At 48.1% G+C, this 72,089-nt stretch overlaps 3 protein-coding genes, 1 long non-coding RNA gene and 1 pseudogene across 4 annotated transcripts in view; 3 read left to right on the top strand and 2 right to left on the bottom strand.

The window, feature by feature from the left end:
• LOC147966264 (Subtilase family protein) overlaps nucleotides 1-736 on the top strand; it is a 2,755-nt gene extending 2,019 nt beyond the window's left edge. Inside the window, exon 1 of the mRNA XM_087528776.1 lies at nucleotides 1-736. This exon is cut by the window's left edge and continues 2,019 nt beyond it. Coding sequence (XP_087384902.1) covers nucleotides 1-628 — 628 coding nt within the window. The 3' untranslated portion in view covers nucleotides 629-736.
• A 40,086-nt stretch (nucleotides 737-40,822) lies between these two features.
• Nucleotides 40,823-42,004, bottom strand: LOC147966263 (GDSL esterase/lipase At5g03610-like). The gene is made up of 2 exons (XM_087527178.1): nucleotides 41,908-42,004; nucleotides 40,823-41,756 (listed from the first exon to the last, which is right to left on the bottom strand). The coding sequence occupies exon 2, from the start codon at nucleotides 41,734-41,736 to the stop codon at nucleotides 40,978-40,980; it is 759 nt and encodes a 252-aa protein (XP_087383304.1). The 5' UTR covers nucleotides 41,737-41,756; nucleotides 41,908-42,004; the 3' UTR covers nucleotides 40,823-40,977.
• Nucleotides 42,005-42,321: 317 nt separating this feature from the next.
• On the top strand, nucleotides 42,322-45,547 carry LOC147966262 (protein FAR1-RELATED SEQUENCE 5-like; annotated as a pseudogene).
• Nucleotides 45,548-46,252: 705 nt separating this feature from the next.
• LOC147966261 (uncharacterized) lies at nucleotides 46,253-47,106 on the bottom strand. Its single transcript, XM_087527177.1, is given in 2 exon segments — nucleotides 46,253-46,611; nucleotides 46,614-47,106. Coding segments are annotated over 2 exon segments (852 nt in total).
• Nucleotides 47,107-59,133: 12,027 nt separating this feature from the next.
• LOC147966260 (uncharacterized) lies at nucleotides 59,134-59,747 on the top strand. Its single transcript, XR_015607714.1, has 3 exons — nucleotides 59,134-59,281; nucleotides 59,390-59,447; nucleotides 59,535-59,747. It is a non-coding gene; the product is annotated as an uncharacterized LOC147966260 (long non-coding RNA).
• Nucleotides 59,748-72,089: the final 12,342 nt, after the last annotated feature.

Genomic DNA, 72,089 nt, shown 5'->3' with positions numbered 1-72,089 from the left:
GAGCCCCGCGGCGGTCAAGTCGGCGCTCATGACCACGGCGTACAACCTGGACAACTCCGGCGAGATCATCAAGGACCTGGCCACCGGCGACCAGTCGACGCCGTTCGTCCGCGGCGCTGGGCACGTGGACCCCAACAGCGCGCTCGACCCCGGGCTGGTGTACGACGCCGACACCTCCGACTACATCGGCTTCCTGTGCGCGCTGGGGTACACGCCGTCCCAGATCGCGGTGTTCACCAGGGACGGCTCCGTCGCGGACTGCTCGGAGAAGCCCGCCCGCTCCGGCGACCTCAACTACCCGGCGTTCGCGGCTGTCCTCTCGTCGTACAAGGACTCGGTGACCTACCACCGGGTGGTGCGCAACGTCGGCGGCGACGCCGGCGCGGTGTACGAGGCCAAGGTGGAGAGCCCCGCGGGCGTGGACGCCACGGTGACGCCGGCCAAGCTGGTGTTCGACGAGGAGCACCGGAGCCTGGCGTACGAGATCACCCTGGCCGCGTCCGGCAACCCGGTGATCGTGGACGGCAAGTACTCGTTCGGGTCGGTCACGTGGAGCGACGGCAAGCACAATGTCACGAGCCCCATCGCCGTGACGTGGCCGGAGAGCGCCGGAGCGGCGTCCATGTAGAGATGTAGCGACGCTGGTGTCACACGACTGTTTGAGTTTACTCTGCGCGCGCCTGTGAATGTCTACTCCATTATTATTAACTCTGGAATAATTTATCTTGGGTCATAATACTGTCTCGTGCTCGATGTTGTTTATTCCGCTCTGCACCACGGTGTACATGCCACAAGAGAAAAGAAAATACCGGTGTGGATTATGAACTTGTTCATAAATACCGGTGTGAAAAAACCAATCATAATTCTCCAGGTCAGCTTGTCTAAGTGACTTAATTATTAAGTATAAAAGGAAAAAAAAAGGTGTGTTTAGGGCACATCTAGATGTGCTCTAATTATTGCACATCTAAATGAGTGAGTTAAGTGTAAAGAGAAAAAGAAAAAAGACAAAGAAAAGGTTTACATGAATATTAGTGTAAAATCAATGAAATATGACTTAGATGTGCAATACTTATGGCACATCTAGATGTGCTTTAGCAAAACTGAAAAAAAAAGAGAGAAGAAAATACCCGCACGAATCTCCACGTAAGATCAATGATATAGGATTTAGATGTGCAATACTTATGACACATCTAGATATAATTTAGCAAAACAGTTAAAGTAATTTGTTTTCGAGAATATACATGGCGCATACAGTTTTTTTTAATTATTCTACAAAAGCTATTTTTCATTTTGTAGCTTTGGTTGTGTATTATCTTGTTCCGTGGTTTTTACCCACCAAAATAAAAGGACGTTGATATTGCGGGGTCGTTCGGTGAGAGCCCTTTTCGAACAGGACGAATCGTTCCCCAGAGCATGGGGAAACGATTGAACGGTTTCGTTCGGAGCGGAGGCCTCCCAGAGCGAACCTTCCAGACGCTTGTGCTAGCATGCCAAACAGGCCAATTTAGGTATCAAAAACGCTAAAAAACAGAAAATCAACTAAAAAACCGAGAGAAAAAACTCTACAGTAAAAAACACATAGAAATATAGAAAATTCATATAAAAACTGATGGGAAATATATAAAAATTGCCATGGGTTAAATGATAAAATTGACTTTTATACTTGTTAAAACAACCACACACACAAAAAACACACAAAGAAAAAGAAAAAAAATGTCATGATAGAGGACAACTAGAAAAAAAATCATGGTCCGCACTAAGAAGAAGGATTTTTTTGCCATGCTCCAACAAGAAAATAAATATTGCCATGCTTAAAAATAATTAATTTCCATGTACTGGAAAATAAATTTGCCATACAGTGGGAAGTTAAAATTCCATGGGTGTAACATAGAAAAGAATTTCCTATGCCCCATAAACTACATTTGCCAAGCTCCGTGAACTAAGTTTCCATGTTCCATTAGATAGTAATTTTTTTTGCCATTGTTGCAGAAAGAAAGATAATTTGCGATGCTTCATAAACTACAAGTGCCATGCTCCATGAACTTAATATGCATAGTCTCGTAGAAAGTACTTGTTTCCATGTTGCAAGAGAAAAAAAGGGTATATGAATTATAGATCATTTGTCATGGCAATTTTAGAGATCTCTAAATCAAAAAGATTTCTATTACATGGCAAATATGTACATCATAGTGTATTTACATGGCAAGAAATGATATGTAAAGAATTAAAAGCAATTTGCCATGGAAACTATTTACTAAGGGGAGTGAGCCTAGGCAAATGATTGGGGGAGTGGATGTACAAAGAAGAATAGATTTTTCGTGCCCCATAAACTACATTTGCCATGCTCCGCAAACTTAAGTTGCCATGTTCCATTGCAAAGTATTTTTGGTACCATTGTTGCAAAAAAGAGGATTTTTTTTGCCATGATAGATAAACTACAAATGCCATGGTCTCATAAAAAGAGATTTTTGCCATGATGCAAGAGAAAAAAAACTTAGCCCTAATCTTACAATGACAAGACTTTGGCATGCCATTTTGAAAGAATAAAAAGAGTTTGCCAATCTATGTTACACAAGACTTGTTGTCGATTTATATATGTAACTAGATCATTCAAGGCGCGCGTTGCTCGCCCATCTATTTTACTATGGATTGACATGAATTTTCACAAATATTTGATGAAAAGATGAAACTTAAAGACAAATCAACATGCTAGCAAATGGGAGAAAATATGCTAATATTGAAGTTGTGTGTTGTTGTTGTGAGTACCTGCAGGTTTCGAAACAAGGATGATCTATCTCAGAGACTTTCTGGTCAATCTCATTAGAAATATATTTGGAAAGCAAAGCACAAGAAACAATGAGATTGGGCCTGGAATCAATCTTAATCACATGGAACATTATTTATTGCAGAACTACGCGAAAAAATACAATGAGTTTTGGCATGCATGGAAGCTATCTTTAGCAGATCAAACCTCGTAGGTTATTGTTCCTATCAAATGAATCATAGCCCTTCAAATGTCAGATAGTATTCCGATGTGATTTGTATGCTAAGACAGTTTATCACATACTACCAAATAAACATGTCTCATTCGCAATGTTGTTATCAAAATTAACCATCCACTCAAACTAATAATGAACAATAACATCACTTAAAAAGAAGACATTTTTCAATCTCATCATTGGTCGTCCTAATCATTAATTTCAGAATAAAGCATTCAAGCTGGATCGTAAAAGGAATCTCATGAAATAACACTTACTTTTTTAGTCCTAGCATATGTAAGGGCATATTTACCCCTTAGTTGTTTTGGTGATTGTTGACAATGCTTTTACGGACTAATCGTGTGCATTGAGTATCTCAGACATTTCATCACTAGGCACAAGACGATTTGGTGCCCCTCGAAGACTATTGAAGACGGTGTTTCTCTACGTTTCTTTTTGGTGGATTTGAGTCGTAGGAAAGCCGTACTATTAAGAGGGGGTCCGCTTTGGAAAGGTTTGGGTGGAATCATCACGTACACGTCTACTCCTTTTGCAGCACCTTTCCTTTGGTACTTTGGAGCATCCTCCGTCTTTTCTTGTCTATGCAAAATGTCGTGATTGCTGAACTGGGGCATGCGATAGTACTGCTCCTAGGAGCGGTAGTACCGCAGGCCCTTGCGGTAGTATCGGCCTCTGGCACGATAGTACCACAAGTGCTCGCGGTAGTACCGCTTCCTTGGAGCGGTAGTACTATGGCCTCAGGCCAAGCGCTGCTGCTATTGCGGTAGTAGGGGCGGATGTAATTTTTTACATCCGCGCCCTACGCGATAGTACCGCGCCAGGTGGGCGGTAGTACCGTGCGCTCTGGCCAGGCTTAGCAGCTTGCGCGGCAATAGGAGCGGATGTAATTTTTTTCATCCGCACCCCACGCGGTAGTACCGCTCCTGGCTTGTAGTACTACGTGTCGGATTTTTGCATAGATCCCAACTCAGCGGAAGTTGCCACGGATGTATTTTTATATGTTCGTGCCTTCCCAAAATCTGGACTATCCCTGCCTTGCGGTAGTACCGCAAGGGGGAGCGGTAGTACCGCGCCAGTGGTTCTACCGCTCTCTGCTTCATTGCATCTGGGCTGTTCTGGTTTCTGCTGCACGTGCGGTAGTACCGCGGGGCCCTGCGGTAGTATCGTGTGCCCGCACGGTAGTACCGCGTCCCGGCGCGGTAGTACCGTGCTACGCAGGCTGAGTTGGTGGATAACGGTTGGATTTGTTCCTCCACTATATAAGGGGTGTCTTCTTCTCCGGGTTGACTCCCTGTTCTATCCCCAAGATCCATTGTTGCTCCAAGCTCCATTTTTGCCCGATCTCTCTCCCTAGCCAATCAATCTTGTTGATTCTTTAGGGATTGGTTGAGAAGGCCTAGATCTATACTTCCACCAAGAGAAATTTGATCCCCCCCACTCATCCCTTACGAATCTTGTTACTCTTGGGTGTTTGAGCACCCTAAACGGTTGAGGTCACCACGAAGCCATATTCCATTGTGGTGAAGCTTTGTGGTGTCGTTGGAAGCCTCCAATTAAGTTGTGGAGATTGCCGCAACCTTGTTTGTAAAGGTCCGGTCGCCGCCTCCAAGGGCACTGTCAGTGTCAAAACCGGCGGATCTCGGGTAGGGGGTCCCGGACTGTGCGTCTAGGCCGGATGGTAACAGGAGGCAAGGGACACGAAGTTTTACCCAGGTTCGGGCCCTCTCGATGGAGGTAAAACCCTACGTCCTGCTTGATTAATATTGATGATATGGGTAGTACAAGAGTAGATCTACCACGAGATCGGAGAGGCTAAACCCTAGAAGCTAGCCTATGGTATGATTGTTGTTGTCTATGTTGTCCTACGGACTAAAACCCTCCGGTTTATATAGACACCGGAGAGGGTTAGGGTTACACAAAGTCGGTTACAATGGTAGGAGATCTGAATATCCGTATCGCCAAGCTTGCCTTCCACACCAAGGAAAGTCCCTTCTGGACATGGGACGAAGTCTTCAATCTTGTATCTTCATAGTCCAGGAGTCCGGCTGAAGGTATAGTCCGGCTATCCGAACACCCCCTAATCCAGGACTCCCTCAGTAGCCCCTGAACCAGGCTTCAATGACGACAAGTCCGGCGCGTAGATTGTCTTCGGCATTGCAAGGCGGGTTCCTCCTCCAAGTACTTCATAGAAGATTTTGAACACAAAGATAGTGTCCGGCTCTGCAAAATAAGTTTCCACATATTGCCATAGAGAGAATAATATTTACACAAATCTAATCTACTAACGTATTCCGTAGTGCGACACACCACGGCCAAGCCTTTATCCGAGTCGTTTCATTATCTCATCTCAGCGCGTCATGCGAGGCGGTTTCCTTGGCACGTCTTGTTAAAGCAGAGATCGTGTCCCCTCATTTCGGGATTCTCATCAATACGGGCATGGGTAACCCAACCGCGCCATTGATTACGATGCTTGGAGATAAGCGAGTTTTACCAGGCTGGTGGGGACACATAGTTGCGTCCACCCATATAAGGGGATAAGGATCCACCTTTTCACCTACGCCTTCTTCCTCCTTTGCCTATCCATTCTCGCGCACTCGAGCTCCAGCGCCCAAGTCCACACTCCCACCTCAACCTTCTCCAGCCATGTCCGGAGCGGGAGGCAAGTGGATGGTCTCCTCCGTCACGGAGGGACACATCAAAAAGCTGAGGAAGGCCGGATACCTGTATAACGACATTGCGTACCGGCTTCCCGAAAAGGGGCAGCTAATCCCCACCCCTAGGCCCCATGAGAGGGTGGTGTTCCTCCTCCATTTCCTCCGCGGACTGGGCTTCCCTCTTCACCCATTTTTCCGGGGGCTCATGTTCTACTATGGCCTGGATTTCCATGATCTGGCCCCGAACTTTGTCCTCAACATCTCGGCGTTTATCGTCGTGTGTGAGGCTTTCCTCCGCATCCGCCCCCATTTCGACCTATGGCTCAAGACTTTCAATGTCAAGCCGAAGGTGGTGCGCGGCAACCAGGCGGAGTGCGGAGGCGCCATGGTGGGCAAGATGGCCAATGTCCTATGGCTCGAGGGCTCCTTTGTGGAGACCCTGAAGGGGTGGCAATCGGGGTGGTTTTATATCATCGAGCCGCATGACTCGGAATGGGTCGCACCCCCCGAGTTTCGATCCGGACCCCCTATGCGGTTCACCTCCTGGAAGGAGACGGGCCTGTCATGGGGTAAGAAAGGAGAACTGACCGGACTCCAAACATGCATCCAAACCCTGGTGGACAAGAAGCTCAAGCTTGTCAACGTAGTCCAGGTTATGCTCATCCGCCTGATCCTCCCGTGTCAACAACGGGCTTTCAACCTGCGGGAGTTCGACCCGGCGCGGCACCAAACTCTGAGCAGGCTCTTCGACACGACGTACGAAGATGCCTGGAAGGTGCTTTTCAAGGGCGCCGAGGCCCCCGCATCCGCTACCGAGGATCGCGGATTCAGTACGCAACGTCACGCTCATGCGGTAGGCTGTTTTTTCCTTTTACAGGGTATCAGTTTTTCATAGTTTGACTCCATGCGGGATCTAAGCTCCCTTACCTTTGACAGGACTGGCAGGAGACGTCCGAACAGATCAACTGTCCGGCTCCTTTGCCCGAAGGCCCAGCAGACGCTCGTTTGGCGAAGCTGCTGGTTCCGGCACCCTATGTGGTGCCGGAGAAGAAGGCCACGAAGAAGGCCACGGGGACTCGAAAGAGTGCCCGGCGCCAGGAGGTGTCGGATCCATCATCCGATGGTTCCGAGGCGCATTCCTCCCGTGAAGACGAGGAGGAAGAAGAAGAGACCTCTCCCCCTCTAGCGGGAGGAGAGAAGAAAAGGAAGGCCGCCCCAACTGGGGAGGCCGAAGGGCCCAAGAAGGGGAAAACCCTTCCTCCGGACTATTCCACCGACGCCGACGACGACAGAGAGGAGTGGCTGCCCAGGGCTAAGCCCCTGGCAAAATCGTAAGTATCCGGATACCAGAGTAATTCATAGTATTCATTTATTGCACAACTTTCCCTTATGTCGAATATGTTTATGCAGCCCACCCAAAGACCGGCTCGACGCGTCGTCGAGCGGCTCACTGGACTTGTCGGATGTGAACTCGCTTCCGACGGCTTCCTCCCCCTGCCCTACGGACGACACCGAAGTGTTGTCCCGACAGGTTCCAAGCCGGGAGGAGGTGGTCCTGGAGGCGCCGCAAGGCGACCTCCCGGACTCCAGGAGTAAAGGGGATGAAACCCCCCAGGGCTCCAAGTCCGGCTCTAGGCCGGACACCGCTCCGGAACCTTCGAAGGTTCCAGAGTCCGGTGGGGGACCTCCTTCCAAGAGGAGCAAGCCCACCGTGCCGGTGACCCCCGTCCAACCGGAGGCGCCAGACAATATGTTGGAGGCGCTCCAAGGCGCCTCCATCGACGAGGAGCACTGCACCATTATGAGTGCGGTGGTCCAGAAGGTTCAGTCCGCCAAGAGCGGACTGACTGAAGCTTGTACTAGCCTTTTAACAGGCTTTGAGGTAAGTAAAGATTGTGTAAATAATATTACCGCATAGACAGTAGCCCCTGATGCTCTGTTTGGCGTTCGGGAAGAGAAGCCGAATAGAGGATCAAATAAAATTCGCAGGAGTCTAACAAAAAGGAGTCAATATGCATATGCAGGCTTCTCTGCTTGCGTCCGCCGCACTGACTGCGGAAGTGGACACGCTAAAGCAGAACCTCGAGCGGTCCGAGCAAGAGCTCGGGCGTGCCAAGAAGCAGCTCGAGGACAATGAAGGTAAGATATACCTTGTTTAAATATATATAAAAAGGTGCAATTGCAAAAAATGACAGGACTATCGTGGCTATTGTAGGGGGCACGTCTGAGGTGGCGACCCTTAAGAAAGCGCTGCTCGAGGCCGAGAAGAAGGCGGCCACGGAGCGCACCGAGCGGGAGAAGTATGAGGCCCAGGTTAGCAAGGTGCGGCAAGATCTCCAAGTTCTCATGAAAAAACATGAGAGTTTGGAGCTTGACTCAAAGACGCGAGCGTCCGAGCTCGCGGCGGCTATTGAAAATGCCAAGTCTGCCAAGGCCGAATCCCAGAAGACCCTCCAGGAGTTGGATGAGGTGAAGAAGATAGCGGCGGGTAAGGCATTCTTTATGCAAAGCAAACACATAAACATGAGTTACTTGTTACTTACCCGAATCCGGAGCTCTCCAGGAGCGTTCGCAGATCTTCCCCGGAGTGTGTCCGATGCCGCCGCCTTCTATCGAGCCGAGGAGGGCAGCTCGACAGAGAAGGTGTTCTGGTCTCAGTATGCTGAGGCCGGACACCCCGTGCCCCTGAGCGACCAGATGAAGCAACTGGTCGAGCTCCACAAGGCGGCCGAACAGGCCATGAAGGGCCTCATAGTTCGGCTGTGGCCTGGAGGGGCTCTGCCTGGGAGCTATTTCGGGCTGGTGCGGCGGCTGGTGGAGGCCTGTCCAAGGTTCGAAGTCATCAAGCGCTCCGTCTGCATTGAAGGTGCCCGTAGGGCCCTTGCCCGTGCTAAGGTGCACCGGGGCAAGCTGGATGCCGAGAAGCTTGTGAAGGACGGGCCACCACCGAGGAAAGAGCATTGCAAGCCCGAGAATTATTATAAGGATGTTCTGAAGGGTGCCTGCCTTGTGGCGGATGAATGTTCTAGGGATGTAATTTTTGAGTGAAACTTGCTCCTTTTGTCTTGTGCGCTAAAAACTTGTTCATATGCGCTAAGCAATGCTGTTTGGAATTTAAAATATTACCTTCTGTGCGGCTGTTTATCAATTCTGTGAGATGGCAAGTCGTCAGCTTCTGCCCCCGTGCCGCTAGTGCTGGGGTGTTCGGGGATAAACCTGAGCGCTCTTTTTCCCATGTTTGGGTCCTTCGAGGGAGGCGCTCAGCCCAACGAACAAGGCAATCGGACTATAATGTGTGAACACTCTCACTTAGCCATAGAATTCTATAATTTTAAATTTCGGCGAAGCCCCTGGTATTCGGAAGACCGAGTTCGGGGCGCTATCCACGCCTTGGCCGGACAGAGCCGGCTCCTCGCCCTAAGCGGCATAAGTCTTTAGGGACTCGAAAAACCTCTCGAACAGCGACCAGCTCTCGCTTCATCATGACAGTCAGTTTTCGCTTTCTCCACTCAGGTGCTCGACCCAGCTCAACTGAGGCACAATTGCAGTGGTTCTCCTAGTGCTACCTTAGCCGATACAGTGGAACGTAAGGCACCAAAACATAGGAGCCGGGCAAACCCAACTATTGACCCAAGACATGATTCGGAGCCGATGCATATAATGCTATAAGTTCGGGGTGCCGCACTTGTTAAAGTGTTCGGACTTCTCACACCATATTGAGGGGTACTAAAGCCCCTGGCGTATTTTGGCCGTACCAACGTGTACGGGTGCAACATGTCGTTAAGGAACATATATATATAAAGAAAAAAAAGAGTAATGCAAAAATAGACAAAAGCTATGCATTGTTTATTAAAAAAGGGGCTGCGATCAAAGCAGAACGATACAAATAATGCGATAAGCAAAAGGTTGGACTATTTAACATGTCCGCTCCAGGGGCAGGCTGCGGAATGATATGCGAAACAGGTATACTGCTCGTGATAGAGACCACCTGGGAGTTCCGTAATGTGGCGTGGCTTGTCTGCTTCCCTGGTTCTTGCATCGTTTGTGCGGCAATTGAACTGCCGAACAGGCCTTCCGAAGGATGGAGTCCTGAAAGTAAGAGAAAATTAAAAAAAAATCGGCAGCCCCTGGTATGGTTTAAGCCATGTTTCGGGCGTGCCGTGATGGTGCCCCTCCCCCTGTACCCATGGTATCTCTAGAGCGTAGTTATGTACGCGAAGTACTGGCGTCGCCTTTTTGCGAGGGTTGGGGTTATGGCCGCATTGCTATGCCTGCTCGGATCGTGCCAGGCGGTCTTGTTGTAGGTTACTCCGGGCGCGCTTGACGGTGTCCGGTCGTTTAGTGGCCGGACTGGAAAACTGCCTGGAGAGGCTGCTTTGTACTTCCGTTGCAAGGGCCGCCGTGTGCTCCTCCATTTGGAGGGAGCGTTCGGTGTTTCCATTAACCGTGATTACTCCTCGAGGGCCTGGCATCTTGAGCTTAAGTTAAGCGTAGTGCGGTACCGCATTGAACTTGGCGAATGCGGTTCGCCCGAGCAGTGTGTGATAACCACTGCGAAACGGGACAATGTCAAAGATTAACTCCTCGCTTCGGAAATTATCCGGAGATCCGAAGACCACTTCAAGTGTGACTGAGCCTGTACAGTTGGCCTCTACACCTGGTATTACGCCTTTAAAGGTCGTTTTGGTGGGTTTAATCCTCGAGGGATCTATGCCCATTTTCCGCACTGTATCCTGGTAAAGCAGGTTCAGGCTGCTGCCGCCGTCCATAAGGACTCTAGTGAGATGAAATCCGTCAATAATTGGGTCTAGAACCAATGCGGGGAATCCGCCATGACGGATGCTAGTGGGATGGTCCCTTCGATCAAAGGTGATCGGGCAGGAGGACCATGGGTTGAACTTTGGGGCGACTGGCTCTACCGCGTATACGTCCCTTAACGCGCGCTTCCGTTCCCTTTTGGGGACGTGGGTTGCGTATATCATGTTCACCGTCCGCACTTGTGGGGGAAAACCCTTCTGTCCACTGTTGTTCGGCGGCCGGGGTTCCTCGTCGTCATCGCTATGCAACCCCTTGTCTTCATTTTCAGCATTTAACTTGCCTGCCTGCTTAAACACCCAACAATCCCTGTTGGTGTGATTGGCCAGCTTTTCAGGGGTGCCATGTACTTGGCACAAGCGGTCGAGTATTCGGTCCAAACTGGACGGGCCCCTAGGATTCCTTTTGAATGGCCTTTTCCGCTGACCGGATTTAGAGCCTCTGAATCCAGCATTAACTGCCGTATCCTCAGCATTGTCGCCGTTAATGCAGCACTTCTGCTTGTTGCGACGCGACCTGCCACCACTGTCCCTGGTATCTGAATTACCAGGGTTCTTGGTCATATTGTTGCTACGAGCAAGCCAGCTGTCTTCTCCCGCGCAAAAGCGGGTCATGAGTGTCGTGAGTGCTGCCATAGACTTCGGCTTTTCCTGTCCAAGGTGCCGGGCCAGCCACTCGTCACGGATATTGTGCTTGAAGGCTGCTAGGGCCTCAGTGTCCGGACAGTCGACTATTTGATTTTTCTTTGTTTGGAACCGTGTCCAGAATTGCCTGGTCGATTCTTCTGGCTGCTGAATTACGTGACTTAGGTTATCGGCGTCTAGGGGTCGCACATAAGTGCCCTGGATATTGTCGAGGAATGCGGCTTCCAGGTCCTCCCAACAACTGATTGATCATGTTGGCAAGCTATTAAGCCAATGGCGAGCTGGTCCTTTAAGCTTGAGTGGGAGGTATTTGATGGCGTGGAAATCATCGCCGCGGGCCATGTGGATGTGAAGGAGATAATCCTCGATCCATACCGCAGGATCTGTTGTGCCATCATATGACTCGATGTTTACGGGTTTGAAACCCTCGGGGATTTGATGATCCATTATTTCGTCTGTGAAGCATAGTGGGTGTGCGGCGCCTCTGTACTGGGCTATATCACGACGTAGCTCCAATGAGCTTTGTCTACTGTGTTCGGCCCTGCCGAATTTGTGGCCGGCGTGACGGTTACCGTCTCGAGCCGTAGGGCGCCCACGCGATCCGTAGATCGATCTTGTTTGCCTTGCCTTGTCCTCCAACATATCTTGTAAGTCCAACGCATATTCTCGTGCCTTGGTACGGGGTGCGGCTTGAGTGGAGGGCCGGGAGGCCTCTCTGTCGCGGCCACGAGGTGGCCGGTCGGCCGCATCAGCTGCTTCCTCCTCTAATCGGGGTAGCAACCTGCGCTTTGGGTAGCTCTTGGAGGGGCGTTCGAGTTTATGCTCTTCGGCCGCAAGGACTTCAGTCCATCTGTCGACTAGCAAATCTTGATCAGCTCTAAGCTGTTGCTGTTTTTTCTTGAGGCTTCTTGCAGTGGCCATAAGCCTGCGTTGAAAACGCTCTTGCTCGACGGGATCCTCTGGCACGACGAATTCGTCGTCGTTGAGGCTTGCCTCGTCTTCGGAGGGAGGCATATAATTATCGTCCTCGACCTTTCTATCTACTGCTCTCTCATGAGGGCTGGTTTCTCCATCTTCCTGTGCTAAATCTTGCTGGAGGGGGTTTTCTTCGGCACTTTCCGGAGCATTATTATCTCCCATGCTGGAATCACCGTATTTGTTTTGGGGGGATTTTGAGCGGTGTCGCCGACGCCGGCGCTTAGGCTGTTTCTTGGAGGGGTCATCCTCCGCTGTTCCATCGCCATCTCCTTCTTTTGGGGTGTCCACCATGTATATGTCATATGACGAGGTGGCTTTCCAGGGCCTGATAGGCGCTGGTTCTTCATCGTCTCCTTCATCGGCGTCCATACCGTCGATGTCTTCGGAGTCGAAGTCGAGCATGTCGGTTAAGTCGTCGACAGTGGCTACAAAGTGGGTGGTGGGTGGGCTTTGAATTTCTTCATTGTCCGAATCCCATCCTTGCTGACCGTAGTCCGGCCAGGGCTCTCCTGATAAAGAGAGAGAGAGACTTCAGTGTCTTCAGAATATCACCGAAAGGCGAGTGCTGAAAGATGTCCGCGGCAGTAAACTCCATAATCGGCGCCCAATCGGATTCGATCGGCAGGGGCGCGGAGGGTTCGGAGTCCGGAGAGGAGTCCGGCTCCTTGGAGTCACAAGTCTCGCAGAGTGCGGGGCTGGTGTTCGGCTCGATCGCCGTTGGGATCGCAGCCCCCGAGGCGGCGTCCAACCACCCATCCTCGATCGGCGCAGTTGGCTCCGAATTAAGGGTCGAAGCTGATGCGGGTGCGGCCTCCAGGGCACTGTTCGGCGGCAGAGCTAGATCATGCTCGTCGGGACAGTGCGGCGCGCTCGGCAGTAGCTCGAATCCGTCGAAGATCAAGTCCCCGCGGATGTCAGCCGTGTAGTTTAAACTTCCAAATCTGACCTGATGGCCAGGGGCATAGCTTTCGATCTGCTCCAGACGGCCAAGTGAATTGGCCCGCAGTGCGAAGCCGCCGAAGACGAAGATCTATCCGGGGAGGAAGGTCTCTCCCTGGACTGCATCGCTATCGATGATCGTAGGAGCCATCGAGCCTGTCGGCGACGACACAGAGGAACTCTCAATGAAAGCACCAATGTCGGTGTCAAAACCGGCGGATCTCGGGTAGGGGGTCCCGAACTGTGCGTCTAGGCCGGATGGTAACAGGAGGCAAGGGACACGAAGTTTTACCCAGGTTCGGGTCCTCTCGATGGAGGTAAAACCCTATGTCCTGCTTGATTAATATTGATGATATGGGTAGTACAAGAGTAGATCTACCATGAGATCGGAGAGGCTAAACCCTAGAAGCTAGCCTATGGTATGGTTGTTGTTGTCTATGTTGTCCTACGGACTAAAACCCTTCGGTTTATATAGACATCGGAGAGGGTTAGAGTTACACAAAGTCGGTTACAATGGTAGGAGATCTGAATATCCGTATCGCCAAGCTTGCCTTCCACGCCAAGGAAAGTCCCTTCCGGACACGGGACGAAGTCTTCAATCTTGTATCTTCATAGTCCAGGAGTCTGGCTGAAGGTATAGTCCGGCTATCCGAACACCCCCTAATCCAGGACTCCCTCAGGCACCAATAGTGGAATCACGACATCTCGCATTGTGTGAGGGCGTGAGGAGAATACGGTGGCCCTAGTGGCTTCTCGGGGAGCATATTGTGCCTCCACACCGCTCCAACGGAGACGTACTTCCCCTCAAAAGGAAGGAACTTCGGTAACACATCCTCGTCTTTACCGGCTCCACTCTTGGTTATCTCGTGCCTTTACTTGTGCAAGTTTTGTGTGTTATATCCCTTGCTTGCGTGTGTACTTGTTCTTGTTACATCATATAGGTTGCTCACCTAGTTGCATATCTAGACAACCTACTTTGATGCAAAGTTTAAATTGATAAAGAAAAGCTAAAAATTGTTAGTTGCCTATTCACCCCCTCTAGTCAACTATATCGATCCTTTCAGCATACAAAAAGAACCCATGCCTCACAAGATGCTTTACAACTTATACATTATGCATGAAAAAACATATATCTGACTTTAGCGAGTTCTTTACAAATAATGTGATTTAGAAGGTTTAATTGTCGATGCACAAGATGCCTTGAAGATTTACAACCCTATAAAAAATCTTTATGGGGCTCGTCTTTAATCTATTGGTTCAAAAATCATCTAATAGCACAATATATGAAACAAATTACCGCCTGAATATTTTCCAAAACACAAACTATTTTAACATGAAATGGCACTATACGAAAAGTTATATAATGAGGTTAAATCCAACCTTCAATGAAGAACCAAAGCTGACATTTTACCAAATATTTTTACACCATCAACTACTGACTTCTTCGACCACCTAGCTAGTAGCAGTGTGTTAGGATATATCACCTCCTGGATTAGTACCCACAAAACATAATTGATCTAACATATCACTTCAGACATGAGGGGCAATGAAGGGAACACTATGAATTGACATAGTCAATCTTGTTGATGCAACATAGCATAAAGCATTCAATGGTAGCAACAAATATATAGGTTGAAACTTGGCATCATGGGGGGAGGGAATCATACACTCACTAAGGGCTCTAAGGAGCAGAACAACTCCCGACCTGCAGATACCAACCTCTCTGAAGCTTTGTCTGCCTCTTCTACTACTGCTCTGCATAGGGCCAAGAAGAGAAAAGAGAATGTGCCACTTGTTGAGACTGAGGTAAGGAGGAGCTGTAGACTTAAACAACTTAATAAAGGGTATAAGAACTCGGTTTGTAAAGATAAAGATTGTTTGGCCTGCCACTCTGTTCCCCCGCTGATCCCACCCAAAGTTGTTAAAAGTTTAAATACTTCTTTCTGCAAGGTCTCAGATAAGGACACAACTGAAGAACTGCTCACCAATAAGCAAAAGAAAGCCAAGAGTGGAGGATCCTGCATGGAGGGAGCCAGGACTGGGAGGGAGATAAAGAAGAAGGGGGTCTAACTACTCCCCTTTGGTCTGAGCCCATTTGTCAGTTATGTGTTTGTGTTTTGTGATGAGAGTTATGAGATCTGTAAGAAGTGGCCTCCTGATGTATTCAAACTTAAGTTTAAGTAGGTACTCTATGTTTCTTATCAGTCAGTTGTACTTGGTTAAGTGGATTTGGTACCCATGCTTCATGTTGGTTGGAAAGGTTATTGTTCTGTTGCATAGTGATTCTGCTGCCTACCAGTGCTTTTTTACATGAATAGAGATTGGAACATCTTAACTTGGAATGTTAGAGGTATCAATGATCCTAAGAAATGGACTGCTTTAGCTAATAAAATAGAGGAATCTCAATGCTCCATTATCTGCATTCAAGAAACTAAGAGAGAATCTTTTGACAGTTCCTACCTAAGAAACTTCCATCCCAAGAGGATTGGTAAATTTGCTTTTCTTCCCTCCATTGGGGCTTCTGGGGGGCTTCTTGTGGCCTGGAATGAACAGGTCTTTTTGGGTCAAATCCATCACAGCAATGAATTCTCTCTCTCAATTCTCTTTACTTCTAAACATAATGGAGAACAGTGGCTGTTAACCAATGTGTATGGACCTTGTTAACCTGATGAAAGGATTATATTCTTGAACTGGCTGCAAAATTTTGTCCCTCCAACTGATACTCCATGGCTCCTCATGGGAGATTTTAATTTTATCAGATACCCACACAACCGTAGCAGAGAAGGAGGTTGCATAAATGATATGTTCTCATTCAATGCAGCTATCAACAGACAGGCTCTTATTGAGATTCCACTTAAGGGTAGAAAATTTACTTGGAGTAATATGCAGGAAGCACCACTTTTAGAGAAACTAGATTGGTGTTTCACCTCAGAGGATTGGACCAACAAATACCCAGCTACATTTGCCATCCCACTGGCCAAAACAACCTCTAACCATGTGCCCGTTAAAATTCAGATTGGTTCCTCTATACCTAGATCCAACTTATTCAGATTTGAGGACTACTGGCTCGAACACCACCAATTCAAAGATCTTGTCAGCTCCATCTGGGCTCAAGAGGTAGATGCTCATGATAGTGCAAAGATCATTGCAGCAAAGTTCAAGAGATTGAGGAAAGGTATCAAAAACTGGGCCAAAGGACTGTCCAATCTGAAGAAGACTATTGAATATACCAATTTTATGATACTTTGTTATGATATCTTTGAGGAATTCAGGTGTTTATCCTTGGCAGAACACAATGCTAGGAACATTCTCAAACTGCACCTGGAAATTATTATGGACTTTCAGAGGCAATATTGGAAGCAAAGAGCCACTATCAGAAATATAAAAGTAGGTGAAGCAAACACCAAATACTTCCAGGCCAAAGCTACCATTAAGTTCAGAAACAACTCCATTTCCATGATTAAAGATGAACTTGGGCATGAACATCATGATCACAAAGCTAAAGCTGCTGTTTTATTCAGAGCTTTCAAAGAAAGAATGGGCACTGCTATTCCCACCTCTAACCCTCTGAATCTTCATCAATTGCTGCAACCATTGTCTGATCTCGCTGAGCTAGAAGTACCATTCACCAAGGAAGAGATTGATAATGTTATTAAAAACATGCCTGCAGACAAATCACCAGGGCCAGATGGTTTCAATGAAACCTTTCTCAAAAGCTGTTGGGACATTATTGCTTCTGATTTCTACAAACTCATTGAGGATTTTCATGCTGGGAAAGTGAACATTCAGAGTATTAATTACTCCTATATTACCCTCATTCCTAAGAATGATTGTCAGTGTCAAAACCGGCGGATCTCGGGTAGGGGGTCCCGAACTGTGCGTCTAGGCCGGATGGTAACAGGAGGCAAGGGACACGAAGTTTTACCCAGGTTCGGGCCCTCTCGATGGAGGTAAAACCCTACCTCCTGCTTGATTAATATTGATGATATGGGTAGTACAAGAGTAGATCTACCACGAGATCAGAGAGGCTAAACCCTAGAAGCTAGCCTATGGTATGATTGTCGTTGTCTATGTTGTCCTACGGACTAAAACCCTCCAGTTTATATAGACACCGGAGAGGGTTAGGGTTACACAAAGTCGGTTACAATGGTAGGAGATCTGCATATCCGTATCGCCAAGCTTGCCTTCCACGCCAAGGAAAGTCCCTTCCGGACACGGGACGAAGTCTTCAATCTTGTATCTTCATAGTCCAGGAGTCTGGCTGAAGGTATAGTCCGGCTATCCGAACACCCCCTAATCCAGGACTCCCTCAGTAGCCCCCGAACCAGGCTTCAATGACGATGAGTCCGGCGCGCAGATTGTCTTCAACATTGCAAGGCGGGTTCTCCCCCAAATTCCGTGTACCTGTTGAATAAAGTTCGGTTTCTTGTAGATGTTGCGCTCCTTGGCTTCTACGCCCAATAATGGCCTCTCCCCATGTGTCAAACGAATACGAAAAGTCTGAGTGTTTTTACATTCACACCCCTAGCCGCGTAAATGAGCTGCCCTATTTAAGGGGACGAGGATTTAGATCCAAACCACATCTTCCCCCCTTCGCGAGTGTTCATCAGAGCGCATCCGACAAAGGTCCATTCCACCATGGCCAGCCATCGCAACTCCTCCTTTCACCCTTCCAGCCCTTAGCCTGGGTATTGGGAGAGATGCTCCATCCCGCATAGCGAGCTAGTGACGCTCCAGACCAAGGGATTCCTCCCCCCGGCCAACATGGTCCCGGTTCGAGCCGGTCTTGCCATCTATAACGGCGGAAAGCAAGCGGAGAGTGCCCCCAATCCCTCCAAAGGAGAGCGGGTATGCCTTATCCCTTATTTAATAAGGGGGCTCGGGTTTCCAATCCATCCATTTCTCCGGGGGCTGCTGGAGTTCTACGGCCTCCAGCTACACAATCTCACGCCAGCCTCCGTATTGCACATCGCGGGCTACGTAGCCCTCTGCGAGCTGTTTTTGGGCGTCGAGGCTCATTTCGGGCTATGGAAAAGGTTATTCTGCCTTGTGCCCCGCTCTAAGGAGGGGTCAATGTATCAAGTGGGCGGAGCCGAAGTGTGGCGCATCGCCGGGACCGGATATCTATCCGGAACCCCAAAGAAGGCGTCCGAAGACTGGCCCACGGAATGGTTTTATATAGAAGACGTCCCGCTGCCGGATCCTGTCCGGATCGGCCTCCCTGAATTCGACAGTGCTCCTTTAAAGAAGCGCCTAAGCTGGCGTCCACGGAAACCACAGAGGGAAAGTGACAGGAACATCTTTTACCTGATGGGCCGAATAAGATTGTTAGCCCATTCCGGACTAACCATGATTGGGGTTATGGCCGAATGCATCATGCGGGGGGTGCAGCCGCTTCAGTATAGAAGCCACCCCATGTGGGACTTCAACGGGGAGGACGACGCCACCCGCTATGGCCGTAAGGGGCCGGATTCGGCTGTCGCTCTACTTAAGATCTTGTCCACTTTGTATAAGGGAGAAGAGGAGGAATTTCTCCGCGTCAACCCACAGGGTAAGTGGTCGCATTTACTTGCCCATCCGTTTTGTATTCCAATTGTTAAATATTCAGTCTGACGACTTCAACGCAGGAACTGCGCCGGGCTGTTAAGGAAATAAGCAGCCCTCCTCCACAACCCGAGGACCCAGGACGGTCCCTCGACCCGGCCTCTCAACAGGATCCGGACATATATGTGGAGCTAATTGATGGAGTGTTCCATCAATTGAGCAAGGACAACCCCTTGGTGGCCATTACGGCCGATTACCCAGGGCTAATCCCGGCCTCCCAGGTAACTGAGATCGAAGTCCTAGTACCCCGAATAGGTGTCCGCCCTCTCGTGTTTTCAGTTTCCTGATTACAACCGAGCTTTGCAGGGGAGGTTTATGAGGCGGAAGGCCGAACCTGCGGCGACAAGCCAACGAGGGGCCGCAGGGCCCTGTGGGCAGAAAAGAAGTGCAGTCCGGACCGAGGCGTCAGCGCAAAGGTATGGCGCGCCCCCCTATCCCAGGTGTTATACCTTCGAGGCACATTGACACTCGTGCTCTCTTTAGGACAAAGAGATCTCGCCGAACTATATCCGGAGAGGCTGCCAATCGCGCCTCCACCAGCCAGGCTCCAAAGCCTGGTCCGGAGGCGGAGGCGAACGCAAGGCGCGTGCCAGACGCTCCTCCGATGGAGGATGTGGACGGGTTGTCTGCCACCAACTCTGAGGTGGAGAGTGCCATGAACCACAGGCATCACCGGACAATTCTACGCGGCGCTTGTTTCTCCCAAGGGGCGTTAGATGCCTTCAATTTGGGAGATGCGTACCTCCATGCCGCTCAAAATGGTCTAGCCAGAGCCACGGAGCAATATGTAAAAGACATACGGGTAAGAAAATTTGGTAATTATATGTATACCAGTAGCCCCCGAGAGTTGAAACAGTTAGAATAAATTCTTTAAGGATCATTTGTTATGCAGGTTCTTATAGAAAAGAATTCCCTACTGTCCAAGGAGCTGGAAGAGTGCAAAGCCCAACTTGAGGCCGCACTAGCCGCAGCAGGGGAGCCCAAGGAGACCCCCTCTGGTAATATACACTTCGAAAGATAAGTATTTTGCGAAGCATGACATGGGTGCGAATCTGACAAATGAAATTGCAGATGGCGCCGGATTGAATCCGGAAAGGCAACACCTCCTAAGCCAGCTAAAGGCTGGTGAGAAGGTGCTGACAAAGGTGAGGTGGGAGAAGAACGATCTCCAAGATGCCAACACCAAGCTGGGCGTCGAGCTGAAAGATGTTCGTGCCCACCTGTCAGACTCCGTGAAGGAGAATCAGCGGCTTTGGCACGGCATATTTAGTAAGTGCTTGAACGAACCTTTGAAAGAGAGTTCGGCGAGGAAGTCGACTAACAGAGTAATGTCTGTAGGTGTGCTAACAGGTCGTCCTGCAGAGGAGATGCCCGGTTCTACGGGTGACCTTCTTCCCGAGCTCTCGCAACTTCTCGATCGAGTTTGGCAGGCGATGCAAGGCGTCACCCAGGCCCTGTGGCCATCCATCTCCATGCCCGAAGGTCTTGGAGAGCTTGCGGAGAAGCTAAAGGGAGCATGGCGGTGCTTCCGATTGGGGAAGATATCGGCCTGCCGTCAAGGCGCTAGGGAGGCCTGGGCCATGGTGAAGACGTGGTACACACAGGCTGACCCCAACCATATGGCTGAGGTCGGTCCTGTAGGGCCCGATAGGAAGGAGATCCCTGTAAGCTTAGTATACGGCCAAGTAGAGTTGGCCGCGAAGTATTGCCAGCAGGACTGTAAATTAGACAGCCTGTTAGATGGTATTGAAGAGGAATACAATCAGTCAAAATGACTATGTAATTTAATTGACATTTATAATGCCTTCTAGCTGGATTGTAGATCATTTGTCATGGCCGACCTTTTCGCTTCAGCCTCGGGACCTGACGGTCCGGAGTGTGTACGAATTCTCATGCGGTTATATAGGAACCGGAGAATGCATGGAGACCAGGCGTAGGTGTCATTATTGCGTGAACAGACAAGTGCCCAACTAGTTATGTTATATTACATGGTTAGTAAGAAACATCTTCCAGGGAGAATAGTTCCGTTAGGGGTTCCTTTCCCTGGGAGGCATGCCCTAAAGTGCATGTCTATGCTGCGAAAAGAAACGCAGGAAAAACATCTAGGGGCGTATAGAAAAATAAAAAAGGATCATCTTTAGTTCACCGACCGAATATTCCCTTAAGAATGCTAGCTTTCGGCTTCACCCAGTCTGAGGTACACGTCCGGCTGACCCGGCAGTAACAATCGCATAGGTGCTCCCTTTACCACCTAGCCGAACAATCGGAAACATAGGGGTAAGCACAGGAGCCAGGCAACCCAGCTTGGCCAAAACTTAAGTCATATCGATGCATATAATGGTGAATAAAAGGTACATGCGGAAGTGTGACGCATGTGCTGGGCATGAAGCTCGTATAAATAAGCTTCTGTTTAAAGAAGCCCCCAGGTTTAATGAGCGCGGATAGCGCGTCACTTTATGAGCCTTTAAAGGCTATAAGAGAGAGAGAGAAGAAGAAGAAGAAGAGAAATGTAAGACAGAAAGTATATAAAAAATGGACAAAGTAAGGAGACGAACACAGGATCCGGCGCTAGGCATAGAATCTTCGGAGACGGGCTGCGTTCCATGGGTTCGGCTCGAGTCGGTTATCCGATGCATTTCGCAGGCGGTACGCTCCACCAGTCAATACTTGGTCAATTATGAAGGGACCTTCCCACTTGGGCTTGTGTTTGTCCTTTTTCTTGTCCGGCAGGCGTAGAACTAATTCGCCAACGTTGTAATTTTTGGCCCGTACTTCTCTGCTTTGGTATCTTCGAGCCTGCTGTTGATAGAATGCGGAACGGGCTTTTGCCATGTCACGCTCCTCCTCCAATGCGTCCAAACTGTCCTGCCGATCGAGCTCGGCTTCTCTTTCTTCGTACATGCGCACTCGAGGTGAGTCATGAATTATGTCGCAAGGCAAAACTGCCTCTGCGCCGTACACCATAAAGAATGGTGTGTATCCGGTGGTGCGATTCGGCATGGCCCGCAGCCCCCAGAGTATGGAGTCGAGCTCCTCTACCCAGTGCGTGTTAGATTCCTTGAGGGACCGCACTAATCTGGGTTTAATGCCGCTCATGATAAGACCATTTGCACGTTCGACCTGGCCGTTAGTTTGTGGGTGATAGATGGAAGCATAATCGAGCTTGATGCCCATGTTTTTGCACCAGAGTTTTACCTCGTCGGCCGTAAAGTTCGTGCCGTTATTGATGATGATGCTGTGGGGGACGCCGTAATGGTGTACAACCCCGGATATAAAGTCTATCACAGGTCCGGATTCGGCCGTCTTAACAGGCTTGGCTTCTATCCATTTGGTGAACTTATCCACCATGACCAGTAAGTATTTTCGCTTGTGGGTTCCGCCTTTAAGGGGTCCAACCATATCAAGCCCCTAGACCGCGAAGGGCCAAGTGATGGGGATAGTTTGGAGGGCGGTGGGTGGCATATGGCTTTGGTTTGCAAAGAGCTGGCAACCGGTGCATCGTTGGACTAAGTCCTGGGCGTCTGCCCAGGCCGTCGGCCAGTAAAAGCCTGTGCGGAAGGCCTTGCTCACAAGGGACCGAGTTGTGGCGTGATGACCGCCGAGTCCGGCATGAATTTCAGCCAGGAGGTTCCGCCCTTCCTCTTCGGAGATGCACCTTTGAAGGACTCCGGTAGTGCTTTTCTTATAAAGCTCTCCCTCATGGACTTTGTAGGCTTTGGATCACCGCACTATGCAGCGTGCCTCATTTTGGTCCTCGGAGAGTTCCTGCCTAATAAGGTAGGCGAGGAATGGTTCTGTCCACGGGGCGATGACGGCCATTATTACGTGGGCTGAAGGTGTTATTTCATTGGCAGAGCCGCCTATTGTGTCAGAATGTTCGGTGTCGGGCAGTGCGGTTGGATCCGGGCTGTTGTTGTGCGGCTCCCCTTCCCATACTACAGATGGCTTGAACAGCCTTTCCAAGAAGATGTTGGGGGGGGGGACTACATCGCGTTTTGCGCCGATGCGTGCCAGGACATCTGCCGCCTGATTATTTTCCCGGGCTATGTGGTGAAATTCAAGCCCTTCAAACCGAGCTGACATTTTTAGGACGGCGTTGCGGTAGGCTGCCATCTTTGGATCCTTGGCGTCGAAGTCTCCATTTATTTGGGATATTGCGAGGTTCGAGTCCCCACGCACCTCTAGGCGTTGAATGCCCATGGATACTTCCATCCGGAGACCATGTAGAAGGGCCTCATATGCGGCTGCATTGTTGGAGTCTGTGTACATAATCTGGAGTACGTATTGAACTGTGTCTCCTGTGGGGGACGTCAAAACGACGCCAGCCCCCTGTCCGGCCAACATCTTGGAGCCGTCGAAATGCATGATCGAATTTGAATATGTGCCGTACTCTTTAGGGAGTTCGGCCTCCGTCCATTCTGTGACGAAGTCGGCCAAGACTTGCGATTTGATGGCTCGCCATGGCTTATAAGTTATGTCGAACGGGAGGAGCTCAATGGCCCATTTTGCAATCCGGCCCATTGCGTCACGGTTATTTATAATATCATTAAGTGGTACTTCCGAGGCTACTGTGATTGAACACTCTTGAAAGTAGTGTCGTAGCTTCCGGGATGCCATGAATACCGCGTACGCAATCTTTTGATAATGCGGGTACCGTGATTTGCAGGGAGTGAGGACAGTGGACACATAATAGACCGGCTTTTGAAGGGGGATTTTGTGTCCGTCCATTTCTCATTCGACGATGAGCACTGCGCTTACAACCTGATGTGTTGCTGCAATGTACAACAACATTGGTTCGCCAGTGTTTGGCGCGGCCAGGACTGGGTTTGTTGCCAATATGGCTTTTATTTCGTCGAGTCCGGCCATGGCTGCATCCATCCATTCGAAGTGTTCGGTGCGCCGAAGGAGGCGGTAAAGGGGTAGGGCCTTTTCTCCCAAGCGGGAGATAAAGAGGCTTAGGGCCGCCACGCATCCGGTTAACTTTTGTATTTGTTTGAGGTCCTTTGGGATATCCAGTTGTGACAGAGCTCAGATCTTGGCTGGATTTGCTTCAATTCCTCTACCGGATACAATGAAGCCCAAGAGCTTTCCGGCTGGAACGCCGAAAACGCATTTTTTCGGGTTGAGCTTGATGTCGTATGTTCGGAGGTTATCGAATGTGAGCCTCAAGTCGTCTACTAGAGATTCGACATGTCTTGTTTTGACGACCACATCATCTACATATGCCTCCACTATTTTGCCGATCTGGTTTGCCAGACATGTCTGAATCATGCGCTGATATGTTGCGCCGGCGTTTTTGAGCCCGGAGGGCATTGTGTTGAAGCAGAATGGGCCGTATGGTGTGATGAATGCCGTTGCGGCTTGGTCTGATTCTGCCATCTTGATTTGATGGTAGCCAGAATATGAGTCGAGGAAACACAACGAATCGTGTCCTGCGGTAGCGTCGATAATTTGATCGATGCGGGGGAGGGGGAAGGGATCCTTTGGGCAAGCCTTGTTAAGGTCTTTAAAATCAACGCACAGGCGCCAGGATTTGTCCTTCTTTGGTACCATCACCAGGTTTGCTAGCCAGTCCGGATGTTTTATATCTCTGATGAATCCGGCCTCCAATAGCTTTGCTAGCTCCTCTCCCATGGCATGTCTCTTAGGTTCGGAAAAACGCCGAAGAGCCTGTTTGACAGGTTTGAATCCTGTTTGGATATTTAAGCTATGCTCGGCCAGCCTGCATGGGATTCCTGGCATGTCTGAAGGGTGCCAGGCGAAAATGTCCCAGTTCTCTCATAGGAACTTTCGCAGTGCGGCGTCTACATCAGGGTCTAACTGTGCCCCGATGGAAGCTGTTTTATTGGGGTCCGTTGGATCGACTTGGAATTTGACTATTTCGTCCGCCGGTTTAAAGGATGTGGACTTGGATCTTTTGTCGAGTACCACATCGTCCCTATTCACCGTAGAGCGCAGCGCAGTCAGTTCCTCAGCCGCTAGGGCTTCGAATAGTGCCTCGAGGGCCAGTGCTGCTGTCTTGTTTTCGGAGCGGGGTGCTATGTCCGGATCACTAGCGAGAGTGATGATCCCGTTGGGCCCGGGCATCTTGAGCTTCATGTACCCGTAATGGGGTATTGCTTGGAAGATTGTAAACGCTTCCCGCCCTAGCAGAGCGTGATAACCGCTGCTGAACGGAGCCACATGGAACGTGACCTCTTCGGACCTGTAATTATCCAGCGTGCCGAACACCACATCTAGTGTGATTTTTCCTATACAGTGCGCTTCCCGACTGGGGATTATTCCTCTAAAGGTTGTGCTGCTTTGCTCAATGCGGTTCCAGTCTATTTCCATTTTTTTGAAGGGTTTCCTCATAAATAAGGTTCAATCCGCTTCCGCCGTCTATGAGTACCTTGGTAAGACGAAAGCCGTCCACTATTGGACTGAGGACCAATGCGGCTGGTGCTCGGGCTGTTCGGAATTTAGGTTCATCACTTGCGTTAAAGGTAATAACCGTGTCACTCCATGGGTTTATTGTTGCTACTTGGTAGACTTCGGCAAGGCTGCGGAGTGTCCTTTTTCACATATTATTTGATGCGAAAGTCTCGAAGACTGTTAATACCGTATTGGTATATCTGGGGTGGCTTTTTGTGGCCTCCGGAATTAGGAGATTTTCGCCAATTTTGGCCACCTGCCGGAGTATCCAACATGCTCTAAGGCTGTGAGTTGGTGTGGCGCCCTCTGTACTGTGAATTTTACAGGGTCCATTAAGCCATCCTTCCAATACGGTTCCATGCCTTGCAGAGGGTTTTTGCTTTTTGGTGTTTGGCCCGGGTGTCTGGCGATGATGCACCCGTTTACTTCGGACTGGGTTTCTATTCAGGGCCGGATCGTCCCAAAATTTTATTTCGGTTTTCCTGGCGCTTTCCATCGCATAGTACTTTCGTACGATGGACGCCAAGTCAGCGACACGTGCAATGTCACGGCGACTTATGGCGTTGAGGATTCCCTTGTCCGTGTAATTATTACAAAAGATTGAGATTGCGTCTTCCTCGCGGCAGTCCTTTATCCTGTTCATAACCAGGAGGAATCTGGCCCAGTAATGATGTACTGTTTCTTCGGGCTCTTGCCTAATTTGGGATAGATTGCCAATGTTCGGGTGGGTGGGTGGAATTAAATCCGAAGCCTCACCCCATCTGAGGCTCAGAGGCCGAGGAATTTCCGAACTCGAAAATTTAGATTCCTGGATGTTGTCCAATGAATCCAGTCCGTCGCCTGACTCTAAGTTCAGGTCTTGAGTGATATCCTCCCCTCCGCAGGTATCCGGCTTGGAGGGATCGGGAATCCGGACGTAGCTAGTCCTTAAGATAGATGAAGGGTCGTCGCACTGTCCCTCTACCATGGCAACGTGATGGGTGACTTGGGGAGAGTTAATCTCTCTCAGATCGGGTTTAGGCCCAATCTGGTCGTAATCCATAGCGACTCCCAGGGCGGCGATGCAATCCAAGAACTCGTTTATGGAGGAGAGCTCCATTGGATCCAACTGCTCGGCGAGTTCCGAGCTGACATGAAGATTCTTTTCGATGGCTCGAGAGGTCATCGTCGGCGCAGAAGCCGAACAGGCGGTCATAAGAAAACCACCTAGCCGGAGGGTTTGGCCGACAGCCAAAGCTCCCTTAGCGACGGTGCCATCTTTAAAGACGGGGCGAGGCATCCTTCCTGATGGCGACGACACAGAGGAACTCTCAATGAAAGCACCAATGTCGGTGTCAAAACATGCCTGCAGACAAATCACCGGGGCCATATGGTTTCAATGAAACCTTTCTCAAAAGCTATTGGGACATTATTGCTTTTGATTTCTAACGCCCCAAGACCGGAGCTTCAGATGCCTTCCATGTTTCCGGGTGTTGTCGGGTGTTTCGTTTTGGTTCGTTGCATCATGTGCATTGCATCATGTCATCATGTCATAAGTCTTTTTGCATCTCAACTAAATAAATGGCATGGATCTTTGATCCATTTAAACTGAGGGAATTCACATGGTGATTCTCTTTACAACATATTCTCTCGATATTTAGAGAGCTATATTAAATATTCCAATAATTTGGATTCGCCCATAAACACACTTGCAAAATAATTCCGTGTCTTTTCTGCTTCAAGTTTGGTCTCCAAACTTTGCCCTAAATTCTTTCTTCACTTTCCGGAGCTTTACCAAAAATCTCAACATTTTTGGGCACTCCTAAAACCTCGTTCTAGTTCAAACCCATTTGAATTAAATTCAAATGAGTTTGAATTCTTATCATTCGATCTTGCCATTTCTTATTTTCTCGGACCAAAAATATTGTTGTGAGTCCAAGAAAATTTACCGCTTGTCCAAATTCTTCTTCCACCTTCTCCTCTGTCCTTTTTCCTTTCTTTTAGTTCTCTGTTTAAAAAAAATCAAAGGAGTGGGGGGGAGAGAGAGAGAGAGTAGCCGAGCTGGCCACTTGGGCCTCAGTCCAGGACGGCCTGCTTCCCAGTCCCGCTCTAACCCTAGTACCGTAGCCCGATCCCCATCTCCCATCTCTCCCTCCTCTCGCTAACCTCGCGCCGCCAGGAGAGGATGCACGCGCCCGATGCCCGCATCCCGATCCCCATCTCCCTCTCGATCCCCAGGGCCGCCCCCACTTCCCTCGTTCCTCTCCTCGAACTCCCTCGAACCCCTCCTATGGCGCTGCCCTTGCCCCGAGCTCGCCACTGCCGTGCTACTTTGCCATGCTCCAGCGCCGCGCCGTTGCATCCTTGCTGCACGCCGCGCCCCTGCCTCCTCGACCTTCCCGGAGCACCAGTTGACGCCGGCGCTCGCCTTCGTCCGCCCCGCGGTCCTGTCCTCCAACCGCGCCAAGCCCCGCAGGTTCTGGCCCTACCTCGAGCGCCCCCGCGCACCTACATCGAGCCGCCAGGGCCGTGGGTCGCCGGATGCCGCCTCCTTTGCTTCGAGCTGCCTCCTGTGCCTCGATCTCCTTCAAGACTGGCCGGGTCCATCTTCCTGCACCCGTTCCCCGTCTCCGGCGCCACGCTAGACCTCCCTCACGCCTCGCTAGCTACTGCTGTGCCGCCGTGTTCCTGCTTCAAGCAGGCAGAGGGTCGATCCACCACCAGCGCTTGCCTCTGCCATGGACCTCCCCACCGAGGCCCATCTGCGTCATCCGCCCCGGCCTCCTGCACTCGTGTCGGACCACGACGCACCGCTATCATCATGCACCTCCAATTGTCGTTGCTTTTGATGCCAAGTCCAATGACCACTGAACAAGGAACAACGCCAAGTACCACGATAGACCGCCAAGTACCCCTTCAAATCCTTCAAGACCGTCAAGTGAACAACTACCATCGCTCCAAGATCCGAACGGCTACGACGACATGAACATCTACGAACGTTTACGACTACATGATGAACCGCCAAGGCCGGCTACAACCCTTGTACCACTACTATCGCCAAGTACCACGACGACCGAAGCATAGTACCTCTACATTTGCCATGTACATCGACCGTCACCGAAGACCCGTGTAGCACTAACGCCAAGTTCCCCTACCGTCCCCTCGGAAACATCGAATGCGTCAAGTCCTTCTCTGATACGTGTACCACTACTTCCTCTACCGTCGCGAGAACGCCTACTTCCGCTACGAACTTGAACTGTCCCGCTTGCACGCTTCGAAGGTATAACCTCGAGACGACGTCCGTGAATGGATGCTTGCGATGTTTGAGATGCTCGTGTCTGCACCTTGTCCTTTGTCACTCATTTCCTTGTCGCCAACTCGTGGGACACCCGGAATCCGGGAGCGCCCCACCATCTTTTGCATGCATCCGCACACTTCTCCTTTGCATCGGTATCTCAATCAAGTTACCAGAACCGGAACGTTGCCGTGGCACCGTTTTCGTTACCGTTGCTGTTGCACCCCTTTCCTTTCCACCACGGTGACAAATGCTTCATAATTATCTTGTCAACTTTTAATAAAAATTGCATAAACTTGTTCATGTCATCCGCATCATGATAACAACAATTAAAATGTTTAAATGGTTGTTGCAATAAATTACTAAGGCATATGGGGATTTACCGGATTCGTTATTTGTTATATCCGGCCCCATTTAAATTGTTTAGATGGTGTGGTTTTGTTATACTTCACCTCTTGCCATGTTTAACAACATTTAATATTGTTGAGTACCTAACCGGGAGAGAACTAAATAATTGATGTGGTGTTCCATCAATATGCAACTCGTTGCATATTGAGCTCCACTTAATTTGTAGGATTGTTTGTGCACTTTGCCATGCCATGCTTCTTTAAACCGGACATGCATCATACTGGTTGTGCATCGTGTCATGCTTATGTGGTGGTTGTTTACTATGTTGTTTGCTTCTTTCCGGTGTTTCTTCTTCGGGTTGGTTCCGATAACGTTGTGTTTGTGAGGATTCGTTCGACTACGTCCGTTTGTCTTCTTCATGGACTCTTCTTCTTCCTTGCGGGATCTCAGGCAAGATGATCATACCCTCGAAATCACTTCTATCTTTGCTTGCTAGTTGCTCGCTCTTTTGCTATGCCTATGCTGCGATACCTACCACTTGCTTATCATGCCTCATATACTGTTGAACCAAGCCTCTAACCCACCTTGTCCTAGCAAACCGTTGATTGGTTATGTTTCCGCTTCGCTCAGCCCCTCTTATAGCGTTCTTAGTTGCAGGTGAAGATTGAAGTTTGTTCCTTGTTGGAACATGGAGATGTTGTTCCTTGTTGGAACATGTTACTTGTTGGGATATCACAATATCTCTTATTTAATTAATGCATCTATATACTTGGTAAAGGGTGGAAGGCTCGGCCTTATGCTTGGTGTTTTGTTCCACTCTTGCCGCCCTAGTTTCCGTCATATCGGTGTTATGTTCCCGGATTTTGCGTTCCTTACGTGGTTGGGCTATAATGGGAACCCCTTGACAGTTCGCCTTGAATAAAACCCCTCCAGCAATGCCCAACCTTGGTTTTACCATTTGCACTAACAACCTATCACCTTCCCTTGGGTTCTGCAGACTCAAGGGTCATCTTTATTCTAACCCCCCTGGGCCAGTGCTCCTCTGAGTGTTGGTCCGACCGAGCAGACTGCGGGGCCACCTCGGGGCAACTTGAGGGTTGGTTTTACTCGTAGGATGTCTCATCTGAGTGTGCCCTAAGAACGAGATATGTGCAGCTCCTATCGGGATTTGTCGGCACATTCCGGCGGTGTTGCTGAATTTGTTTTAACTTGTGGAAGTGTCTTGAAGAACCGGGATACCGAGTCTGATCGGAATGTCTCGGGAGGAGGTCTATTCCTTCGTTGACCATGAGAGCTTGTCATGGGCTAAGTTGGGACACCCCTGCAGGGATTTGAACTTTCAAAAGCCGTGCCCGCGGTTATGGGCAGATGGGAATTTGTTAATGTCCGGTTGTAGAAAACCTGAAGTTGACCTTAATTAAAATGCATCAACCGCGTGTGTAGCCGTGATGGTCTCTTTTCGGCAGAGTCCGGGAAGTGAACACGGTGTTGGAGTTATGCTTGACGTAGGTTGTTTTAGGATCACTTCTTGATCATACTTTTATCGATCGTGCTTTACCTTCTCTTCTCACTCTCATTTGCGTATGTTAGCCACCATATATGCTAGTCGCTTGCTGCAGTTCCACCTCATACCTTTACCTTACCCATAAGCTTAAATAGTCTTGATCGCGAGGGTGCGAGATTGCTGAGTCCCCCTGGCTCACAGATACTTCCAAAACCAGCTTGCAGGTGTCGATGAGACCGTGCAGATGATGCAACCAAGCTCAAGGAGGAGCTCGATGAAGATCTTGTCCTTTATGTTGTTCCGCTTCCAGTTGATCAGTAGTGGAGCCCAGTTGGGGTCGATCGGGGACCTTGTCGCATTTGGGGTTCTTCTTTTATTTTGGTTCCATAGTCGGACCTTGATTGTATTTGGATGATGTAATGCTTTATTCATGTATTGTGTGAAGTGGCGATTGTAAGCCAACTATGTATCTCTTTCCCTTATGTATTACATGGGTTGTGTGAAGATTACCTCACTTGCGACATTGCTTTTAATGTGGTTATGCCTCTAAGTCGTGCTTCGACATGTGGGAGATATAGCCGCATCGAGGGCGTTACATGATTTCTACAAACTCATTGAGGATTTTCATGCTGGGAAAGTGAACATTCAGAGTATTAATTACTCCTATAGTACCCTCATTCCTAAGAATGATTGTCGGTGTCAAAACCGGCGGATCTCGGGTAGGGGGTCCCGAACTGTGCGTCTAGGCCGGATGGTAACAGGAGGCAAGGGACACGAAGTTTTACCCAGGTTCGGGCCCTCTCGATGGAGGTAAAACCCTACCTCCTGCTTGATTAATATTGATGATATGGGTAGTACAAGAGTAGATCTACCACGAGATCAGAGAGGCTAAACCCTAGAAGCTAGCCTATGGTATGATTGTCGTTGTCTATGTTGTCCTACGGACTAAAACCCTCCGGTTTATATAGACATCGGAGAGGGTTAGGGTTACACAAAGTCGGTTACAATGGTAGGAGATCTGCATATCCGTATCGCCAAGCTTGCCTTCCACGCCAAGGAAAGTCCCTTCCGGACACGGGACGAAGTCTTCAATCTTGTATCTTCATAGTCCAGGAGTCCGGCTGAAGGTATAGTCCGGCTATCCGAACACCCCCTAATCCAGGACTCCCTCAATGATACTACCTCTTTACCATCTGAATTCAGGCCCATCTCACTTTTGAGCTGCACTCTCAAGATCATTACAAAGTTGCTGGCTAACAGACTGCAGAAATATATCCCGAAGATGGTACACAGAAACCAATATGGATTCCTCAATAATAGATGCATTCAATATTGTCTGGCATGGTCTTATGAGTACATCTATCACTATCAACAAAGCAAAAGAGAGATGATTCTGTTGAAATTGTACTTTGAAAAGGCTTTTAATATGCTCAATCATGATACTATCATTGAGATTCTACAAGCCAAAGGATTTGGTTCTAGATGGATTCAGTGGATTAGAATGATCTATGGCACCGGTTTCTCTTCAATTCTTCTTAATGGTGTTCCTGGTAAACAGTTCCTATGCAAGAAAGGAGTCAGACAAGGGGATCCACTTTCTCCTTTAATCTTTGTTATTGCAGCTGATCTGCTCCAATCTATTCTCAATGAAGCTTACCAAACTGCTTTGGTTGAATCACCTCTTATTCATGCTTCATGCCCTGATTTTCCTATTATCCAATATGCTGATGACACTATCCTGGTGACCAAGGCAGATGCTACTCAACTGATGCACATTAAGAATCTTCTGTTACACTATGCTGCATACACTAGGCTAAAAGTCAATTACTCCAAATCCATCATGATCTCACTCAACACTCCAGCTCAAAAAATGGCAGATCTATCTACTCTCCTTGGTTGCAAGATTGGATCTCTACCCGATACGTACCTAGGTCTACCATTGTGCCTGAGCAAGCCCAAAATTGAGGATTTTGTACCTATGCTTAAGAGAATTGAAAGTAGACTTTATGCTGCTTCACTATGCTATCTACTGGAGACAAATTGACTCTATTAAAGTCAGTCTTCACTAGCTTGCCCAGATTCATTATGTGTACCTTGGAGATTCCAAAGACTGTGATTAAGCAAATCAACACATATCTGATGGACTGTTTCTGGAAAAAATTTGGTACTTTGGAAAGAGGGATGGTGCCTATCTCATGGGATATAGTATGCAGAGCTAAGAACCAAGGAGGATTGGGAGTGCTGGACCTAGCTGTTCACAATCAAGCACTGCTCATGAAATTCCTACACAAGTTCTTCAATAAAACTAATACTCCTTGGGTCGACATCATTTGGGAAACTCACTACCATGATAAGCTGCCTGGGGACAATAAGATTGGCTCTTTCTGGTGGAGAGCAATACTGAAGCACCTTCATACTTTCAAACTTCATGCTATATGCAAGCCAGGCCTAGGCAACACAGTGCTCTTTTGGTCTGATAAGTGGCTAGATCTCCCACTCCAGCAAAAATTTCCAGAACTGAATTCTTTTGCTATCAAATAGAACATTTCATTACAGGCTGTCATGGAGACCTCTGATATTGCACAACTTTTCCATCGACCCATGTCCCAATAGGCATTTGTGCAATTCAATGACCTGCAAGTGTTGCTCAATAACAGAGAAGTCACTACAAGCAAAGATTCTTGGACCTATTCATGTATAGCTACATCATACTCCTCAATTAAGATGTACAAAGCCATTCAAGAAAGGCACCCAACACACAACACTTTCCAACTTCTGTGGAAAACATCTTGTCTTCTCAGACACAAAATCTTCTTCTGGCTGCTTTTACATGACAAGGTCAGCACCAGAAATATGTTACAAAGAAGAAGCATGCATCTTGAAGACTATAATTGTGCACTATGTCATGAGCCATCTGCAGAAACCAGTACTCATCTATTCTGGGAGTGCACATTTGCACTCATGTGCTGGGATTCCATTCTTCCTAATAAACAACGAGGTATGTCGACGTATGATGGGATTCATCTTGGCTTGGCCGTTCTTCCACCAGACTTTGCCATGGAACTGATTGTTATGGGATGTTGGAGCATTTGGATGAGCAGAAATGACAAGATCTTCAGAAGAGCTACGCCCTCAATTGATACTTGGAGGTTCCATTTGAGGGAAGGTTTGACAACAGTAGAATTAAGAGCTAAACCAGTCACAACAACTAGGATTCGCTCCTGGATTCAGAATAACCTTTAGTTTTCTCATGATGTTACCTAGAACTGGCATTGGTTAAACGATTGTGCCTTCTGAGGCTTTTAATTTTGTATATATTTAGTAATGAAAATTTACCATAGAACAATTGTTCTACGGTTTTGGCTTAAAAAATGACTTCATGCTTCAGTACAACCGAACATTCCTGCATGGTTCATACCAATTTTATCATCAAAAAGTGTCTCAGTAATCTTCTCTGCAGCAGGAACCACATGCTGCAGTGCCGCTGCGTGATGTCCTCATCAGCGAATCAGGGAGGAGGAGAAATGAGACTGGGAATTGGGGCTGAGAGCATCTTCAGCCACGCCACCAACAAGGCCCCCCAAACGAGTTTTCGGTCGTCGTCGTTGAAAAATCGGTCCAGTCACGTCCCCAAAGACTCTTTTTTCACCGGTGCGGGTCGAAATTGGCGCCGGCGGACCAAGGCCAAACCCAGCGCGCTGGGGGCGCCGGCCAAACCGTTTTTGGCGCAAAAATCGGCAGGCCTTCCTTGCCAGCGACTCGACGCTTCTCGTTGCTTCGTCGTCTTCATCGCCTTGGTTCCCGCAGCGGAATCAATGCCAAAGCTGCCGCGCCTCCTCCTCCATTGGTGCCTCACGGGCGGTCCAGTGAAGACGGGACGCCGCACGTCCTCTCGCCCGCCATGCGTACACACTGCGGCCACGCGAGCGCCGCCTATATAAAGCCGACCCCTCCCGCACCGGTGACGCACAGCCTCTCCACCGCCGACGCCCCCGTTCCTCGACTCCCCCGTTCCTCCCTCTGTTCTCGCCGTCTCCAGTCCACCCAATGGCCGAGCGCTTTCCAGGCGACGGCGCGGCGGCGAACGGCTTCGGCCGCCGCCACCTTCACGAGGAGGAAACTCGGCTTCTCTATGAGGCCAAGTACCCGGTCCTGCCGGACATGCAGGTGCCCGGGGCTTGGAGGATCAGCGCCGGCGGGATCCTGGTGGCACCGCTGCCCATCGGGGCAGGCGGCGAGGAAAGGTCCGAGGTACGTCCCCGACAACCCGCTGTGGGAGCAATACTTCCGGCGGCGCCACACCGAGCAGCTCGAGGCCACCAACAGCGTCGTGCCCTCCGGGAGGCTCAACTCCGACGGCCACCACCGATGGTGGGGTGTGCTAGGTCAAAAGCTGGAGGCCGTCCTCGAGTACATCGATGACCGCAACACGCCCAGGCTGGAGTATCCCGGCCCCCCTCCTCCCGCCGGCATGGGAGCTCGTGGACGCTGAGACGCATGGACCCGGCGTCCTCCGCCTCGTCCGGTCGCTCGTCCGGCTCTCCCTCCCTCGCCCCCGTCAAAGCCGGAGCCCCAGGACGCGCCGATCAACCAGTGCACCCGCAGCTCCGGCGTCCGCATCGCCGAGCCCTCCCGCACCTCTGCCTGGCTTGTCAGGCCGAAGGTGGAGCCCGGCCTCCCCGCGGAGTACGAGGCCATAGTCTGGCGCGGCTTCTCCGTCGAGGAGGCCCTAAAGTGGGCGCGGGACAACTACCTCCGCGACGAGATGGTCTGGCAACGCCGAGCCCTAGAGGAGATAGCCGCCCGCCAGCGTGGGCGCGAGGACAAGAACGGCGTGGTGATCCTCGACAGCGACGAGGACGAGGACGCCCCCGGACCGTCCAACCCGCCGCGCGTCGGCGACCCTGGGCAGGGGAGCAGCAGGGACGGTGGCCGCGGAGGAGGCGACAACGACGACGACGACGACGACGAGTACACGAAGTTCTACAGGCTCCTCAGCATGTAGAGCTTCGCGGGCGGCGAGGAACGGTGAGGGCGACGGCGGGTCTAATAGTGTTTTTTTTCTTCTTTTGTAAAATATTTCAAAAATGTTATGAACTCGCCGAAGTTTGATTGAATTGCGCCTTGTTTATTCCGAATTTTGTTTTATAAACACGTGGGCGCGGCGACTAAGGAGCATCACATCCCCAGCGCGCGGTTAGCGCTGGCTCGTCCCCAGAGAGCGATTTTTAGCGTCTCCTTGGGGGGCAACGACTGGAGATGCTCTGAGGGTACCCAGGCAGCGGAGATCGAAGCTTGAGAGCGTTGTGGTCGCCTATATCGCTGTCATGTTCTTCGCCACGCATGTCTATTAGGGTTGAGAGTGCGGTATTTCCCCCCTCACGTCTTCCTTGCACACCGGCGGCCAAATTGCGAGCCGGTGGCAGCAGCGGGCCTAGGATCCGCCCAAGGTTGAGATCACCGGAGACGAGAGGTCGGCATGAGAGAGGATGCAACCGTGGAAAAGGAATTCGCCCGTCGTCGCAGCCATCACCTCTCTCCCCCGTGGCAGGTTTGGGGCATGAGGAGGTGGGGGGACTGTGCGCCCATTGCGCTGTTCAGGATGGGACGACAAATCGTGTTAATGAAGCAGAAGCTTCCGACTTGGTTTCTGCAATAGCGGCTACGGACAGCCGGCCCACGAGTGGCAACGCAACGGTGAATTGGACGATCAAGAATGACCTAGAGCTAAAATCCGACAGACAAAATTCCTGGTAGCCTGAGAAAGCTTCGTTTAGGCTCGGTTTTACTATCCTTAATGAAGGAGAATCCATTACGACGAGCATGACGTGCGACAAACAAAACCCACTCACACAATCACGACTACTCTTCCTCCCAAACTATAATAGCCCTTCAGTTAAAATAATAAAGGTGTGTCTAGGATACATCTAAATGTGACATAACTATATCACATTTAAGATGGCATCAGCAATGTTTATAGCCTTTTGTTTGTCTTATTTGTTTGTTGGGTAATTATTAGTCCAGCCCAAAATAGCACTGTCCACGCTAGTTGTCCTCTGTTGTTTTTTATCGCTAAAGCCACTCACGTCTAGCATTAACGACGTCTCTAACAAAAAGGAAAATAATAACGTTAGCGTCAACCTGCGAAAAAAGCACCGAAGCATGTACGTCCCCCAAAAACATGTCTACGCGGGCGCCAGATGCTTTCTTCTTCTTTTTTTTGCAGGAAAACTATTTTTTTTCTTTTCAAAACATGAAAGTGTGTTTGGGGTAAAATACTAATAAAAATGATGAATTTAAATATTATGCACTCATCTGAAAATTGTTCATGAATTTGGCGAGTACAAAAATTGTTTGTGTTTAAAGAAATGTTCACAAGTCCTGAAAATATCTGTGATTCCTTGTGGATGCTAAAACAAAAAAATGGTCGTGAATTTGGAAAATGTTCACAAGTTCAAAAAATGGTCACGAGTTCTAGTAAAGTTCCTGAATATGAAACAATGTTCACAAAGTTCAAAAGATGTACGTGGATTGATGAAATGGTCAATAACATGAAAAAATTCAAAAGCCAAATGTCCAAGAATATTAAAAATGTTCACAAGCTAAAAAATGTTCGTGTGTTCAAAAAATATTCGTGAGTTCCATAAAATGTTAGAGTATTAAAAATATGGTCGAGGATTAAGAAGATGATCAAGAATATGGAAACATGATCACGAGTTCCAAATACATTTACGACTTCAGAAAGTGTTCGTAGATATAAAAAATCATGAACTGAAAAAGATGATCATGGTTTCAAAAAATGCTCGGGAAACAATATCGGCGGATACGAAAAACAGTTCATGAGTTCCAAAAATGGCCGGGGGTTCCAAAAATGTTCACGTATTAAAAGAAATGGCCGACAATTAAAAACAATGGCCCGGAATATGAAAAAATGTTCACATGTTCAATAAATTGTTCTCGACATACAAAAAAGGAAAAAAAAGTAGGATCCAATTGCGAGTCAAGGGTGGAGTTAGCAAAACAGGAGTAAGGGCCCAGTTGCATGTCGATGGTGGACTTGCAACTGGGACAAAAAAATAGTCGAGCCTAGTTGTGAGTCGATGTTTGACTTGCAACTGGGAAAAACTCAACCATATCTGTGAGTCGGTGGTGGACTTGCAAGCGAGGCAGAAATATTTTTTGAACTAGTTGTGACTCGAAGAGGGAACTTGCAAATTGGGGAAAAAGAGTCGACCTAGTTGCATGCCAATGATGGATTTAAAACTTGAAAAAAGGGTCAAGCCAAGTTGCGAGTCGATCGTGGACTTGTATTTCAGTAAAAAAAAATGTCGGTCCCAGTTGCAAGTCAAGAGTGAACTTGCAACTAGGGAAAAAATAGGATCAAGATCCCAGTTTCATGGCAATGTTGGACTTGCAATGGGGACAAAAATGGTCGCCCCCTCCCAAGTTGCGTGTCAAGAGTGGATTTGCAATTGGGAAAAAACGGGTCGAGTCTAGTTGCATGTTGAGAGTGGACTTGCAACTGAGACAAAAAATGGGTTGGGCCTCAGGGTGGAATTATAACTAGGACAAGAAGCCCCCGGTTGCGTGTCGAGGGTGGACTTGCAACTGAGGTGTGTCGGGCCCAGTTGCGAGTCAATGGTTGACTTGCAGTTGGGGCAACTACAAAAAAATAGGACACGCCCCAGTTGCGAGTGGATGGTTGACTTGCAACTGGTCCCCTACAAACATGCGCCCCCTCCCTAGTTGCGAGTCGATGGTTGACATGCAACTGGGGCCACTACAAAAAAGTACAACGCGTCCTAGTTGCGAGTCGATGGTTGACTTGCAATTGAGGCAACTACAAAACAGTTGGACACGCCCCAGTTGTGAGTTGATGGTTGACATGCAACTGGTCCCCTACAAACATGCACCTCCTCCCTAGTTGCAAGTCAATGGTTGACATGCAACCGGGGGCATTACAAAACGTACGACGTGTAGTTGCGAGTCGATGGTAGACTTGCAACTGCGCCCCTATAAACATATATCCCCCTAGTTGCGAACCAATGGTTGACATGCAACTGGGGCCACTACAAAAAAAGTAAGATGATTCGTAGTTGAGAGTCGATGGTTGACTTGCAACTGGGCCCCTACAAACTTACGCCCCCTAGTTGCGAGTCGGCGGTTGACTGGCAACTGGGCCCCTACAAACATACGCCCCCCTAGTTGTGAGTCCATGGTTGACTTGCAACTAGGCCCCTACAAACATACGTCCCTCGCCTAGTTGCGAGTTGATGGTGGACTTGCAAACTGGGCCCCTACAAACATATGCCCCCCCTAGTTGCTAGTCGATGTTTGACTTGCAGCTAGGCCCCTACAAACATACGTTCCCCTTAGTTTCGACTTGATGGTTGACAAGCAACTAGGGCCACTACAAAAAAGTACGACGCGTGCTAGTTGCGAGTCGATGGTTGACTTGCAAGTGCCCCCCCTACAAACAAACACCCACCCTAGTTGCGAGTCGATGGTTGACTTGCAACTGGGTGCCTACAGACATAGGCCCCCCTAGTTGCGGGTCGGTGGTTGACTTGCAACTAGGCCCCTACAAACATATGCCCCTAGTTGCAAGTCGATGGTTGACGTGCAATTGGGGTAACTACAAAAAAGTACAACGTGTCCCAGTTGCAAGTCGATGGTTGACTTGCAACTTGGCCCCTACAGACAGACGGCCCCCTAGTTGCGAGTCGCAACTGGGGCCACTACAAAAAAGTAGGGCATGTCCTAGTTGCGAGTGGATGGTTGACTTGCAACTAGACCCCTACAGCACATACGCCCCTCTAGTTGTGAGTTGATGATAGACATGCAACTCGGGCCACTAGAAAAAAGTACGATGCGTCCTAGTTGCAAGTCGATGGTTGACTTGCAACTTGGTCCCTACAAACATACGCCCCTAGTTACGAGTCGATGGTTGACATGCAACTAGGCCACTACAAAAAGTATGATGCGTTCTAGTTCCGTGTCGTTGGTTGACTTGCAACTGCCCCATACAAACATGCGCCCTCCTAGTTGCGAGTCGATGGTTAACTTGCAACTGGGGCCCTACCTAGTTGCGAGTTGATGGTTGACTTGCAACTGGCCCCTCCTACCAACATACGTCCCTCCTAGTTGCGAGTGGGCGGGTCACTTGCAACTGGGGCAACTATAAAAAAATTGATTTTCGAGATGACTAATTGCAAATGAGACGACTACAAAAACTACAAATAGCTCTATTCTGGAGTCGAGGGGTTTACATACAAAATTGGGGAAAGATTGTGAAAAAAAACTAGGCAAACACTTGCATATGCAATATACAAAAAGTTTGCCATGGAAAAAAGAGTGCATGAAACTAATAGGGGAAACAAAAAAAGAACATTCCATGCCATCTCTGAGCCACATACCTGCTAGGTCTACTTGTCTCCTTCGGATACAAAACAAAACAATAAAAATGGAAGAATAGGGGAGGGGAGCGACGACTCAAGGGAGGCTGCCATATCGATGTAATATACTCTCGGCTATACCCGTCGTATTCTAAAAGAGCCCAACATAAACAAAGGCAACACCGGCCCATCAAAAAAGAAAAGAAAGGCAAAAACGGTCCTGCTCCGCTATAGGCCTCCCAGCCCAGCAGACTCTGCAACGCAGCGTGGATCGATCACGACACGGGTGATCACTCGAGCATGAAAAATAAAGACAATATACCGGAGGGCTGGACATCTAGATGTGAGATCACTAAATTTCATCTAGATGTGTTTTAGCAACCCCACTAAAAAATAAACAAAAAGAAACATAAACACGGAAAGGACCGAAAAAACAGATGGACAAGGATGCGCATATCACTCGTGCTGGGACAACAACAGCACGTGAGCCGTGCTAAAAATATATGAATCTTGGAAATTGCATATATATAAAGAGAGGAAAAAAGAAGAGAAAAATGAACATCACAGCCTAAAAACCAAGCCTAAAACACACAAGAAAGGGCAAAAAAAAAAGACGCCTACAGCCCACGTACAGATGCCAAAGAGCAGCATACAGCAGGTCAACAGGGGCAACAAAAGCCAACAACGACGCCGTGTAACAGGAGCAGGCCGACAACCGTGTAGAGCCGTACACACGCAGCCCACACACAAACAAACCACAACTGTGCATAGACAACAGCGGCGCTACTTATATACAGTATATATAGAAAAAGGGACAACAGCCGCTAAAGTGGATTGCCAAGAAAAAAATGCAATACGAATCTTAAAGCCTTTAGATCATGTGGTGGAGAGGTTAGATGTGACATAGTTAATTTTCATCTAGATGTGAGTTAGTCTTTTCGAAATAATAAACACTATAATATCCCTCTTTGATCGCGGGAAACCCAAACTATAATATCTCACCAACTACATTATGCCTAACATTTTTCGCGGGAAAACCCAAACTATAATATCTGTTGGCTAGCTAGAATGGCACGTATCAAATCTCCATATGGCATCAGTAACTAACAAAAACCCTAGCCCAAAATCAAACGGATAGGGAAATAGAAATAATGGCTGACCTAGCACATCACGAGGAAGACAAATCAAGCAGCAATGCAGCGCAATATATCGTTGGAAGTTTTCCATTGATTGATTCGATCATAAGGACCGCAAAGTTCATTAGAAGATGCGAAAACAAAACTCAACCGATTTGGCATCGTTGGTGCCATACCATATCCCAACTAACACTCTTCGCTAAACAGATGTTTTTGTAAGCAAAAACCCTAACTAAGAACTGATAACAGATACTAGATGAATCCCATCTCGGTCTAGTTCACACCGACGAACTGTTTGATGGAGCCCTCGACCTGCTCCATGACGGCCGCCCATCCGGCCTGGGTCGGGTTCATGTCGTCCCAGTAGAAGTATTCCTCGGGGCCCGGGAGGCCCAGGCTCGGCGTGGTGCACACCTCGTAGAGGTCCCCGTTGGCGTCCGTGGCCCCGCAGAAGCTATCGGCCACGCAGCAGGGCGTGAGCCTGTGCTTGAACTGGCCCGTCGACCCCTGGACGATGGCGCTGAACGCGGCGTGGAGGTCGACGACGAGCACGTTGTCCTGGTCCCCGAGCAGCTGCTTCAGGATCTTGTTGTGGGTGTCGGCGCCAATGTTGCCGGCGTCGTCGCACGCGCCGTACTTCGCTGCCTTGGTCTGCGACGGCGCGCAGCCGATCGGGGGTAGGTTGTTCACGAGCACCTTCTTCACGCCGAGCTTGAGGAGGCGGTCGACGCTGTCGGAGATCCCGGCGGTCACGTTGCGGATGAAAGCGGTCACGTCGCCGAACGCTTTGGGGTGCGCGATGCCCACGCGGTCGTAGTCGGTGCCGGAGACGGCGACGAGCGCGACGGACTTGGCGAGACGCGCGGCCGGGATGGCGCCGGAGGAGACGAGTTGTGCGAAGGTGTCCACCTGCGCGCTCAGCGTCGGCACGCCGGCCGGCACAGAGTAGACGCCGGAGCCCCCCGTGGCGAACGTCATGCCGGTGTTGTCGCAGGACGCGTCGCCCTGCACCTGGTGCGCCGGGGGCGCCATCTTGAGCCCAAGAATCGTCGCTGCATGCCATGCACCATACATACATACACGTGAAATTCATTAGACATTACCGAAAACTTCATCTCAAATGACAGATCCTGGAGCTAGCTAGATTATGGATATTAAAAGGGGCTAGCTAGGTAGCTGGGTTGTTGAGAGAGATTATCGCACCGACGAAATCAGTTTGGACCTTATAGTTGGAGAATCGTCCGGTGGCCTGGGGCGTCGAGGAGACGGATCCGTCGTCCTTGCCGTAGGAACTGCCGTAGGGAATGTGCCACGGGCGCATGAGCGACCAGGCGAGGAGGAAAAAAATTGGGTGAAGACGGGCTGCAAACCTCCTCCCGTGCATACCCGCTCTAATCTATCGCCACCTGTCCCTGCTCTCCATCTAACGCTAGCCTCTCATCCGCCCCTGCGCGTATGTTTCTCGGCTCGAGTACCTCGCATCGGCTCCAGGAAAAAACTACGCGGCTCGTATCAATCACTTCCGCAATAATCGGAGTTTCCATGGCTGAGCGATCGGAGCCCTCTTCTCCAACACCACGCGATCGGACTGGTGGGCGTGGGATCCCTGAGTCGGGGATGGCCGCACCGCGCCAGAACGCCTCGCCGCCCTCTCTCTCCCATGGCTGCATCGGCCCGGAACGAGAGCCATGGCCGCCGCGGGTCGTGCACCCGCTGCGTGAAGTGTCACCTCCATCGAGAAGGACGGGAGTCACCACGCCGGAGTCCGGCACTGTCGCCGCCTTGGATCATGTAAACCATGCGGATGAGGACGGCCGCTGCTCCACCTCGTACAGCCCGCTGTCGACAGTGGCACCGGAGGCAGCAACATGCGACATAGACTTGCCGCCACCGCACGTAACAGAAGACCAGGAGTATGACACAACCAACATGACTGGAGAAAGAGGCCAGGAGGACGATCTGATCGACAGTGGTCGTGGAGCTGACGGAGAGGAGATACAACAGGTATGGTTGTTGCCTGGTTCTTTGAGATTGTCCCTTACAACAATCTCAGCTTGCATGTGTATAGTACATTATAGTACATTGTCATGCCAAAAGCTAGATCAGGAAGTCAAGATAAGATGTTTCTCTGTAATGAACAATTTGAGGATGACATATTAATAATTTTGTAAACAATGATTTACTCATATTTGATTTGATAGTACAATAGCTTATTCAAAACAAAGTATTCCATCCATGACGCACCTAATGTAAAATTAATGTGTTGTGAAGAAGAACATAATATATATTTTACATTGTGGTAATGTAATTTTAATTCTCAACACTTTTTACTGTAGATGGTTGATAAAGTTGGGCAAGCTTTGATTGTTCCCGAAGTGGGAAAGTCATTCGATTCAGAGCAGAAAGCATACGACATGTACAACACGTATGCCGGCAAGATTGGGTTTAGTATCAGAAAGAGCCAGACAAAGCGCCACCAAGATCGAACTATATACCAGAAATATATAGTTTGCAGTAATCAAGGAGAACGAGAAACCGAATCATCAAAGGCCACTACAAGAATAGGTTCTCGTGTTCAATTTAGTGTCAGTAGAGAGGGGATTTGGACAGTGCAAAAGGTTGTAACAGATCACAATCATTATCTTGCTAGTCCCAATAAGTCACACAAGTTGAGGTCCCAACGACGTATTGTAGAAGCCGACAGAGCGCTAATTGGCCAGATACGTGAAGTTGGGATGAAGCCATCTCAGGTGTATGATTTCATGGTAGCGTTCTATGGAGGAGTCGACAAAGTGCCATTCTCAAAAATGGATTGCAATAATGAGATTGGTAAGGAAAGGAAGAAGTATTTAGAATCCAATGATGCAAAAACATTGTTAGAATACTTGAGGAATAAGCAGAGGGAGGATCCAACATTTTTTTATGCGATTCAAGTAGATGAGAAGGATGGTCAGATAGCTAATTTTTTTTGGGCAGATGGTCAGTCCATTATGGATTACGCATGCTTTGGTGATGCTGTATCATTTGACACCACGTTTGATACCAATAAGTTCGAATTGCCTTTCGCTCCAATCCTTGGTGCCAATCATCACAAGCAGACAGTAATATTTGGGGCTGCACTGATATTTAATGAGTCCATTGATTCATTTGTTTGGCTATTTGAGACATTTCTCGCGGCAATGTCAGGCAAGCATCCAAGTACAATTTTCACTGATCAAGACAGGGCCATGGACGGAGCAATTGCTTATGTATTTCCAAATACAAGCCATCGTCTTTGCTTGTGGCACATCTATCTAAATGCTGGTAAACATCTCGGGCATGTAATTCATAAGCATCCTGAGAAGTTTCTACCGGATTTTAAGAGATGTGTCTATGAAGACAGATCCAAATACAAGGAGCGAAGGAATGAATAATGTCTTTAAGAAAAGATTTCGTAGGAAACTTGGTCTTTCCAAACTCCTTGTAGAGTGTGACAAGGTTACAGCGAGCCTTCGCGATAATGAGTTGGATGAAGATTTTAGTTCGCGTCGAAAGAACCCGGTTACTTATAGCAGTTTACCATTGTTGAAGACCGCGGCTGAATCATATACAAGTAGGATGTATTCTGAGTTTGAGAAAGAATTTAAAATGCAATTCACATTCTCGTGTAAACTGCTAACAAATGAAGGGCCAATCTTCACATATATGGTTACACATATGCGTAGAGAGCATGGAGCAACAGTCGTATTCAACAGTACGGATATGACTGTTACATGTTGTTGCAGAAAGTTTGAATCCATAGTTATGTGTACACATTTTTTATTGCAATATGATTTTTAATACAAGCTGATAAAATATGAAATGCATATCTGATAGGTTTGTTGTGCAAGCATGCTCTCAAAGTCTTCAACATGAACGATGTGTTCATTTTGCCATCGCAATATATACTAAACAGATGGAAAAAATATGCAAAGAGAGGCTTCTATATTGAGAAGCAAGGAACTGATACGGAAAATTTGAAAACACAAGTGGCCCGTATCTCACGGAAGGCAACATCTGTTGCATTGAAATGTTCGACAGTGAAAGAGCTTCTTGATGATTTGGAGAAAGCCATAGATAAGTTGGACTTGGAAGCAGATAATTCTCTTAGCAAGATGAAAGAAAAATCCAACGAGGTTCGGCTAGTTTCGACTGAGTGTGTTGCAGAGACATTAAAAGGTATTGTATCATTTAGAGTGCCTCCGGTGGTAAAAGGCGCAAAGAGTAAACGATCAAAAATCTCTCTTGAAAGGAAGAAAGGAAATAAAAAGAAAAATTCTAAAAAGAAAGGTATTGATCGATTGTACCCAATCTAGCAAAGCTATTATCCAGTATATGTTTCTATAGTCATTTTTATTTTTTTTATTTTTGTATGTCTGACTATAGGAGAAGATCCAAAGAATGCAACAGAAAATAGAGAGGAACACAATGATCCAGATGAATTGATCGTAAGACATGGCCTGTACTCATTATTTTCCTTTCATATTGTACTTAATCTGTTGTTTTAAACTATTTATCTTCCATGATGTAGGACCTTAATGCTAGTAGCATCGACGCTATGACAAACTTTGCAAATGATGTTCATTGGCAACCTTCGACCATAGATTCTTCCGTGATCCAAGGCGGATATGCTACTGCCTCAATGCCAACATTATCAAGTGACTTGTATGGTCAGCCTTCGACCATGGCTTCTCCCTTTATTGAAGGCGAATATGTTAATGCATCCATGCTAACATTCTCAACAGATGTGCACGGGCAGCCTTCGGCCACGCCTGCTCCTTTCGTCCAAGGCGGATTTACAAGTCTTTTACATGGAGTTCAATAAGAAGCCACATTGTCCTCGTCCGTTAGAAAGTTACATTTCAATAAATAGCAGTTCTGGACCTGTAGCATGTTTTCTGTTTTAACATGTGAGTGTGACATGGTTGAAGTTTGACGATTTTTCATATGCTTTCGAGAATCTCTCTCTAGAAGTAGAAAAAGAAGGACCACACAGTACACTCGAGTTTTTACCCGGCTTTACAGCCCCGTTACTATTCCCATTGCCACAACTTAATGAATTACAAAGACGGCTTTGTAGCCTTGGCAACAAACGCAGTGCCCACACATCCGTCGCGCTGCATGCACGGACATAATCTGCATGCCCACAGACGCACATGACCCGGCCGTGGCCACTAATCCCTGCACTGCCAAACTGCCTTGACCGGCCCATGCAAGTAGCTAGCTTATCCATCCCACGCATGCACTGACGCATGACGCGGACAGCTCCACTCCATCGGCCACACCTAACAGACTGACTACTACCACCAGTACACACGCATGCTACTGCCACGAGCACGCACACACACTACACATGCATGCCACGCTACTGCGTTCTACACGTCCCGTCCGTCCCACGCGTCACCGACACATCCGACGAACCCGACCGTATCCATATATCCCGCATGTCCCGCGCGCACCCGACGCGCCCGACGAGCCCGACACATCACACGCCGTGGCTTATTTCAACACACACCACCTAAGCCACGGCCTAGAGGAGTCTGTCGTCGTCGACATTGGCGCCGACCAAGAGAGCCTGCTCCGCCGCCGGTCCTTTCCGCAACTGCGGGCACTCGCGCCGGAAGTGCCCGTGCTCCCCGCACTTGTAGCAGTGCCTGCGCCTGTTGCCGCCGCTCCCCGACGCCATGCTGCGCCCATCGTCGTCGTCCCGAGCACCGCCGTGTCGACGCTCCCATGCTGCCCATTGCGCCGCCGTCATGAGCAGCTGCTCACCCCCGCGCTCGCCGCCGTCTTGCCCACGGCGCCGAACCCGCTCGTCGAACGCACGCAGCCGCCCGAGCGCTTCGTCGAACGCCATCGTCGTCACATCGTGGAACTATTCGATGCCGGGACGACGGGGAAGAGACGATCCGGCACCGTATCCAGCAACTTCTTGACAAGTGCTGCGTCGCCCAGCGTCTCCCCGAGGTTGGCATACCTCGCCGCCATCGCCGCGAGCCTCCCGCCGTACACATCGAGCTCCTCGCCGCCCGCCATCTTCATCCGGTCGAATTCGCAGCGCAGCGTCCCCAGCCTCGCCGCACGGACCCGATCGGCGCCGACGAACCTCACCTTCAGGGAGTCCCATACCTCCCTGGCGGTGAGCTTCGTCGAAACCTGCAGCAGCACATCCTCCGGCAACGACCCGAGAAGCAACGCGCGCGCCATCTTGTCCTTCCGCGCGTTCACCGCCGCGTCGCTCGGCGCCACCGCCTCCCATACGGTGTGTACATCGAGGATCGCCTGCGCCTTGATGGCCCAGATCGTGTAGTTGTCCGCGGTCAGCATCGGCATCACCATCGTCGCTGATCCGCCCGCGCCACCGCCATGCGGGACGAGCGCCATGGTCGCCGGTGATCGCTCGAACCGAAGCTCTGTATACCAATTGTTGTTGCAGCTCTCTCTCTTGTAGCTAGAGGTAGAAGAAGAAGGAGCACACAATACACTGGAGTTTTCACCCGGCTTCACAGCCCGGTTACTATTTCCATTGCCACAACTCAATGAATTACAAAGACGGCTTTGTAGCCTTGGCAACAAACGCAGTGCCCACGCATCCGTCGCGCTGCATGCACGGACATAATCTGCATGCCCACGACGCACATGACCCGGCCGTGGCCACTAATCCCTGCACTACCAAACTGCCTTGACCGGCCCATGCAAGTAGCTAGCTTATCCATCCCATCGCATGCACTGACGCATGACGCGGACAGCTCCACTCCATCGGCCACACCTAACAGACTGACTACTACCACCAGTACACACGCATGCTACTGCCACGAGCACGCACACACACTACACATGCACGCCACACTACTGCGTTCTACATGTCCCGTCCGTCCCACGCGTTACCGACACATCCGACGAACCCCGACTGTATCAATGTATCCCGCATGTCCCACGCGCACCCGACGCGTCCGACGAGCCCGACACACCACACGTCGTGGCTTATTCCAACATCATTCTGATGGAGTACCAAATCATGAAAATATGGAACCTTGCTTTGTAATATCTACAGGATTATCTATTTATTCTCATAGGGCTGCTTTACTGGAATGCTACTCCTTGGTGTTTAAATTTCAGTCCAATTTGAATCCATTTGCAATCACTTTCCAATCAGGGCTATATGAGTACAATGAAATGCTCAAATGTAAAATATGAAATCTGCATGCTTTCAGTTTCGATACATTGATGCATCCTTTTCTAACAAAAAGGAAGTGAGGTTCTCTAAAAGCTAGCAGGACCTAGCTGTGCTTTCCTGTTTGCAACAAAATCAAGATGTGAGCATGTAAAAGATGATATAAAAACATCAGTTTTTTTTAAAATTTATAGATGATTGCAAGAATCTATCCTTTTACAGATCAGAAAAATTACAGTCAATAATTCTCAACAATTTACAATAGAGTATCATTATTATTTTCATTATAAGCTTCTGAATCTTGAAATTCACTGAAGAAAGTATGTTGTAACCAAAAGAACATGCTTCCTTTCAATCCATTAAGCAGAACGTCAGCGAGCATTTTGACATCTTTTCAGACCTCATAGCAGGCCATGAAAATGCAGAAATAATATTGTGTACTTCACACGATCTACTTCATGTTCTCGGTGTCATCGGATTCTCTGTTTAACCTTTACTTGTTCCCACTTCCTACCCCAGTTATCTATAAATCCAACATCACCGTTAGGCCACTCTAAACCTATTTGCAAACCTGAACTATCAATGCATCAATCATTATTATTTTTTGACAATGACAGTGCATCAATTATAATTCAGAGAAGTTCAAAAAACCTTTTGCAAACCTGAACTATCAGTGCATCAGTTATTATTATTTTTTGAGAATGACAATGCATCAATTATAATTCAGAGAATGGTCAAGTGGTCCGAGATCTGTAGACCCCGCGACCAGGGCGGCCTTGGGATCATGTCATCCAAACGCATGAATTAATATAGCCCTTTTGACTCGATGGCTCTGGAGGATTAACAACGGAGATGGTGGCCTGTGGCTGCGCATTATTCAGCAGAAGTACCTCCGCGGACAGCCACTCGCCTTCTGTCAACGCTCTGGAGGCTCCCAGTTCTGGCAATCTGTCATCCAGCTCCTCCCTGTCCTTCGGATAGGGACCTCGATTGAGATCGGGTCCGGCACCGCCACACTGTTTTGGTTTGATCGCTGGACTGGGGACGCACCCCTGGCGTCCCGGTTTCTGGTCCTGTTCTCCATTGCGGTGGCCCCCCAGATCTTCGTGGCAAACGCCCTTCTCGACCTTGGGCGCCTTGCGTTCCAAAGGCCTTTTGGTCCTGCGGAGAATGCGGACTGGCAGGACTTGCTTGACTGTGTGGCTCTCCATGAGCCGGATCTCACGTCTGACGATGACCGCGCTAGATGGCGCCTTGAACCATCCGGTCAATTCTTCACCAAATCTCTCTATCGGGCCATCGCCCCCTCGCCCGGTCATGAGGCGCTCTCATCTATTTGGGAGATTCGCCTCCCATTGAAGATTAGGATATTCTTGTGGCAGTGGATTCGTGGCCGCCTTCCATCTGGCGTTGAGGTTCTGAAACGCAATGGCCCTGGGGACGGGCGCTGCCCACTCTATGGGCCTGAAGAGGACTCGAACCATATCTTCTTCACCTGCGTGTCTGCGCAGTTCCTTTGGAGTTGTTTCCGCGAGATTGTGGGTGGAAGCTGGGATCATACCAACTTCCCTGCTCTCTTTGCCGAACTCCAGGCGACTCCCCCCGCATTACGCCGCATTAGGTGGCTGATCATCGGTGTCCTTGCCTGGACGCTGTGAACTGTTAGGAATAAACTTGTGATTCAGCGTATCCCTCTTCGTCGGGCTACTGACGCTTTGTTCAATGGTCTGGTTACTTGCAGCTTTGGCGGCCGCTTAGCCGCCCCAGGGAGAGAGACGCCATCACCTCCATCATCACTCAGCTTCGCGCGATGGCTCTCCGACTAGCTCCCCCGCTCCCTCCACCACCACCTGAGCCAGATTAGCTCTGCGTCTTCGTCGCCGTCGCCGTCGCCACCGCCGCTTGTTGTATGTGCGTCCCTGGGTGTTGTGTTGGGCTTGTGGTACTGTGCCCACAGCTGAACCGTTGTTGTGTGTGAGTTGTGTTTTGTGCGTCTGTGTTGGACCTTCGTGCGGTGGCGTTGGGTGTGTTCGTGTTTCGAGTGGTACCTTGTGAATGTTGTGCTTGGTGGTTGCTTTATTTATAAAGCGGGGCGAAAGCCTTTTTCGGTAATTCAGAGAAGTTAAAAAAACTCTGACATCTAAACTGTAGGAGGCTTTGTGGAACACAAACAAGTTGCATGTGATGGTGTCGGAAACATAGAGCACATAACAATGCAATCCAAGAAACGGACATGAACAGCTGCTGCAATAAAAGGGAAACTATTTTGCTTATTGATAATAGAAATACAGTGTAATATCATACAGAGTTGAAATCTGAAAATTATACTCGTTCAACTATTATAGCCATGCTCTATGGAGAGAGGATATTACAATTGTGATGCCCGTTGACAAGAAAATTGCAACGACCACAAAGCTAGAAAATCAAACTATTATGGAAGGCGTTGGTTCATCAGTGAAAAGCTACTCTTCTTTTCAATCGGGAAACTGAATTCATTCAGTTGGTGAAAACGGATATCATATCCAGCAAGCTCATGGCTACAAGAGCACGCCGGCGCCATGCACGCACATACTCGCTGAGCGGGCGCTGCACGCCGTGAGCCAGCAAGGGCGCCTCCATGCCCAACTTCGCCCGCCAAGGCGGCTGCCATCTGATCTAGGTCTTCTGACGCCAACAGTTTGAGCAGCTCTCCCACAGACACGCATCACTCGTGGAGTCGTGGGCATAGGTGCCCATGGTGCCTTCTGGTCTGCCGTCGTCGCCACTCTCCGTGGGCGCCGCCACCTCGCTCCATCGGCATCGCTCGGCCTTGGCTGTCCGCTGGACGTGGAACAAGATGGGGATTGTGTTCGGTTTCTTGAGCCGATATAGCAGCTTACCGATCGAGCCGAGCGGAAGCGCCGGGAGCGACGGAATCGAGCCGAAGAAAGGAGCGCTACAGCGGGCGTGAGCGGATGCCGTGGGATGCATTGGTACGACAGGTGGCAATAGATTAGAGCGGGTACGCACGGGAGGAGGTTTGCAGCCCGTCTCCACCTAATTTTTTTTCCGGCGAGGAGGCTGGTGGCATTGTATGGGAGGTTGCCGGTGTCGGCGAAGGAGTCACCGAACACGAACATGCTGTACCCGTCGTAGTTGTCGACCGGCGTCGGAGGCGGTCTGGGTAAGTAAGGGGAAGGATCACTACAACGACGCGGAGGGTAAGGAAGACGACAGGGATCCAGCGGCGGGAACCGCCTACGCCACTGACCCTCCACCGGAGCACCTGCGCGCGGTACGTCAGAAGACGTGAGTAAAACTTGCATGCATGCATGCATGCATGATCGTTAAAGAATCCTCCAATCTGATGCTTACGTGCATGCATGCACCTACGTACGTACCGGTGAGGGTGGCGAGGAGGAGCACCAGCGTGACGACCTTCATTGCGCCGGGGGTGGGTAGATCGCGAGGAGGAGCGCCGAGGGGAGGGGTGCGTGGTTCGTTCTGATGATGAACGAGGCGATGCTCTTAATTTATAGCCCTCCGGGCGCCGGATCGGCCAGCTAGCTATACTAACTACCAAACAAATATTTTCTTTTCTGGTACTAACGAGTAACAACCGTAGAAGATCTCTTGATGTTCAGTAAAAAAAACCGTAGAAGATCTCTTTCCTTTTGACAGCACAACAAGATAAAGATAAAGATCTCAGTCGTCGGTTTTCCCCCGAGTCTCGGTCGATCTCGTCTGCGGTCCATTGCGGTGCGTTTCTGCTGCAATTTTTTAGAACGACCCACTGAGCTCTGTTAATCAAATTAGTCCCTTGTATTTACAGGAAATAGACAATTGAACATTGATATTTTAACATATATTTCGTTGTACCATAATCTAATCTTACATTTTTAAGAAGTTGATCCCCACTACTATTAATTCTCTCAACATGCACACTATCCACATAAGCTTCATGCCACATCAGCAAAAATGTCATGTCATCCTGCCATAATCAGCTCAGCAAATAGATCTTTTCTTAATCAATAAAACATTTCATTTAGTGTGCACCACCCCTCTTTTCATCTGTAACCGACGATACATGTCGTCTTCCATCTTCCATAACTCATACTTCTTATCCTCAACTTCCCCATTTGGTCTGCACATCTCCTTCACTCCAATCAAAATCCTGAACAGGCACCACCAGTCATCCGTGCTGCCCAAGCCGGTGACAATCTCTTCCTCTGTGCTGCCCAAGACGGCGGCATCCTCTTGATGCGTCCACACAGGTGGCGCTTGCCTTCCCTGGCCATCAGCGCCGGCCGCACAACCGCCGGCAACCTAGTGATACGTCCATTTTGTATCATACTTTTATATCAATATTTATTGCATTATGGGCTGTTATCACATATTATGTCACTATACTTATGCCTATTCTCTCTTATTTTACAAAGTTTACATAAAGAGGGAGAATGCCGGCAGTTGGGATTCTGGGCTGGAAAAGGAGCAAATATTAGAGACCTATTCTGCACAGCTCCAAAAGTCCTGAAACTTCACGGAAGACGTTTTCAGAATATATAAAAAATACTTAGCGCAAGAAGTTCACCGGGGGGGGGGGGGGGGGGCACACCCTGCCCACGAGGGTGGGGGGCGTGCCCAGGGCGCGCCCCCTACCTCGTGGACCCTCTGGTGGCCCTCCGATGGCCATCTTCTGCTATATGGAGTCTTTCGATGAGGAAAAAAAATCACAAGTCATCGTCCCGGACGAGACTCCGCCGTCACGAGGCGGAACCTTGTCGGAACCAATCTAGGGCTCTGGCGGAGCTGTTCTGCCGGGGAAACTTCCCTCCGGGAGGAGGAAATCATCGCCATCGTCATCACCAACGCTCCACTCACCGGGAGAGGGCAATCTCCATCAACATTTTCACCAACACCATCTCCTATCAAAACCCTAGTTCATCTCTTGTATCCAATTCTTGTCGCCAAGTCCGGGATTGGTACCTGTGGGTTGCTAGTAGTGTTAATTACTCCTTGTAGTTGATGCTAGTTGGTTTATTTGGTGGAAGATCATATGTTCAGATCCATTATGCATATTAATACCCCTCTGATTATGAACATGAATATGCTTTGTGAGTAGTTACGTTTGTTCCTGAGGACATGGGAGAAGTCTTGCTATTAGTAGTCATGTGAATTTGGTATTCGTTCGATATTTTGATGAGATGTGTGTTGTCTCTCCTCCAGTGGTGTTATGTGAACGTCGACTACATGACACTTCACCATTATTTGGGCCTAGAGGAAGGCATTGGGAAGTAATAAGTAGATGATGGGTTGCTAGAGTGACAGAAGCTTAAACTCTAATTTATGTGTTGCTTCGTAAGGGGCTGATTTGGATCCATATGTTTCATGCTATGGTTAGGTTTACCTTAATTCTTATTTCGTAGTTGCGGATGCTTGCGAGGGGGGTTAATCATAAGTGGGATGCTTGTCCAAGGAAGGGCAGTATCCAAGCACCGGTCCACCCACATATCAAATTATCAAAGTAAAAACGTGAATCATATGAGCATGATGAAAACTAACTTGACGATAATTCCCATGTGTCCTCGGGAGCGCTTTCCTTTATATAAGAGTTTGTCCAGGCTTGTCCTTTGCTACAAAAATGATTGGGCTACCTTGCCGCACCTTGTTTACTTGTGTTATTTGTTACATGTTACGAATTACCTTATCACAAAACTATCTGTTACCGATAATTTCAGTGCTTGCAGAGAATACCTTGCTGAAAACCGCTTATCATTTCCTTCTGCTCCTCGTTGGGTTCGACACTCTTACTTATCGAAAGGAGTATGATAGATCCCCTATACTTGTGGGTCATCACCTAGTCGGAAGTGGCGCTCCTCCTGGCGACGTAATTGCGTCCGCCTCGCCGCAACCCCATGGCACAACACGCCTCGGGGCATCTGCTACACACTCCATCTAAGTTGTGGATCCCCCTGTTGATGATTTCAAGGGAACACATTTTCTCATCCAATTCTCATAACCCCTATCCCTCTGTTTATCTCCCCCCAAAGCATATGGATCCATTCCCTTCCATTAGTATTGTTGTTTGGGATGGCCCTATGCACCTGCCTCTCTTTGATTTAGATGCAGGCACGCTGTTGGGAATCTAGTAGTTCTTACTTTGTTCAATGCAACAAGGTAAGCACACACGTTTCTTCTATATTCACTAGTAGAAAAAGGGCCTTCAGTCCCAGTTCATAAGGGCCTTTAGTCCCGGTTCTGGAATCGGGACTAAAGGGCGCGGCCACGTGTAGCTCCACCTTTAGTCCCGGTTGGTATTTTATGATTTTTTTTGAAATTTTTTGAATTTTTTTTGAATTTTTTTATTTTTTTGATTTTCAAATTTCTAAATTATTTTAACCTCTAGTTTGTAATCACCACCCCTCATCACTTCTCAATTTATCCTCTAATCACCTCGCATCATTCCAAATCATCTAACTTCCCGAACGGTCACCATCCTCCCACTCCCCCAGCCTGAGCACGCTTAACTTCCGGGTTCTATTCTCCCTCGCTCCAAGTCTGCACTTGTTGTTTTCCTGACAATACTAAGATGTCAATCCTATTAACCTTCAGGAATTTTGCTTGAGTATGAAGTGACACATTTCATAGTTTTATTTTGAAACTATTGTTTTAGAAAACAATAATTATTTAGTAACACTAATATTTCTTGAATAATTAGTTTGACCACTGTTTGACCACAGTTTGACCAGATTTGACCAAAATTGAAATAACTGAAATAATTATTTAGTAACACTAATATTCTAGAATAATTAGTTTGACCATTGTTTGATCACAGTTTGCCCACTGTTTGAATTTTTTTCACTCTAGATCTTAAAAGCCCCGTAACTTCTTTCTATTAGGTTTTTGAGGATTTTGAAAATGTTTAACGGGGAACCCCCCCCTGTTAAATTCGGATGTAACTTTTCGAGTAGATTATTTTTCATATAAAAAACTTTTTCATCCGAGTTAGTATGCAAAAGTTATGCCCATTTTTACAAATTTCAGAGAGATTTTGCAAATAAAGTCAAAATTCACATTTGCAAATTTTCCCAACAACTAGACCACATATCACATGGGAAACTTATTTTCTTTTATTTTTTTGACATTTCCATCATTTTCTTTTATTTTTTTAAAAACTGAAAAGGCGATCCACGGGGGGGGGGGGGTAGAGTTTGAAAATGGGACCTTTAGTACCGGTTCGTGGCACGAACCGGGACTAAAGGTCTCAACCCCATTAGTCCCGGTTCGTGCCTCAAACCGGGACTAAAGGTCTAATCTTTAGTCCCGGTTTGAGGCACGAACCGGGACCAATGGTTGTGGGCCAGGAGCGAGGCCCATTGGTCCCGGTTCATCCCACCAACCGGGACCAAAAGGTCCAGATGAACCGGGACCAATGGCCCACGTGGCCCGGCCGGCACCCTGGGCTCACGAACCGGGACCAATGCCCCCATTGGTCCCGGTTCTGGACTGAACCGGGACTAATGGGCTGACCCGGCCTGGACCAAAGCCCTGTTTTCTACTAGTGATTTGACCTTTCAAACCCTTCATGTTGCTACTCCTTCTTTATTTTTTTCTCCGTGATGGTCCCATCTAGCTGCCGCTCTTGATTCATGTTCAACCTTCTAATTGCCAGCGATCCGAGCTAGCTTCTGATGGAAATATGCCCTAGAGGCAATAATAAAGTTGTTATTTATATTTCCTTATATCATGATAAATGTTTATTATTCATGCATAGACAAACAAAGTGTCCCTAGTATGCCTCTTCTTGACTAGCTCGTTAATCAAAGATGGTTAAGTTTCCTAGCCATAGACATGTGTTGTCATTTGATGAACGGGATCACATCATTAGAGAATGATGTGATGGAAAAGACCCATCCGTTAGCTTAGCACTATGATCGTTTAGTTTATTGCTATTGCTTTCTTCAAGACTTATACATGTTCCTATGGCTATGAGATTATGCAACTCCCGAATACCGGAGGAACACTTAGTGTGCTATCAAACGTCACAACGTAACTGGGTGATTATAAAGTTGCTCTACAGGTGTCTCCGATGGTATTTATTGAGTTGGCATAGATCGAGATTATGATTTGTCACTCTGATTGTCAGAGAGGTATCTCTGGGCCCTCTCGGTAATGCACATCACTATAAGCCTTGCAAGCACTATGACTAATGAGTTAGTTGTGGGATGATGCATTACGGAACGAGTAAAGAGACTTGCCGATAACGAGATTGAACTAGGTATGACGATACCGACGATCGAATCTTGGGCAAATAACATACCGATGACAAAGGGAACAACATATGTTGTTGTGCGGTTTGACCGATAAAGATCTTCGTAGAATATGTAGGAACCAACATGAGCATCCAGGTTCCGCTATTGGTTATTGACCGGCGATGTGTCTCGGTCATGTCTACATAGTTCTCAAACCCGTAGCTAGGGTCCGCAGGCTTAACGTCCGATGACGATTTGTATTATGACTTATGTGATTTGATGATCGAAGTTTGTTCGGAGTCCCGGATGAGATCACGGACATGACGATGACTCTCGAAATGGTCGAGACGTAAAGATCAATATATTGGAAGGCTATATTCGGACATAAAAAATGTTCTGAGTGATTCGGATATTTTTCGGAGTACCGGAGAGTTACGGGAATTCGCCGGGGGAAGTATTGGGCCTTCATGAGCCTTAGTGGAATGGCGAGAAGGGCCACAAGGGGAGGCCACACGCCCCCCCCCATGGGCTGGTCCGAATTGGATTAGGAGGGGGCGCCCCCCCCTCTTTCCTTCTCCCTCTCCCTCTCCTTCCTTCTTCTCCTACTTGGACTAGGAAAGGGGGAAACCTACTCCTACTAGGAGTAGGAATCCCCCCTTTGGGCGCGCCCCTTTAGGCCGGCCCTCCTCCTCCTCCCCTCCTTTATATACGGGGGAGGGGGGCACCCCATAGACACACACGTTGATCTCTTAGCCATGTGCGGTGTCCCCCTCCACAAATTTCCAACTTGATCATATTGTCGTAGTGCTTAGGCGAAGCCATGCATCGGTAACTTCATCATCACCATCAACACACCGTCGTGCTGACGAAACTCTCCCTCGGCCTCAGTTGGATCTAGAGTTCGAGGGACGTCACCGAGCTGAACGTGTGCAGATCGCGGATGTGCCGTGTGTTTGGTACTCGATCGGTTAGATAGTGAAGACGTTCGACTACATCAACTGCGTTACTTAACGCTTCCGTTTTCGGTGTATGAGGGTACGTGGACACACTCTTCCCTCTTGTTGCTATGCATCTCCTAGATAGATCTTGCGTGATCGTAGATTTTTTTTTTAAAATACTGCGTTCCCAACAGCTTCTTGCCACATTTGCATTCTTCTACAGAGGCTAACTCTATGCATTTTATGATGAGATAATTCATCGTAGATTTCTTACGACTAATGTAGCTACTTCGTAATTATCTCTGTACAACAATACTATCAGGATGTTCTAGCAATAACATGGTTTGTATGCATTCAGGTATACAGTCCAGTCTACACTTTCTTTTATATTTTACCCAAATCAATATGACCTCACACAAGAGTGGGCTACTATTGAATCATAATCTCAGATGCGAATGATTGACATTTTTTTCTCTAATCTTGATTGGGTCTAATATTTATAATTGCAAAACTTTGATCACTTTCAGGTTTGCTGCTTCAACTTCTCACGCCTATAATTTGTTTTAATTTCCAAAGGCGTCATTCATCAATTATGTCACTGAAGTACAGATTGGCTGTGATATTATCTCTATACTATCCTATGATCGGGGTGTTCTAGCAATAACAAGGTTTATTTGTTTATGCTTGCATGTATACAATGTGCTCTAGGCATTTTTATATTAATCCCATATCAATATGACACACAAAACATTGACTCTGATAACCTCTCTGCCCTTGAATCAGGATATAAAATATGGCTGACGGACAAAAGATTTTTTCTCTATTGTTGAATCCAGCTAATATTTATCATTGAAAAAATTCAGTCATTTTTAAGCAGGTACTTAACTTAATCTTATTCATCTGAGTTAACCGGAAGTACCTATGTCGCAGCATACTACCAATTGGTGTCATTCCAAAATAACATGTGCACTTGACTTTTGCTTACTCCTTTTACACCCGTGCAATTCTACGCATGTTTATTTTTGATATACCAATAGGTCACTGCAGGTTGGGTTATCTGTTTGTGAACTTACATTTTCCTTTTTGTTCAGAATATGTTTTCTCAATGGTAGCAGAATTTCTTAGATTTTTTTTGAAAAAGGGGAATATATTAGTATCAAGTAGATATCCACAGATTATATATCTTCAGAGTATTGTTTTTGCTCAAAAAATATACTATATCTTAAGAGTCCATTGCTAGCCGTTAACTCCACGGAAAAGTGCTAGCTGCCAATAGAAATTCTTTAGTGATGAACAGCGTGAACAATACCATGCACAATCTCACTATACAAAATTGCTGAGATGCCGGATGCTCTATCTTTTTATTTCCATCATCTGCTCTTCTAACACTTGCACTCCAGGACGCCTCTGCAATCCTCAGGTCACTCTTCCATCAGTTCTGCCAAAAAGGCACACAGCAGATACATGCACGCAATGAATCGGCTCAAGGATTCTACAAAACGAAAAGTATGTGTAACTATCACAAGGAAATTTCAGGGTGAAGACTACAGTATCCAACTGCCGCATGAACATCACATTTATCACCGTTGGTACATCAAAAAGGTGAATGACACCTCAAGACATTTTCAGCAACATGGACCCCCACTAGTAGAAAACAGGGCTATGGTCCAGGCCGGCTCAGCCCATTAGTCCCGGTTCAGTGTAGAACCGGGACTAATGTGGGCATTAGTCCCGGTTCGTGAGCCCAGGGGGCCTGCCGGGCCACGTGGGCCATTGGTTCCGGTTCGTCTGGACCTTTTGGTCCCGGTTGGTGGGACGAACCGGGACCAATGGGCCTCGCTCCTGGCCCACCACCATTGGTCCCGGTTGGTGGCCTGAACCGGGACCAAAGGCTCCCCTTTAGTCCCGGTTCTTGCCACAAACCGGGACCAATGAGGTGCCTATATATACCCTTGCCCGCGAGCAGAGCACTCCAGTGCTCTATTTTTCTCTGGCCGGCGAGGGGAGGGGTTTGTGGTGCTCTAGCTCACCTCCTATGCACATGAAGTGTTCGATGGAATGCCCGAGCCACACTACTTAAACTTTCTCCTCTCGAAGCTCGACCTCCAAGCTCCATTTTCCTCGAGATTTGTCTAGATTTAGCGGTCCGTCACGCCCCGTCCCCGTCTTCACCGCCGTCGATCACCCGCGCTGATCTCATCACCGACACCACCGTGGTGAGCCTCTTGTTCTTATCTTCTTTCTGAAAGGAAAAATATTCTTACTTGTCTGTTTAGATAGATACTTGTATCATTTTCTTACATTTATTATTGCATCTTATATAGTGCGATGGTTTTGGTATCCGCCCCCATCGGCCCTCGTCCTGTCTATGATTCGGATTTGGTATGTATATTATCTTCATAACTATTGGTTCATTTATTGTTTATGAAAATTATGCCGACCAACGTGACATAGATTTTATTTATCTAGGATGTATGTGAATCGGAAATGCCAACCGACCCTATTGTCGAGAGGTTAAATTTAGTTGAAGAAGAAAACAATTTGTTGAAGGAAAAAATAAAAAAAATTGAGGAGGAGAAGATGATATTGGAGTTGCATGTTGCGGATGTCGTCGATGATCACAAGATCAAGATGGATGCAATGCGCTTGAAGATTAGAAAGATTAGAAAATATGCCATTCATACCGAGGCTTGGTATCATTATGCCGTTGGATCAATTGTTACCTTGGTTGCGATTATGATCGCATTTGTTTTCGCATTGAAATGTTTTACATAGTTTCAATGTATGGTTTAATTAATTAGATGCTCTGGAGAGCTATATGTTGTTAGATGAGAACTATGTATGCACTTTGGTTTTAATGTGATGATGAACTTCTATTAATTTGGACACTTAATTATATATAATGCACGCAGATGAACCGGCAATGGATGTACGGTGACAGACACACCCGCGAGTACATTAAGGGCGTGCATGAGTTTCTCGATGCGGCTGAGGCAAACAAGCAGAATGGTTTTATGTGTTGTCCATGCACTGAATGTGGGAATACGAGGTCTTACTCTAACCGGAAAATCCTTCACTCCCACCTGCTTTACAAGGGTTTCATGCCACACTATAATGTTTGGACGAGGCACGGAGAAATAGGGGTTATGATGGAAGACGGCGAAGAAGAAGAGTACGATGACAACTATGTGCCCCCTGAATACGGTGATGCTGCAACGGGGGGAGCTGGTGAAGATCAAGATGAACCAGACGATGTGCCCAATGATGCTGCCATGGGTGAAGCTGCTGAAGATCAAGAGGAACCAGACGATGTGCCCGATGATGATGATCTCCGCCGGGTCATTGTCGATGCAAGGACGCAATGCATTAGTCAAAAGGAGAAGCTGAAGTTCGATCGCATGTTAGAGGATCACAAAAAAGGGTTATACCCCAATTGCGAAGATGGCAACACAAAGCTCGGTACCGTACTGGAATTGCTGCAGTGGAAGGCAGAGAATGCTGTGGCTGACAAAGGATTTGAGAAGCTACTGAAAATATTGAAGAAGAAGCTTCCAAACGATAACGAATTGCCCGACAGTACATACGCAGCAAAGAAGGTCGTATGCCCTCTAGGATTGGAGGTGGAGAAGATACATGCATGCCCTAATGACTGCATCCTCTACCGCGGTGCATACAAGGATCTGAACGCATGCCCGGTATGCGGTGCGTTGCGGTATAAGATGAGACGAGATGACCCTGGTGATGTTGACGGCGAGCCCCTCAGGAAGAGGGTTCCTGCGAAGGTGATGTGGTATGCTCCTATAATACCACGGTTGAAACGTCTGTTCAGAAACGAAGAGCATGCCAAGTTGATGCGATGGCACAGTGAGAACCGAAAGAAAGATGGGAAGTTGAGAGCACCCGCTGACGGGTCGCAGTGGAGAAAAATCGAGAGAAAGTACTGGGATGAGTTTGCAAAGGACCCAAGGAATGTATGGTTTGCTTTAAGCGCGGATGGCATTAATCCTTTCGGGGAGCAGAGCAGCAATCACAGCACCTGGCCCGTGACTCTATGTATGTATAACCTTCCTCCTTGGATGTGCATGAAGCGGAAGTTCATTATGATGCCAGTTCTCATCCAAGGCCCTAAGCAACCCGGCAACGAAATTGACGTGTACCTAAGGCCATTAGTTGAAGAACTTTTACAGCTGTGGAATGAAAATGGTGTACGTACGTGGGATGAGCACAGACAGGAGGAATTTAACCTTAAGGCGTTGCTGTTCGTGACCATCAACGATTGGCCCGCTCTCAGTAACCTTTCAGGACATACAAACAAAGGATACCACGCATGCACGCACTGTTTAGATGACACTGAAAGTATATACCTGGACAAATGCAGGAAGAATGTGTACCTGGGCCATCGTCGATTTCTTCCGACCAACCATCAATGTCGAAAGAAAGGCAAGCATTTCAAAGGCGAGGTAGATCATCGGAAGAAGCCCGCCATGCGCACTGGTGTTCACGTGCTTGTTATGGTCAATGATTTACACTACGTAATCTTTGGAAAGGGTCCCGGTGGACTAGCTGTTCCGAATGATGCTGAGGGACACGCACCCATGTGGAAGAAGAAATCTATATTTTGGGACCCACCCTACTGGAAAGACCTAGAGGTCCGCTCCTCAATCGACGTGATGCACGTGACGAAGAACCTTTGCGTGAACCTGCTAGGCTTCTTGGGCGTGTATGGGAAGACAAAAGATACACCCGAGGCACGAGAGGACCTGCAACGTTTGCACAAAAAGACGGCATGCCTCCGAAGCAGTATAAAGGTCCTGCCAGCTACGCTCTTACGAAAGAAGAGAAAGAAATCTTCTTTGAATGCCTGCTCAGTATGAAGGTCACAACTGGCTTCTCGTCGAATATAAAGGGAATAATAAATATGCCAGAGAAAAAGTTTCAGAACCTAAAGTCTCATGACTGCCACGTGATTATGACAGAACTGCTTCCGGTTGCATTGAGGGGGCTTCTACCGGAAAACGTTCGATTAGCCATTGTGAAGCTATGTGCATTCCTCAATGCAATCTCTCAGAAGGTGATCGATCCAGAAATCGTACGAAGGCTAAGGAGTGATGTGGCGCAATGTCTTGTCAGTTTCGAGCTGGTGTTCCCACCATCCTTCTTCAATATCATGACGCACGTCCTAGTTCATCTAGTCGACGAGATTGTCATCCTGGGGCCCGTATTTCTACACAATATGTTCCTTTTTGAGAGGTTCATGGGAGTCCTAAAGAAATATGTCCGTAACCGCACTAGGCCAGAAGGAAGCATCTCCATGGGCCATCAAACAGAGGATGTTATCGGGTTTTGTGTTGACTTCATTCCTGGCCTTAACAAGATAGGTCTCCCTAAATCGTGGTATGAGGGGAGACTGACTGGAAAAGGCACTCTGGGAAGAGACTCAATAATATGCAGGGACGGATATTCTTGGTCTCAAGCACACTACACAGTTCTACAGAACTCTACCTTGGTGACCCCGTATGTCGATGAACACAAGAACAGTCTGCGCTCCAAACACCCGGAGCAGTGCGACGACTGGATTACATGTGAACACATCAGGACTTTCAGCAGTTGGTTGGAAACACGTCTCAGAGGTGACAACACTGTTTGTGATGAGCTGTACTTGTTGTCCAGGGGACCATCTTTGACTGTATTGACTTACAAAGGATACGAGATAAGTGGGAATACATTTTACACGATCGCCCAAGATCAAAAGAGCACCAACCAAAACAGCGGTGTCCGTTTTGATGCAGCAACCGAGAGCGGAAAGGACAAATATTATGGTTACATAGTGGACATATGGGAACTTGACTACGGACTTGATTTTAAGGTCCCTTTGTTTAAGTGCAAATGGGTCAATCTGTTAGGCGGCGGGGTACAGGTAGACCCACAGTACGGAATGACAACAGTGGATCTGAAAAATCTTGGGTACACTGACGAACCGTTCGTCCTAGCCAATGATGTGGCACAGGTTATCTATGTGAAGCACATGTCTACCAAACCGAGAAAAAGAAAAGATAAGGAAGCGAATACATCATATGACGAGCCAAAGCGCCACATAGTTCTTTCAGGAAAAAGGGACATCCTGGGAGTGGACGGCAAGACAGACATGTCTGAAGATTATGAAACGTTTCATGAAATTCCTCCCTTCAATGTCAAGGCTGACCCAAGCATCCTAATAAACAATGAAGATTATCCATGGTTACGGCGCAATAAGCAAATGACACAAGCGAAGAAAAAGTGAAGACTTTCTCCCGCAATAAGCAAATGCTATGTGGGTGAAATTATGATACCATCCCAACTTTCAACTTTTTCAGAGTTCATTTGAAATGCTTTCATGTCTTATGGTTCGAAACTTTGATACTTCGAAAGTGATTGTCCATTTTGTACACGAAGTGCATCAAGTTTTTGTCGTAACCCTCTCTACTTTTTGGAACATGCTATGTGGGTGAAATGATGAGACCATGCCAACTTTCAACCTTTTCAGAGTTCATTTTGAAATGCTTTCCAATTTCAGAGTCATTTAGCTCAAAGAATGAATTAATAGCAAACAGAATGAACTACAAAACTTTTATGAAAATAAAAACAATCAATTAAAATGTTATGTTATGATCAACTAAAATAAAACTATAATATTCTTCAATAGCAAAAAGAATATAATTTGTGTGACCTAAAATCAAACTATAATTTGTGTGACCTAAAATAAAAAATAAATGGCAAAGAAGAAAAAAATAAATAGAAAAAAAATTCTAATTTTATAGTAAAGTTATTCATAAACTAGTGATTCACACAAATTTTTAAAAATTCAAATTTAAACTATTTAAAATTTAAAACTAATGGCACTAACAGAAAGTTTATAATTTTTGTGACCTAAAAGCAAAAAGAAATCACTAAAAAACTGTAAGTATTTAGTTGTAAGTAGAAATAAAAAATAAATAGAAAAAAAATTCTAATTTTATAGTAAAGTTATTCATAAACTAGTGATTCACACAAATTTTTAAAAATTGAAATTTAAACTATTTAAAATTTAAAACTAATGGCACTAACAGAAAGTTTATAATTTTTGTGACCTAAAAGCAAAAAGAAATAAAAAATAAAAAACCAAAAAAATGTAGAAATAAAAAAGAAAAAACCAAAAAAAAATGCCACCTACTGGGCCTCCACGGCCTGAATACGACTAGAAACCCTACATGGGCCAGGATTCAGGCCCGCAGAAGGCCCAATAGGCCCACAGGCAAAGCAGTGTCAAATTAGGCCCATTGGCCTGCAGTTCAGAGGAGTTCGAGAGGGAGGATGCAGCAGAGCTTATAAACTGGTGTTGGGCGCTGTCAACTAGCGATGTGGGACTAAACTTTTGGGCGCAGGGCGCACAAGGGCATTGGTCCCGGTTGGTGGCACCAACCGGGACTAAAGGTGGCATTGGTTCCGGTTGGTGGCACCAACCGTGACCATTGCCCCCCTTTAGTCCCGGTTGGTGCCACCAACCGGGACCAATGGCCTTCGCTTCCTGCCCTTTGGGCTGCCAAAAAGAGGCCTTTGGTCCCGGTTGGTGGCTCGAACCGGGACTAAAGGGGGCAATGGTCATGGTTGGTGCCACCAACCGGGACCAATGCTCCGTCTATATAAGCCACACTTGTGAAAATTTTGGTACAGTTTTTTCGATCGCCGCCAGGCTGCCCCTCTGCTCGCCTCGCCGTCGCCGCCGTTGCCCCTACCCCGCCCCCGAGCGCGCCCGGCCTCGCCGTCGTCGCCGACCCCGAGCTGCCCCGCCGTCGCCCTCGCCCTCGCCCTCGAGCTCCGCCGTCCCCGAGCCCCCGAGCTCCTGCCCCGCCCGCCCGACGCCGCCCGCCCCCATCGTCGCCGTCGCCCGCGCCCATCGTCGCCGCCGCCCGCCCCCATCGTCGCCGTCGCCCGCCCCCATCATCGCCGTCACCCGCGCCCATCGTCGCCGTCGCCCGCCCCGGCCCGCCCCCGTCGCTGTCGCCCTCGTCCCTGCCCCGACGCGCACCGCCCCGTCCGGCCCTCGCCGTCGCCCGCTCCGGCCGGCCCCTTGCCCGACGCCCGCCGCCCCGGCCCGCCGTCGCCGTCGCCCGCGTCTCCTCTGGTCCGGCCGGTGCCCTAGCTAGCATTTTTTTTCATATATATGCTTTTTTTCATATATATATATGCTTGTTTTTTATATATATGTATACATATGTTCTCTGTGTATATATCTATGTTCATGTATATATGCAAAAGATTAGGATTAGAAAAATTAGGATTTTTTTCTGTTCATAGATTTTTTTTGGTGATATTAATTATTGTAAATATGAAAATGTTTGTATATTCATATGAACAAATGAATTAGAAGAGGGAGAAGAAGAGGGGGTCGAGGGTCGTCGAACATGAGAGGAGGAAGAGGATAAAAAAAGAAGAGGAATAAGAAAAGAAAAAAGAGGAGAAGAAAGAATAGAGGAGATGATCTTCTCCTCTATTCTTTCTTCTCCTCTTTTTTTCTTCTTCTTCCTCTTTTTTTTATCGGTAACGAGGGTCGTCGAGGGTCGCCGAGCGGTAGAGGAAGAAGAGGATAAAATAGAAGAGGAAGAAAAAAAAGAGAGGGGTCGACGGTCGCCTAGGGGTCGAGGGTCGAGAGGGGGTCTAGGGTCGCCGAGAGGGGAGAGGAAGACGAGGAGAAATAAATAAGAAGAAGAAAAAAGAAGAAAAAGAAGAGGAGAAGAAGAAAGGAATAGTGGAGAAGAAGAGAAAATAGAATATATTCTATTTTCTCTTCTTCTCCACTATTCCTTTCTTCTTCTCCTCTTCTTTTTCTTCGTTTTTTTCTTCGACACGTGGGGGGGGGTCGAGAACGTCGGACATTCATGAGAGAGGCGAGGAAGAAGGGGAAGAAGAGGGAGAAGAAGAGGAGAGGAAGAAGAGGAAGTCTTGTCCTCTATTCTTTCTTTTCTTCTTTTTTCTTCTTCTTCTTCCTCTTTATTTTATCGGGAACGAGGGTCATCGAGAGGTCGAGGAGCGGTAGAGGAGAAACCCTAAATAGAAAGTATCGTCGGTGTGAGATACATGTACCGTCGGTGTCGGACACTACACCCACATCCCACAAGTCGCGCGGGCTTCGACGCCCACGTCACTTGTGGGACGTGGATGTAGTGTCCGACACCGAAGGCCACATGTATCTCACACCCACGATACTTGCTAGCTATTTAGGGTTTCCTCTACCGAAAAGAAGAGGAGAAATAAATAAGAAGAAAAAAGAAGAAAAAGAAGAGGAGAAGAAGAAATGAATAGTGGAGAAAAGAGAAAATAGAATATATTCTATTTTCTCTTTTCTCCACTATTCCTTTCTTCTTCTCCTCTTTTTTTTCTTCTTTTCTTCTTCTTCTTCTTCTTCTTCTTCTTATTAGCCGGAAGTAGAGAGAGGTTTCCTAGTGTCAAAGTATTGAAGAAATCCATGCCTTCATCATTAGCCGGAAGTAACCAGGGCATGTTGGTACGAAGTTCTGCAAAGTTATTCTGGAATGGAGTCCCGGATAGAATAATCCGCTTTTTGGTACGAATTCAGCAAAGGCCTTCCAAATAGCGATATTCGGAAGGCTCTTGCTGAACTTTGTACCAAAAAGCGAATTATCCTATCTAGGGCTCCGTTCCAGAACAACTTTGAAGAGCTTCGTACCATCATGCACATGTTACTTTCGCCTAATGATGAAGACATGGTTTTGTTGAATCCTTTGACACTAGGCAACCTCCCGACCCCTCGGCGATCCTCTTGAACATGAGAGGAAGAAGAGGGTCGTCTAGGGGTCGAGGGTTCCAGGGTCGTCGAGGGTTCGAGGGGTCGAGGATCGCCGAGGGGTCGAGAGAGGTTTCCTAGTGTCAAAGTATTGAAGAAATCCATGCCTTCATCATTAGCCGGAAGTAACCAGGGCATGTTGGTACGAAGTTCTGCAAAGTTGTTTTGGAATGGAGTCCCGGATAGAATAATCCGCCTTTTGGTACCAATTCAGCAAAGGCCTTCCAAATAGCGATATTCGGAAGGCTCTTGCTGAACTTTGTACCAAAAGGCGGATTATCCTATCTGGGAGTCCGTTCCAGAACAACTTTGAAGAGCTTCGTACCATCATGCACATGTTACTTTCGCCTAATGATGAAGACATGGTTTTGTTGAATCCTGAGACACTACGCAACCTCCCGACCCCTCGGCGATCCTATCGAACATGAGAGGAAGAAGAGGATAAAAAAAGAAGAGGAAGAAGAAAAAAAGAGGAGAAGAAAGAATAGAGGAGGTCTTCTCCTCTATTCTTTCTTCTCCTCTTATTTTTCTTCTTCTTCCTCTTTTTTTTATCGGGAACGAGGGTCGTCGAGGGACATAGATGTAGTGTCGTCGTTGTCGATATATACCCCCTCCCGATAGCTTACTATGATTAGGTAGCTAGTTCTACGTTTGGCACTAATATATCCATCTATCATGTTTGAATAATAATTGCCATGTTGTAAATATTTGTAGAAACTATGGACACCGCCCTAGACGAAGCAACAAAAGAAGCGTTGTTGAGGGACATAATCGCAGAAGGAAGTGATGCCATCTCGTTGTTTCTCAACGAAACCGATGGTCTGGAAGGAGAGGGTGAACAAGCTGGCTACGGTGACCTAATGCCGGTGCAAGATGAAGAACATGAGGACGGCTCCGGTGACCGAACCGAGTCCGGCCAGGTATATATATTAGTTAAGCCTATGCTGACTAGCTGATTGATGCATTCATTGTTTTCGTATGTACACATATTAATTAAGTCTTTGTTCTTTTTTCTAGCCCTCCGGATCGAGCACAACTTCGGTAAAGAGACGAGGCCTGAAGAAAAAGTTGAGCTCGGATGAAAAGTTTGAGATCATAGCAATCGCGCCCTACTGCCAACCTATTGAACCCCTCCGGACAAAGAGCGCATTTGTTGCTCAGTGCGGGGTTCTGGTTAGGGACAAGATCCCGATAAGCATCCAGCAATGGTTTAAGCCGGCTACAGAAGACCCTGAGGTCTCTTATGTCAATGATATGCAGAAAAATGATCTTTGGACTGAGCTGAAGTCAAATTTCACCCTACCGCCTGAGGATAATCCAGAGAACCCAGTTAAAGAGAAATTAATCAAGTCTTTTGCTCTGAAGAGGATGGCAGAACTATTCAGGAGGTGGAAGAAAGAGCTGAATAAGTTTGTCGAAAATAATGAGACACCAGAATTTAAGGGCAGATATGAGAATATCAGAGATCACTGGCCCGCATTTGTGGCCCACAAGACATCGGAAAAGAGTAAGAAGATGTCGGCGACAAACAAGCAAAATGCTGCGAAGAAGAAGCTTCACCATCGCACGGGGTCAGGTGGCTACCTCGTAGCCCGGCCTAAGTGGTCCAAGACTGAGAATGATCTGGTTCATAAAGGGATCGAACCAGAGACAATTAACTGGCCAGACCGTTGCCGGACTTGGTTCTTCGGGGCTGGCGGAACACTAGACCCTGTAACAGGGAAGTGCATTTGGACGAACGATCAAATGGACATACCAGTCAGTAAGCTTAAGCAGTATATCGAAGCAGCGCAGGAAGGGACGTTCTTTCCAGACAGAGAGAACGACGAGCTCACAATGGCCCTCAGGAATCCTGAGCACCCTGGACGGACACGAGGCACGCCAGGCTCCATTCCGTGGAAGGTTGGGTTTCCGGACGCAGGCGGTTACAAATCCCATGAGAGGAGGAAAAAAGTGCAGCAGACCCAAATGCAGGCGCTGCAAGCAAGGGTAGACGCGATAGACGAATGAGAAGCAAATCACAGCAAACGTACTGCCGAAGCCTCCCCCGAAGCTACCCCGCCATCTTAGCGCAGAAGCAGCATGGCTTCCACCGAGCTGCTTCAGCCGGAGCATGCCTTGACGGCTCCTGCCAGCTATCCCGTGGATGCTATAACAGAGTCTCAAAATTGGCACCTTATGACGCAATGGGTGAATTTGAAGGTCAAGGCGGCTGTTGGCTCTGTTTTTCCTACTGAACCCGGTGCAACTTTTCACTGCCGGCCGATTCCAGAAGGATATGCTAGGGTGATGGTGGATGAGATAACGGAGGGATTTGAGGACCTCCAGCTTGACCACCCTACCGGTGAAGGGGAGACTCGGCTGGGGTCTGCTCTGAAGACTCCATGCCTATGGCGGAAGGAGCTCATCAACCTTCCGAGCTGGACGCCACCGCCTCCTCCTCCTCCTCCGGCGAGTCAGGGCACTCCGCCTCCACCGCCTCCTCCTCCGGCGAGTGACGATCAGGGCCCTCGGCCGGCTCCTTCTCTGGCGCGCGGCGGCACTCCGCCTCCTTCTCCGCCTGCGCCGACGCGCCCGAGCAGCCAGCCTCCTCCTTCTCCGCCTCGTCAGTAAGGGCGGAAGAGACCTGCCGCCGCTCCAGCTGCTCCGGTGCGTCGTAGTCCTTCTCCTCCGCCTCTTAAGCAAGTAAAGAAGACAACCGCTACGTCTGCTCGGTCGGCGTCTAGCAGTACAACCAGAGGCGGGAGGACATACAGATTCGGTCCTTCTCTGAAGACTCCAGAGAAGTTACCATACGAGAGGACCCAGGAGGAGAACGCCGAGATCGCGCGAGAAGAAGTGAAGAAATTCTTTGAAGGGGTGAAAGCAAAGAAACATCCACCTCCGGAGGAGAAGGTAGATCGGGTGAAAGTGAAGCGCACTCTGGCTGCCCTGACAAAACCACCGAAGTCTGATTCGCCGAAAGGAAACTATGACCGCATTATTGGAAAGGAATTTGCCGAAGCAGAGCGGTCCGGAAGTACTGCCAGTGATCAAAGGCTGAAAGAACGACGAGCTGGGAAACAAATTGCCCAGCTCGGCGAACAAGCGAAGCAATGGTGCCCCCCGCTTAAGGTGCCTAGCCACAACGTCGCTAATGATCCGAGGATGGTGCCCGGTTATAGCAATCTTGCAGATTACCTGCCCGACGATGTACATTATGAACCCATGGATGTGTAGATACAAAGATACGAGTACGGGAAGCCTCTCGTCAAAGATGAAAGATCTCTATCAACGATGATGCGAAGATTGCATGATTGGTACTTGAAAATCTGCAGAGACTCTGGGGGGAGGAGCACTTTGTATTTGAAAGTTAAAAAGGAGCATGACCTCGTTGGAATTGATCTGTTGCCTGTTCCATTTGAGGAGTTCTATCAGTTTTTCAATCAATTGGCCCTCGATAAAGCAACTGTCACCTGCTACTGTCTGTAAGTAGTACTACTTCTGTCATTAAGTTTCTCTATATAGCTTAGCTCTTTCATTGCATGTATTTATAATCATCCTCACTATATTATGCAGATTGAAGATCATCGAATTGAAGAAAAGACAAGTCGGTGATATTGGGTTCATTAACACATATCTCATATACCGAGGCCAGGTTAAATTTCATGCCGCAGAAACCGAGGCCAGCATGCTACAATCGTTGATAATAAATCAAAACAAAGATATAATACTCTTTCCTTACAACTTCAAGTGAGTGTTACTGTCTTGTGCGTATTCGGTTTCCCTTATATATTAGTCAAGGTTATAGTAATGTAATTGATGAGTTATGCATGCGTGTGCAGTTTCCACTACCTACATATTAAGCTTGAGCAGGGACTAGTAACCGTCTTAGACTCAAGACGAAAAGATCCCAAGGACTATGCAGACATGACTCAAATACTCGAGAAGTAAATTAAATCGATCATTATCCACCATATCAGCAACTTTGTTCATTTCCTGATATATCAAGTAATTGTTTTCTTTGTCCGGCAGGGTTTGGAGAAAATTCACCAGAAAAGCTCCGGGACTGCCGAAGGAGCTGCAATTTAGACACCCGAAAGTAAGTACTAGCTATAGTAGCATTTTAAGCGCATCTACTAGTCATTCAAGCGCTAGTTTCATCAATACCATTTGGCATTCTTGCTTATCAGTTTGATTAACCTCTATTTCTTGTAAAGTGGTTGTGGCAGGAACAAGGGAATGATTTCTGTGGATACTATGTTTGCGAGTCCATCCGCCACACGACCTGTGAGCGGTGCTACACTGACGAACAATATGAAGTACGTAAATAACAACATTCACAATTTTATTTTATTACCATCATTTGTGTTGAGTTTCATTCATTCATATATATATATGTATTGACCCCCTTCTTTAAATTAGATGTTTCGGAAGCGGGATGAACTCCTAGCACCAGCTCGCATGCGAGGAATTCAAGAGGAATTGGCGGCATTCTTTCTTGACCACGTGATCCCTGAAGACGGAGAATTCTATGTTGACCCTGAGTCCGTATGATTATATTTGTAAGAGATAATTACTTTATATATGTAGCCGGTAGTGTCAGATAGATATACGAGAACTTGTTGTTCGACCAATCTCTCGGAGAAGGAGAGGTGGTCGATATCACTTCTCTCTGTATGCATATATGTTCATCACGATCTTCTGTTTCCTTCGTTTGCTTACTAGCTAGCCAGCGTGTCTAGTCCTCTCTATACGTATGTATAGTACGTAGCGTCGACCAAGCACGGACATAAGAGAGGACACTTCTCTCTAGTAATTATAGCTAGCTAACACAATATATGAAACACCTAAATTAACCCCCCAAAACCCCCAACCCCCCCCCTTTCAAAAAAAAACCCAGCCACAGAAATGCTGACGCGTGGATGCCTATTGGTCCCGGTTGGTGCCACCAACCGGGACCAAAGGGTCTCCTGACTGGGCTCTGCGCACTGCCCGCGTGGAGGGCCTTTAGTCCCGGTTCTGGATTGAACCGGGACTAAAGGGGGGAGGTATTAGTACCGACACTTTAGTCCTGGTTTAGGAACCGGGACTAAAGGCCCTTACGAACCGGGACTATAGGCCCTTTTTCTACCAGTGCCCAGCAAAAAGAAATTGATACATATTAGCTCCTTTGCTTATTAACAAATAATATTTATAAACAACATATTTATTTCTACATATTA

Source organism: Triticum urartu, chromosome 6A, assembly GCF_056163025.1.
Source record: "Triticum urartu cultivar PI428250 chromosome 6A, HENAU_Tu73, whole genome shotgun sequence".
Taxonomy (NCBI): domain Eukaryota; kingdom Viridiplantae; phylum Streptophyta; class Magnoliopsida; order Poales; family Poaceae; genus Triticum; species Triticum urartu.
Note: the sequence above shows the minus strand (reverse complement) of the source record. Positions and strands in the feature narration are given on the sequence as shown.

Bases quoted from the DNA above. Each gene is read 5' to 3' on its own strand.
- LOC147966263 (XM_087527178.1), bottom strand. From the start codon at position 41,736: ATGGCGCCCCCGGCGCACCAGGTGCAGGGCGACGCGTCCTGCGACAAC.